At 48.4% G+C, this 60,948-nt stretch overlaps 1 protein-coding gene and 1 long non-coding RNA gene across 2 annotated transcripts; both read right to left on the reverse strand.

The window, feature by feature from the left end:
• Positions 1–19,809: 19,809 nt before the first annotated feature.
• LOC121828550 (uncharacterized) lies at positions 19,810–26,689 on the reverse strand. Its single transcript, XR_006070942.2, has 4 exons — positions 25,352–26,689; positions 23,515–23,629; positions 23,053–23,250; positions 19,810–21,127 (listed from the first exon to the last, which is right to left on the reverse strand). It is a non-coding gene; the product is annotated as an uncharacterized LOC121828550 (long non-coding RNA).
• A 2,712-nt stretch (positions 26,690–29,401) lies between these two features.
• Positions 29,402–51,094, reverse strand: Ptgs1 (prostaglandin-endoperoxide synthase 1). The gene is made up of 11 exons (XM_015988766.3): positions 50,933–51,094; positions 50,741–50,833; positions 44,212–44,328; positions 43,727–43,867; positions 43,391–43,534; positions 41,250–41,431; positions 41,084–41,167; positions 38,449–38,695; positions 36,107–36,393; positions 32,253–32,400; positions 29,402–30,678 (listed from the first exon to the last, which is right to left on the reverse strand). The coding sequence occupies exons 1-11, from the start codon at positions 50,937–50,939 to the stop codon at positions 30,323–30,325; spliced, it is 1,806 nt and encodes a 601-aa protein (XP_015844252.1). The 5' UTR covers positions 50,940–51,094; the 3' UTR covers positions 29,402–30,322.
• Between the last annotated feature and the right edge of the window lie 9,854 nt (positions 51,095–60,948).

Consider the following 60,948-nt stretch of genomic DNA (forward strand, 5'->3'; position numbering starts at 1 on the left):
CATTTGGTTAACCTGGATAATAACACAGATAACCCCTCCCTGACTCACCGGCATCTTATCAAAACAATCAAAATGATTCTTGACAATGCTGGATTCCTGGACACTTTGGAGGGAGCCCTCTGCTCTTCCTCAGCTGGCATCAAGGAAGGCACACCTGCTGGATACGTGTTGTAAGCAGGCTGTTTGGTTAAAGTAGCTCTCTATAGATATGTTTCCTGTCTGCTGCACTCTTCAGGAGCAATGGCCTTTTCCATGTCACGTCTGCACATTTACCCGGGGAAATGTTTCAGCCTCCTGGCATTTCCCCACCTCCACTTTTAGGGAAATGCTAACACCCATCAGGTTTTCCCAACCCTGTTCTAGTTGTTTCTCATCCCCTACTCCATCCACCTGTAGCCCTGGCACTCCTCATTCCAGAAGACAGAGTGAGACAAGCGCTCCTGAGATCTCTCAGACCACAGTCTCCACAGTCCTCGGCCAGGATTTGCTGAGTCCCCTTGTGCTCATGGAGTAGCACATCACCTGTCCCTGCTAATTCCTTGGGGAACCCTTCCCAAATTCTTCTTCAAATTTAGGAAAGCAATGCACAACTGTAGGAGAATGGAAAATGCCGCCTCTTTCCTGATGTTGAGAATACTCTCAGAGCCTTCTTGATCCTGTCTCAGAGCTGTAACTCGGCTTCCCCATTGGCAGACGACCAGGATTCAGGAATAGCAGTGGAAATTTTGGGAGGCAGGGTGTCTGCAGTGTGTGTGTGTGTGTGTGTGTGTGTGTGTGTGTGTGTGTCTGTCTGTCTGTCTGTCTGTCTGTCTGTCTTTCTGTCTCTATGTCTGTGTGTGTCTATGTGTGTGTCTCTGTGTGTGTCTCTGTGTGTGTGTCTGTGTGTGTGTGTGTCTGTCTCTGTGTCTCTCTGCGTGTGTGTGCCTGTGTTTGCACTGGTCTATAAATCAGTAATCGAAATCCATCAGCCTTCAGTGTTGATTTATGACATAGTATCGGGTTTTTTGGTTCAAGAGCCGGTGATGTCAGGGGATCTTACTGTTTGATGTTCCAGTATGGAGTCAGAGCAGTTTTACACGGTTTGTCCATCGGGAAGACTGAAGGTTGTTCTACTTTCAGTTCAAATAATGGCACCCAGCAGCTCTTTCCAGCAACTGGCCTTTGTTAAATGATGTGGAGTCCTTTGCCCTCCAAGACATGAATTCCGTGCCTGCGTCAAGGAGGGAAAATGAAGTCTGGATACTGGGAATATCCTCGAGTATTTACATAACTTTGAAAGCCTGCCGTGCTTTCTGCAGTAGGGATTTACCACCAAGTCTTGGCATGCAAGCAGCAGCAGTATAATGCTGGGGGAGGGGGGTTCTGGCGACTCTCTGGCTAACAAGTAAGTCCCCTAGAACTGGTGTTTTCATATAACAACTCTATGGCTCCTGTGGAGTATCCTTTCCTACTCACAAAGGGAACTTTGACTACGGTTTTACCCTCCTTCTTGCTTTTCAAAATCTGTAAGATATTTAATGATTTTTTCATTTTAAAATGAAATATTTTTTACAAAGGATGGGCAGGAACCTGAAAGTCCATCATTCTCCACTCCTGTCAAGTGACAATTGGTCTTAGACAGATACTAAAAAAGAAATATTAACAAGATCCAATGCAGCACAAAATTAGTGAATCTCTTCTATCCGTTGCTGTGAAGAGACACCATGACCAAGGTATCTCTTATAAAGAAAAGCATTAATTGGAGCTTGCTTACAGTTTCAGAGGTTTAGTCCATTATCATCTTGATGAGGAGCATGATGGCGTGCAGGCAGACATGGTACAGGAGAACTAGCTGAGAGTTCTACACTTGGATCCACAAGCAGAGGACAGACACTGCAACATACTTCTCTCTCTTGGGCTGGTTCCACACCCTGTTAGTAGCAGGTGAAAGTTTCTGCACCTCTCCTTGGCAGGTGAAAGTTTCTGCACCCCATATTAAGTCTCTCCACCAATACAATAATCCAAATCAAGCCAAAATAAAAATAAAAGGCCAAGTTTATTGGGCAAAAGCATTCCCAAGTGATTTTTCCAGGCCCCCAGAGATGAGACGAGGAGAGGAGACTGGAAAAAAACTGTGTGGCCATTCTCCAGGAGGCGGTTTAAACACCCTGCAGGTGTGGTCTTGAGTGGTGCCAGGAGAGGAGCTGCTGCTTGCTGGGCTTTGTGAGGGCAGGGTCTGGAGAGAGAGGGGGCCTGAGGCAGAGTTCTCAGCTAAACAGCAGGTATCCCATAACTCTGGCCTCTCCAACATCTTGGGATCTACGACAATATCCAGACTTCACATTCACAGTTTCGCACAATAGCCCCTCTGGGCCTCCATGTAGGGATACCTCTGACACACACCTGGCCTCAGTGGTTTTCCTTAGGTGTGGAGGGAGATTCCACTAACCCTTTCTTGAATCCTTTACTATAAAGCCAGAATAACATGGTCAAATCTGCCAAGTTCTGCTGCTTACTGGGGCTGGAACTGGCCCCCATGTTAAATTACATTAGCATCAGCTTTCTGTTGTTGATTGTTTCCTTTACTGCTTAAGCTTTTCTTTAATTCCTTTTCACAAGTCGGAAGCTTAGCTGGGTGGGGTCTTGCCCTGAGGTCACCACTCCCTTTATTCCATTTAGCACCAGGCTTTTCTTTAAACTTTCTGTATCCTTGAGCACTGGACTTGGCTCCATTATGTTTCCTGGTGCTCCTTTTCTCCTTACACTGAACATTCTGTATTTCTCTTTGTCTATCCTGTAAGGATTATGTCCTTAATTACATTGTTATGCCCAGATTGTGACCCCCCAAAGAATCCACCGTAGACCTTTGGATGTCCAGAATGCAACAGCAAGGTTTATTCTGCAGATACAAGTCTAGACAGGGACTCATCCCTACACCCAATACAGTGAGGCAGGGAGGAGTGCCTCTTTCTTGGGGAAGTTAGTTTTTATAGGCAAAACCCATAAAATTTCTTAGAGGGGAGGGGGTTAGTACGGGTCCATCCTTGATTGGTCAAGTTTTTCCCGGGCCTGGACTTTATCTTATTTTAGCTTGTCTGTTTGCCTTGTCAGGAGTTTTACAACTTCTCTCCGGGGTCCGGTCTTGTTATCTCTGGAGAGGGGCATCTCGTGGTTAATTGGTTACCATCAGACATCCTGACTCTGTTCTTTTGTTCCTGGGGCTGGCGCCATCATTTCTGGGGACTTGAAACTGGCCTGGCCTAAATCACAGTCCCCAAAACTGCCACTGAATACTTTAGGTACAGAATGCAAAAGTAAGGTGTTTTCTAAGTCTCCAGGGAGGCTCTTCCAAACCTCTCACTCACAGCAGGGAGGTGGGGAGAAGGAGCCTCCCCTTTCTTTATGAGGCTAGTTCTTAAAGGCACAGACCATATAATTTATTTTAACCCACCTCCCTTTTTAGTCTTTTGGTCGAATATCCTGACTCTGTGTTTTCCAAAGTCCCTGTAGCAGATACAGCCACCTGGGGAAAAGGGGTCTAAGTTCTTATCTACACTTAGGAATCCTGGTTTAAGCTTCTCTTTGTCTGTAGGGGATAGAGTGGGGGGTTTTACTGAGGTATCACATTTCCCCCCTTTCTTTGTTCCTAGAGGGGCTCAATCATGAGCCCCTAACTTGCTCTAATTCAAGAGATTCCCATGTTCTCACTTCGGGGTTTGCACATGACTCGTATTCAGTGGTCCTGACTTGTGTATAACCCCATTGTACCATGAGTTATATGCTGCCTAGCCTCTGTTTTATAAATTGTACTAGTCTGTTAAGTATATAGGGCCTGAGTAAGATAATGAGGATCACAGTGGGCCCTATTAGACTTGCCTCTATGTTAGGGAGCTATTTTGACCCAGCATTTCAGCCTTACTGAAGAGGGAAAATGGACGAAGTGTTTTCTTCTGGAACTGCTTCAAGCTGGCACTGGGGCAGTTGTCGGGCGTGGGGCAGAAAGCTGAAATGCTGGTCAAAGACTGGGCAAGGGGCATTTGTCAGAAGCATGTAGCTGCCTGACCCCATAGGGACAGGGAAGAATCATGTTAGCTGGGCTGGTCCACGTCAGCTTTTAGCAAGTCTGGAGCTCACAGTCGTCTGGAGCAATGTAGTCAGCAACTGAAGCTTGGAGGTGACTGCCAGCCAAATGGAGATCTGTTGAGACAAATTTAAACTAGAAACAGAAGTTAAAATTTATGAACTTATTTGGAACCCCTAGGTCCATATCTTTAGTAATGGGAAAAGCACTAGTCCCAAAACTATGAGAGGAAAATATTATCTTTAGGAATACTTATCTGGGGTCCTTCCGACCTCCGTGAAGTGGGTCTAGGTTTTATGACTCTTTTGATCCTTTGAGGCCTACTTACAAAATGACATAAAAGTTTTAGATACGTTAGTATTACTAATCTGTACTGAAATCCATATTGTAAACAAAGCAGGTAATGGGTATCTGTAAAACAGCAGAAGTGGACTCATACCTTTGAGTCCCAACAAGAACTACAGATTTGGGTTAAAAGCTTGTGCATTTTTCTTCTGTCCAGAAAGCCAGGTATAAATTGGACAGAGATTTTTGGCCTCATGAGAAGCATTTTTAGGTTTATATTTACATATATTTAGATGACATCTAAAACAAATTTAAAATGTTGAGCTTGTAACTGAACAATAAGTAGTCATTGCTCTACCAGCTCATCAGGGCTCCTAAATGTTAAGCTCTGAACCATAGAACAAGAGAGTAATCTGAAACATATTTTATCTTAAATCATTTTTTTTTTTGAGATCGTCAAAGCTTAGAAGTTTTTTGTTGTAAAAGTGAACTAACAAGCTAGTTATCTCCTTGCAGAAGGATCTGGTTGATGCTCCCATGCTGACAAAGTTAGAGCTAGCCTATCCATCAGTACTATCAGAAATCTGAGAAGGATAATATCTGAGTGCAGACCAAGAAGCTTTCAATCCTATAAATTACAGGGACCAATCCCTACCCAGGTCTCCATAGCGTTGGAGGCAGCAGTCATAACAGTATCAATCTTCTTTCACCATCCGGCCCATTACGATCCTGTTTCCTGACTTCAGCACCAGCAGTTCTGTCACAAGCTTCCCATCAGTTCCTTTACCAGGCTCTAATGTGACCATCACTTTTCCATCAGGCTGGGGGATGCTTCGGAAGAGACAATGTTGCTCCCAGATGAACTGTCCAGTCAACTTGATATTTACATCTACCTGGCCAACCCTGGTGACATTATCTTTGATGTGGTAGGGAAGACATTCAGATATCAAGGGGTCTTCATTTAGATTTGCCAGGTAGGGAGTCTTTTACAGTACAGTGCCATCCTCTCAGACAGCCATGCCCATCTTAGCCAGCAATGTTTCTCTCTCCATTCTGAGGGCTTTTGTCTTAGGAGGCTTTTTTTTTTTTTTAAGTCTCATTTATCTTGGCAATAATCTTTTTTCGTTTCTTGTAGCCTCTCTATGGCCTCCTCAGGCCCAATGTGGGGCTCAGCACTGGGGGAGAAGGAGGACTCCAGCTCCCCATTGTGTGGAGGAGGAGACTAGGGTGAAGCTGGGGTGGGAGGAGATGATACCACTGACAGAGCATCTCCAGGACTGTTCTCTTTTACCTTTAGACCTCTTAGGGCAGAGGCTGAGAGTCCCTGAGCCATCAGCAGCTCCCAAAAATGCGCCACTTCCTTCTGCAGCTCTCGGGTAAACCAGGCATTGGGGCATCTTGCCCTGTGGTCAGTGTAGCCATGATCCAGGCAGAGACGTTGTGGTGCCTTGTATGTAATCTTCTTTGGAGACCTTGGGTCACTGCTAGGATTGGAAGCCTGTCTGATATAATAAGCTTTTAGATCAACATTTAAATGCCATATTCTGCAGATCTCTGAAGTATGAGGGCTGTCCAAATGTATCTGAATAGACAAACTTTGATTCTAGTTACTTGTTTCAAACTCAACCCTGAAAACATATGCAAAGGACTGAGTAAATAAGTAAACATATCCCTGTAATATTATATCAGTATTTATTTATCCTGATTATAATTTAAAAAAAAACCTCAATTATTTATGACTATTTATGTTCTTTAATAGTCTACAAAAGTAGCCTAAAAACAATGCTTTTAAGTTGAAGCTCTTTTAGCATCAAATACAGGTTCAGTAAAGAAACCAAAATAAAATATCATTATATAACATTCTGAAGCCTGAACATACCTTGGGTAAGAAGAAACATTTTTTAAGCCATTGGTTTTTAACTATAAAAACTGTTCTTAAAAGACTGAGATCTCTCAAATGTCTTTCACCACTGCAACTAGACTGTTTTTGGAACTCTAGTCCTGCCATACATTTGCAAACCTCAGCTGTTTCCTATGATTCCTTTATGTTGCAAAGTTTGGCTGCCAGAGCAAGGTATATCCCTGTATATAAAAGCATTGATGTGCAGCTTTAATATTAATTAAATATCTTATTTATTAAACATATGTTGCCATCTATTTAAATTCTCTAGAAACTTGCTGTTGAACACTTGGTAAAGACATAAATATTAGGTATTAACCCGAGTAGATCTTTATAACCTTAGTAAAAGATGGCTGCCAGCCACATGGCTGCCCATGAGGTCACCAGCCAAGATGGAGGGAGCCACGTGGTTGCTGTTTAAAGCTCGTTTTTTTTTTTTTAAACAATAATTACTTGCACACATACACACAGTTGGATCCAAGTTACATATATACATACAGTTAAAGCTTGCTTTCATTTTCAAGTCACATGCCTGTATACATACATATATAAGCAGTCTGCAGAATCATTAGCCATTTTTAAGATGAAAACAAATAAAAATTAACTTTTAAATTCAGTATTTGCAGGTATAAGAAACCATAACAAACAGTTTACATCATATCCCCTCTGACCTTTTACAACCTTCCATGTACCTTTAGTCCATTCCTTTGATCCCTCAAACATTTATGCTAGACAAATTTTATATTTTTTTTTTCCTTAAAACAGTAACTCTTACCAAAGTCCTTCTTGTGATTTTCCTCAGTACTCTAGATTGTATTGTAAAGTTGCAATATTTTAAGCAAGAACAGAAATACATGCATATACCATAACAAGAAGAACTCTGAATTTGCATCAGCACTATACCATAAACAAGAAACTGTTAGTTAAACTTATAACATAGCCATGGTAGCTTATTAATCATAGGCAGTGACATTTTATTCTTGGAGCCAGACCTTTATAACTTATTTTAATAGCTTGCATTTTATATAAAATCTTTATATCTTAGACCCTATATAAACCTTATTTAAATCTTATAATTTATTTAAACTTTAAAGTTGAACTTTAAAGTTTTATATTTTTATATCTTTTAACTATTTATTTAGACCCAAAATATCATATATTTAAACCCTCATGACATGTTTAAGCCTTTAAATTTTTATATCTTAAACTGCTTTTTTTTTTAATCAAAAATCATGTATTTAAACTTTTATCTTAACCAACAATAATTTGAAACCAATTTTCTTAAATGATGGCAAGTATTTGTAACACATTGAACTCAAATGACCAAAACCCATGTAAATTTTTGTTTTTCTGTGGAAACAAAAGCATAATTTTCCTAGTATCTTGAACTGGTAACATTTTTTTTTTTTTTAAGCAATATCAGGACAGAGAAGGGTTAACAAGTGAAATTCCTGGCTGGCAGAAGAAACCTTGAAGTTACCACAGTAAAGGAAGGGAGGGGGAGCAGTGGTCATAAAGTATGTCCTTGGCTGCCAGTGTTCCTGAAAAAAAAGTTTTTGTTAACTCCTCTGACTAAAGTCAGATTCTCTGTTCAGTGTTCACACAGTTGTCAGTTGCAGGCAGCCATTGTCCTGTCCAGAGCAGGACATGAGAATCTTAGCCCGCCTGTACGGAGAGCACGCACCCCCACCCTCGTGAGAGCAGCCAGCTGCCTGCAGTCCTGATAGCAAGAGAACTAGGGAGGGAGGGAGGTGAGTAGCAGAAACAGATGACCTTTACACAGACAATTCAAGTACCAGCACATCAGCACTGAGATGATGATGGCCTCACTCACAGCAAGCAAGCCCCTCGATTGTGGCTCGCACATCCTTCTGGTGGGCTAGGCAAAGGTCTAGTGGAGAAGAAGGGGACTGTCCCATAGCGTCCGTCACAGTCAAGTCAACAATGAGAACAGTTAACACACTACACACAAGACCAAGGGCACACGAAAAAACTTTGCCCCAATGAGACAACCAACAAAGCTCCAAGAACAATGACAGCCTGATGTGCTCTGTGGAGAGTGACCCTCCAGTCTCAATCACATCAAAAACAATCCAGACTCGAGGATCTCTGTCCTTGATCAAACAGACATCAGGGGGCTTTCACATCCCTGTCAGTCAGACATGTACCTTATTTCTTGGAAGAGAAACAGAGTGTAAAGTAACAATGACCACAATAAAACATACAAAAAAAAAAAAAAACCCACAAAATGGCTCTAACAAATTCCCGGGACAAAATACAAAGTGGCACTTTTTCCCACCGTGGGGAAAGGTACCCAAAGATGCTCCTCTCCTAAGCACTCCCTGGAGGAGACTCCCAAAATCAAATGGTCACCTCTGAGGTGGCCCCAAATGGCTCGGGACTAGGGGGTCCCTTGCCCAAATGAGGGAATGAGACGTCTCTCTTTCCCTCCCAGGATCACTGTCCGGACACGTCTGTCCCAGTGAGAGCCTGCAAAGTACAAATCGAGCCTGCAAAGTACAAATCCTTCGAAGTACAAATCAGTCAACCGGCGCAAAACATAACGAACGAGACAAGACAGAGACAGAGACAAGACAAAGAGCGCTCTTACCGGTAGATGTCAATAAACCTCTGGACCCTTGAGGGTCCCGGTGGGGTCTCTGGGGTTTCCCGGCCAACGCACCAAATGTTATGCCCAGATTGTGACCCCCCAAAGAATCCACCGTAGACCTTTGGATGTCCAGAATGCAACAGCAAGGTTTATTCTGCAGATACAAGTCTAGACAGGGACTCATCCCTACACCCAATACAGTGAGGCAGGGAGGAGTGCCTCTTTCTTGGGGAAGTTAGTTTTTATAGGCAAAACCCATAAAATTTCTTAGAGGGGAGGGGGTTAGTACGGGTCCATCCTTGATTGGTCAAGTTTTTCCCGGGCCTGGACTTTATCTTATTTTAGCTTGTCTGTTTGCCTTGTCAGGAGTTTTACAACTTCTCTCCGGGGTCCGGTCTTGTTATCTCTGGAGAGGGGCATCTCGTGGTTAATTGGTTACCATCAGACATCCTGACTCTGTTCTTTTGTTCCTGGGGCTGGCGCCATCATTTCTGGGGACTTGAAACTGGCCTGGCCTAAATCACAGTCCCCAAAACTGCCACTGAATACTTTAGGTACAGAATGCAAAAGTAAGGTGTTTTCTAAGTCTCCAGGGAGGCTCTTCCAAACCTCTCACTCACAGCAGGGAGGTGGGGAGAAGGAGCCTCCCCTTTCTTTATGAGGCTAGTTCTTAAAGGCACAGACCATATAATTTATTTTAACCCACCTCCCTTTTTAGTCTTTTGGTCGAATATCCTGACTCTGTGTTTTCCAAAGTCCCTGTAGCAGATACAGCCACCTGGGGAAAAGGGGTCTAAGTTCTTATCTACACTTAGGAATCCTGGTTTAAGCTTCTCTTTGTCTGTAGGGGATAGAGTGGGGGGTTTTACTGAGGTATCACAACATCACTAGCCTGCAACGGTGTCCCAGCCTAAAAAGCGGGCGGGCCCTCTGTGCCCTCTCTTTCTGCACTCTCTCCTTCTGTACTCCCACCTCCGTGCGGTCCCTCTCCCCTCTCTCCCCTCTCTCTCCCTCTCTCCCTCTCTCTCTCCCTCTCTCCCTCTCTCCCTCTCTCTCTCCTTCTCTCTCTCCCTCTCTTCCTCTCTCCCTCTCTCCCTCTCTCTCTCTCCCTCTCTTCCTCTCTCCCTCTCTCTCTCTCTCTCTCTCCCTCTCTCCCTCTCTCCCTCTCTCCCTCTCTCTCCCAATAGAGCTCTAGAAAGGTAACTATGGCTCGTGACTCTCCTCCAGCACTCTCCTCCATCAGCATGGCCACCACCGCTTAACCAACACAGCCTGCTCCTTTTCTTTATAGCTCTGCATAAGAGTGATTACTAATAACCTCACCACACCATCAATACTGGACTGTCTTGAAATCTCCTCTGCCAGTGGCATTAATGCAAAATGCTTCAATTTAGCTTCAGGTAGATAGATCTTTTGAACAAGGACAAAAGCAAAACCACATTCTTTGCCCAAATACCACAAGAATGGTCTCTAGGCCACTTACTAATATTCTTCACCTCTATAACCACTTGAGCATGGCCATTACATTATTTTACTTTACATTATAAACATTACATATTGTTCTCAGCACTGTCTTCCATGTTCCTAATAGTTTGGCCCATTAAGCCCCACTTAAAGCATTCAACTGCTTTCCTAATCCAAAGTCCACAGTCTGCCAACAAGCAACGTGTCAGGCCTATCACAGCAATACCCTGATCCTTGGTACCAACTTCTGGAGAAATAGCTAAGAGCTCCATCTTGATCTACAAGCAGAGAGAGACACTTAGCTTGGCATGGGCTTTTGAAACCTCAGAGCCCACCTCCAATGACACACTTCCTCCCACAAGGCCACATCTACTAATCATTTCAAATGGTGCTACTCCCTAGGGACCAAGTATTCAAATCTATGAGCCTGTGGGAGCCATTATTATGCAAATCATCACACTATTGTTTCAACAAAACACCAGTGTTGGAGGTTGTACACAGCTCAGTGATGAAGAGCACTTGTTGTTTTTGCAGAAGATTGGGTTCAACTTCCAGCACCCATATGATGACCACATCTGTGACTCTAGTTCCAGGAGATTGAACTTCCTCTTGTGACCTCCACAGGCATCAGGCACACATGTACACATTCATACTTGGAGACAAAACACTCACATTCACAAAAAATAAGTCTAGTTTTTCAAAAATGAGCAATGTTGTATGTAGCAGAATGAGTGGGAGACATTACTCTGTTGATCCCTGTATAATCCAGTAATTCCCCAGGAGCTACTAATCTCTTCACTCTGGGTGCTGCTGTTGTTATAAGACTGCTACCCAACTAACTCTCTATTCCAGAGGTCTTGGTGTCCCTGGGGAGCCTGGCCCAAGCCCACTGGGGACCACTGATGCTCTCACTCCAGCATGCTGTTTTTGCTGCTTCACCTGCCACCGTGGCTGTGACAGACTCAAGGCCAGCACTTGGTCCTTACCACTCCATCAGCCATACTTCACTGCTGCAAGCGCCATAGACCACACAGTTGTCCTTCCCAGTGTGCTTGTACCCCAGGAAAGGAAACAACTTGATCATGGTGTTTCATCGTAATGAGTCCTTGACTTCAATTTGCAGAATTTGAGAGTTTTTGTCTTTATGTTCATGAAGGAAATTGGTCGATAGTTTGTTTTGTTTGGTTTTTATTGTTTGCTTGTTTTCTTATTGCATCTTTATTTAATAACTTTGGTATCAGGTCCTGCTGATTGCGTAGAAGGAGTTGAGTAGTTTATACAGTTTACCTTTGTTATGAATTATTATTACAAGGGGGACCCCAAGGGTATCTCTCATGTACAGGGAAACATGCTGGACAGATGCATGCCTTGTAGAGCATGGTGGTGGCAGTGGCGGTGGCCAGTGATACACACCCCAGATGCTGCATCCATCCACGTGGAGAGTTTATTATAATAGAGAGATGAAGAGGCAGAAAGAGGGAGACAGAGAGAGAGGGAGTGAAGGGGTGCACACCTTGTGGGAGTGGAAAGAGAAAAGAGAGAGGAGAGAGAGAAAAATGGGTGGAGTTTTTCCTTAAAAAGAGACTTTTATGTCAGGACACATGGTGGTGCCAAGGGGTGGGATCAGAATATTAACATTTCTCTGTTTGATTATTATAAAAAAGAGATGAGTTATGAGGGAACAAGGGTGCTAAACTCTTGAGGCTACTTCAAACTGGAAAGGGGCAAAGTGGGGAAGAGGAACCCAGGAATCATGCATGGTGGGAGGCGGGAATGAAGAAGCATCCAGTTAGCTGTCATCGTGGAGATCTCAGGTATCTGTTCCTTTGAATGTACTGAGATGGCAGGTTACCAGGAGAAAAAAAATAGATCATTATCATGAATGAATGAGGCATGAGAGCAGGTATGTCCTTCATTGGAACATCTTGTAAAGCCAGGTTCCAGTAGCTGGGCAGGTGCCTGCCTGAGCCTGGAGAGGTGGTACCAGCAGTGAACTGAGGATGTGTTCTTCAGGATTGTAGGAGCCGTCATATCTGCCGTTTCTCTGGAGGTGGGGTGCATCCATCCCAGTTGGTATCCTCAGTTGGGGGTTGGCATCCTTGGAACTAGTGCCAGGTGGTGCAGGGACTGGTGTATCTGGGGAGCCCCTTGGCATAGGCAGAGGAGGGAAACTGTAAAATACACTAGAAAATGGGTGAGGTCAAAAATGAGCTCTGGAAATTGCTAGTTTTCATCAGATCAGATTTCTTGATACAGTAGCAGAACTTTTCCCAGGGACCTGTAGGTATCTGTAAGACTGCTGGAATAGATTTACATCATAGCAAAAGGGCTAAAAATCCATAGAAATTTAAGGACTCTTAAGAATTGTTTGTAGTCAATGTATCAATTTATCAAAGCTGCATTTATCAATATTACAATTTTGAACCTCTGGAATTATATCTGAAAACCAGTCTATCCTGTACCATGAAGTCTGTGAATAAGGCATACCTGTCTATAATTTTAATAGGAAACTTATTAATGAACTGTTAGTAGTCTTGGGATTGGGGCTGTCAAATTTATACACCCTAGTCATCAAACATTGTCAGAAGGATAAATTTAAGAAGAAGTGAGACAGCTTTCTAGCTACCTAGGCAGCAATCCCAAGTCTCTCCGTGGTTGTTGGGGGACAGAGGCCCCAAAGGGCAGCACTTGTTCAGCTGATAGGCCCAGAAGATCTGACAGATTTTTTTGTGGAGTAGGGATTTGGGGAGATTGACCTACCTGTCTCAGCAGAGGGCCAATCGATCCCCATTGCTCCAGTAATTCACAGCCTGGACAGGATTTCAGCATTTCGATGCATGGCCAGCCTTGCCATGAGCTTCTAGGTGAAGGTTCTGCAGCCATCCATCTTCTTAAAGACAATGCAGGATGCTACTACTGTTAGGATCCTGCCCTTGCTCCTGTACATGCACAGCTCGGGGTCTTGCATCCTATGTCATCGGGACGTTGGTGACAACATACGCACCTTAAAAAGCAGGATGCAGACCCCACGCTCTCTCTGCTCTGTTCTGCTCTGCTCTGCTCCCTCCTCCACACACACCCCCCAACCATCTTTCTCTCTCTCCAGGCCTGGCTTTCCTCTTTCCCCTCCCCCCTTTTCCCTCCTAATAAAGCTCTGAAAATTAACACTGGGTTCTGTCATGACCATGACCTTTCCACGTGGTAACCAGCACTGCATGCTGCAACTAGCTCCTCCACCAGCACTGATTATCATCCTTTCAACTACCAGGAGCTAACATGTCTCTTTGCCATAAAAAGCTTTTATATTAAATGCCATATTCTCAGATCTGTACAGATGTTTGAGGACTGGGAGAATAAAATCTGTTAGATGTATTTATAACTTTGAGAGCATATATATGATTCAAGTCTAAGTATATAGGTTTCCCAGTTAGTTACCGCTTAATGAAGTTAGCAAGGACAGGGGAACTGACCTTTGAGTACAACCAGATTATAATCTTGAATGTCTTATATAGAAATAATTATTTCTTAAGCTCTCTCCTGAGAAGGTAAAGAAGAGTGACAGGGAAAGATCTCAAAGCTGAATGGGAACAAGAGAAAAGGGGTTTGTGAGTCAGGGTGCAGCCCAACTCTGAGAAAAGGAAAAAGACCCTCTTGGTGGACTCTATGCCAGGGTTTCCGTCCCTAACCTAGCCCTCCCTGTCCTGGGAACAGGGAGCACAAGACAACATATTCTCCATAGCTGCTTCAAGCTGAACTGGGGTGCAGGTGCTCAGGACCCAGGCAATGGGGTATTTATCGTCTGACTTGGCTGTAGAGGGAGAAAATGATTACATTAGGCTTGGCTGGTCCACATCACATAGACAGGAATCTCTGTTGGCAGGGTAAGCGCTGCAGGTTCCATAACTGCTGCTTCAATGTTTCTGCCAGCCTGCTGAAATATAGCCTAGAGACGGGAGTTAAAATTTTATGGATTTATTTGGAGTCTTCAGGCCTGTAGTTTTGGTAATTGGAGACCAGGAGAGAAAAAAAAATGCCATCCTCAGGAATAGACATGTGAGAAAGACTCCTGACCTGGGGAAGGGATGGGACATCTGAAAAGCAGCAGTAGACTCATGCCTATAGGTTTAAAATCCTGAGCTTGTGACCCAAAGAGTATCAGAATTGTATTAATGTTAAAATCTGAAATTTAAAATCTTAAACATTAGTGCTGCTGCCCTGTCTTGGCGTAGGAGTGTTCTGTCCCCACCCACCTGAGTGGCTGAGGGGAAGGAACCCCAGACCAAAGCCAGAGGACTTTTCCTCGGCCCATAAAACAATGGTGAAACAATGCATGGTGGGAGATTCCCTAACCTCCTTCCATGCTGACAGCGTGAGTGCTGGGGGCCCTGCCCACCTGCTCTTAGTAAAGATGGCGGTGAGGTCATATGACCTTAGCCAAGATGGCGCCTGACTATGTGGCTGCCCTTATCAAATATGGTGGCTGACCACTTGGTCATGTGGGGTTTTTGTTTTGTTTTAATTTGTTTTTGTTTTTGTATTTTCGAGACAGGGTTTCTCTGTGTAGCTTTGAGCCTTTTCCTGGAACTCACTTGGTAGCCCAGGCTGGCCTCGAACTCAGAGATCTGCCTGGCTCTGCCGCCCGAGTGCTGGGATTAAACAAATAAGGAAGAGGTAACGGGAGGCATTTAAAAGTTAGTCAGAAACAGATTAACATGGCTATCTCTCGAGCCGTAGCAGGAGCCGCAGCAGAGGAAAGGCGCGCTGTTCTAGGAGGGAGGGGTGGAGCCTCTGCATGGCTCAGTCTGCACAGCAGCAGCAGGGTCGGAAACACAGTCAAGTAACCAGACACTCGTGCGGCTAGTCTGCGTGCCGCCAGAGGGCAATTTCACCTGTCACGGGAAGGACCCCCGCGGCTGGAGCGGCATGGGAGGTGGGCGGTAGGGAGGGCTGAGATGGGGTGGGCGCGTCTTTCACCAGGAGGTATAACAGCAAGATAACCAAAGGACCGGCATCACAGAGGGTATGGGCCACGAATTCAGGGCACAGGCCTCCTCCTTGTGCATCATCGCATGGGAAGGGAGCCAGGGGGCTATGGGACTGACAGCAAACGAAAAGAGACTGACCTCCAGCATCCCAGAGAGTCAGCAAGAACGAAAGGCTCAAGATAGCTAACGGACCGTCATCAAAACGGCCCCGGACCGGGAGGGCATAGGCCAGAGCGGCTTAAAGCAAGAGAGGTGGTCAGCACCATGATCAGGAGAGATGAGTGAATCCTCAGTTGTGGGAAAATGGCCAGAAAGGAAGGGAGGAATCTTACTGATTTGATAGGATGTAGAGTTTCCTATGATCCTCCAACCGGAAAAATGGTGGGTGATACGGGGTCCCAAAAGCTCCTCAAGACTGCGGGTGGTGGGCAGAAGAAAGCAGTAGGATTGTCCGGAAATGCTGGGTGCCGATGTTATGATTTATTACTCGGGGGGTGGGGGTGGGGGAGGGACCCCGAGGGTATCCTGCATACAGGGAAACATGCTGGGCAGATGCAGCCACCGGCTGAGGTGACCCACTCCGTGCAGGCATGGTGGCGGGGCAGCAGGTGAACATTCACAACCTAGAGGCTGCATCTGCGTGGAAATGGTTTGTTATAATGGGGGATAAAGAGAAAGAAAGGAAAAGACAGAAAGGAGAGGGAGAGAGAGGAAGAGAGAGGGCAGTGTTGAGGGGTGCACATCTCATGGGAGTGGGGGGAGAGGAGAGAGAGAAATGGGTGGAGTTTTTCCTTAAAAAGAGACTTTTATGTCAGGACACAGAGTGGCGCCAAGGGGCGGGATCAGAATATTAACAGCCTTCGTCTTATATTTGGTAAAACAGTCTGAGGCAGGCACGGTAGTGTTAGGTCTTCTTTAATGGCTTAGCATAGAGAATTAAGCAACACCCTTGGCAATAACCTGTGACATTTGGGGATGGAGGATTCAACAAGACGAAATCCATCCTGGCACTGGAGGATTTACTGGTGGCATAGGATGTCTATTTGGGGTTTTGTCTTCCCCATTATATGATGACTGTTTAAATTTCTTTTATATATGTATCTATTTTAGGAAGCTTCCGTAGTAACAGGTTTCCATGTGGCTTTTCAAAAGGCCTTTGGTGTTAGTATCCCTCCCTCCCCACACTCCTCCTTTACCCTGCCTTCCCATCCCTCCCCATCCAGTCCTCCTATTCTAGTCCCCTTTATCTCTTTACAGCACTGTACACTATTTCCCCTTCCTTGGAAGATCCCCTCCTCCCCCGGTCCCTTACTAGCTACCTAACCTCTGGTTATTCCAACTGAAACACACAAGGTTAAAGCTTAAAAGCTCACATCTGCATATAAAAGAAGACACGTCCTCTTTGTGTTTTGGTATCTGGTTGCCTCACTCAGGATGATTCCGGCTTGATCCATTTACTGGCAAATTTCCTGATTTCGCTTTTCTTAGCAACTAAATAATGCAAATGTATTACATTTTAATTATCCATTCATCAGTTGATGGCCACCTAAGCTGTTTCCAATTTCTGACTATTGTGAATAGAACAGCAATAAACATGGATGAGTAAGTTTCTCTGTGGTAAAACAGAGTCCTTTGGGTATATGCCCAAAAGTGGTACAGCTGGATCTTGCAGTAGATCAATTTTCAGCTTTCTGAGGGACCTCTACACTGATTGCCATAGTGGCTGGACCAGTTTGCACTCCCACCAGCAGTAAATGAGTGTTCCCCTGTGTCCTCACCAGCATGTTCTGTCATTTGTTTTATTGGTCTTGGCCATTCTGACTAGAGTAAGATGAAATCTCAAAGTAGTTTAATTTGCATTTCCTCCAAACATCATTGCCAAAGCTGTTGGTTTCTCTCCACAACCTGATGGTAAATCCCTGTTGATGAAGACACAACTTACTTACGTCTTTGAACAGGTATAAATCAAGCTGGTGCCCAACTAAACGCCTCACCCCTACTAACTAGTGTTCATGGTACTAGAAGGTACTTTGTAGGCTACTGGAGGGGAAAGTAAACATCAATACCTCTCAGCTACAAACACTGCAACCTGCAGCAGCAACCTGACTGCAAAATATACTGGTGCCGTAATGACATGACTATTATGGGAGTAACCCAGCACTTTTTGATTGGATTTAAGGCCCACTCCATGAGATGGAACCCATACATGACACTCTAAAGTGACCAAGAAAACTGAAAGTAGATGGGCCATGGACCCTGGGGCAAGCCTACTATTATTATTCTGCTAAAGGAACCTAGCAATAAAATGATTCCTAATGACATACTGCAACACCCTTATGTGATAGTTTGAATGAATTGCCCCCATAGGCTCATGTATTTAAATGTTTAGTCATCAGAGAATGGCACTATTTGAGAAGGATTAGACAGGTGGCCTTGTTGAAGTAGATGCGACCTTGTTGGGGAAAGTGCATCACTGGGCATGGGCTTTGGGGTTTCAAAAGCCCATGCCGGGCCTAGTTTACTTTCTCTCTCTGCTTGATGATCAGGATGTAGCTCTCAGATACTTCTCTAGCTCCACTCCTGTCTGCCTCCATGCTCCCCACCACAATGATAATGGACTGAACCTCTGAAACTGTGAGCCAGCCCTCAGTTAAATGCTTTCTTCTCTAAGAGTTGCCTTGGTCATGGTGTTCTTCACATCAATAGAACAATGACTAAGACATCATATTTCAAAAAAGCTTCTTCTTGCAGTGGATGGGAATTAACAAGAGACACAGAGGCCCACAACTGGACTATGCACAGAGAGTGGGAGACTTTGGATTAATCAGCCCTAAATGAGATGTCTTTATCAGATCCCTCCCTTCAAGGCTTAGGAATTTATGTGGAAAGGAGGCAGAATGACTGTAAGAGCCAGAGGTGACAGGCAACCTTACTCCAAGGAACAGGGTCTTCCAAACATAACAGGACTGATACACATGAACTCACAGAGACTATGACAGCATGCACAAGTTCAAACCAGACAAAATTCCAGCACACAGAACAGACACAAAGTCCCACCCCTGATCAAGAAGCTATTTACAGTTGCTGGAAAGGAGAAATCGGTTTTCTGCAAAGGCATGTCACTGGGTGTATCAACAACATTCCAGGGCAGGCTCCGGATCCAGGAGCAGCCGAACACAAAAGGGACTTTGTGATCTTATGTTTGTCCTGGCCATTGTTTCCTGATGGTTTTGTTTTGTTTAAGGTAAAGAGAGAACATGAAATTGGGGTAGCGAGGTGGATAATATACAAATACATAAAGGCAAAAAAAAGTGAGTGGTTGTCTGGAGCCCAGGGGAGGGAGAAGAGGGGTAGGAGAGGAGAGGGCTGGGGAAAGGGAGAGCTGGACCTTACTAAAATGCCTTACAATTGAAAGTCGTACTGAGAAACTCAAAAGCCAGGCATGGTGGCACACAGCTGCAACCTTTGCATGTGAGAGATGCAATCAGAAGAATCATGAGTTTCAGGTCAGTCTCAACTGCGTAGCAAGACTCCATCAAAAACCATGACAATGAGATGGCTCAGGAAGTAAGGTACTCGCCACCAACTCTGACACCTGCGCTCGATCCCAGGACCCACAAGGTGGGAGGAGAGAACTAACTCCCTCGGCTTGTCCTCTGACCTCTGCATGCACACTGTAGTATGTGCACACACAGTTGCATATGTGCACACACACACACACACACACACACACACACACACACAAATAATTAAATATCATTTTGGAACATTTAAAAAGAAATCAAAGAGCAAGCCAGAAACCGGTATAAAACCTTTGCAATCTTATCTATACCTTACACCAGCGATGAGGACATTACTCAATAAGTGACCAAAGCTTCCGAAGGACCCGGCTTAAAAAAGAGACAGAACCTGGTATGGCTCCAGGCCTCAGGGGATCCAGTGCCCTCTTCTGACCTCCCCAGGCACTGAACTCACGTATACATATTTACACAAATGTAAACACATACACATAATTAAAAATAACAAAACCATGGCTAGAGAGGTGGTGTGGGGTGAAGAACACTGCTGGGTTTCAATCCCCAGCACCTATGTGGTAGCTACAGTCTGTCACTCTAGTTCCAAGGGATCCGAGGTCCTCTTCTGGTTTCTGCAGGTACTGTATGCATGTGGTGCACAGATATATGTGTAGGCAAAACACCTATACACATTTTTAAAAATTAAAATCTAGAAGAACAGTATATTGTTTTAATATAATAATATTATATAGTAAATATATATACTTACTTATTATAATATATAATATATATTAAATATATATATAAATATATACTAATAATAGTAAAATAAATCTTTCTTTTAAGAGTACACTAACCAAGTGTTTCCATGATGAAGAACATCCAGAATTCTCATACTGCTGAGGAACGAAGCAAAGCCTAGCCATTTGGGAAAACTATTTAGCAGTCTCTTACAGAGTTACACACACACCTACCACATAACCCAGCAGTCCTCCTCCAAATATTTATTCAACAGAAACTAAGATATATATCCACAAAGACCTTGCATCAAATGTTCATAGTTGATGTGTATATAATAAGCCAAACAAGAAACAATCCAAACGTCCATCAACAAGTACAGGAACAAACAAATCACTGTATGTTTACACAATGGAACACTGCCCAGGTTTTTAAAAGGACAAACTGCTGATAAACAGAGCATGGATCATTTCACGAGACACGATGTTGGGCAAGAGAAGTAAGAAACAAAAGTGCGTCCATAATGCAGTGCCATTCACACAAAGATTAAGGCCGGGCTGCACGGTCCATGTACCTAGTAACCACCTCATGGGTTAAATAGAGGTTACATTGAGCAGTGAAGATCTGTGCCATTTAATTTGTGTAAAATAGATTGCAGCTATTGTAATGCTTTGTTAAATTGTCAATTTGGCATGATCTAGAATCACCTGGGAAGACATTCTCAGTGGGAGATTGGTTCAGAGTAGGCCTGCAGACATGTTTGGGGAAGGTGGTTGTCTTAAATTAATGATGTTAACTGTGGGCAGCACAGTTCCCAGTGTAGGACCCTGGACTGTGGAAGGGCAGAGAAAGCTAGGCCAGCAGTCAGCACGTGTGCATTCATTTCTCTCTGCTCTTCTTGGCTGTGGATGTGCTGTGAGTTCCCAGGGACGTGTGCATTCATTTCTCTCTGCTCTTCTTGGCTGTGGATGTGCTGTGAGTTCCCAGAGACCAGGAACCGAGCCGAAGTAGACCCTTTCTCCTCTAAGTAGCTCACAGTGTCAGAACACAGCAGCAGAGACAGAAGCAGGGTCATTCCGTACTGTGCTTCAGACCGGTGGCAGCTCGCCTGCTTTCTGCGCTTCTACCAGCAAAGTCGTGCTCACAAGTGGCTGGGACCTTGCCAGCTTTTGCACCACTCCAAGTCCATTCCTTGATGAGATTCGCTGCCCCCTCTCTTATTTGCCAGTGATCTGGTATCTGGATGGGCCGTCATTTTGAATGGCAGCTGCAAGCTCTGCCATAAGTATGTAAAAACTTTTCCTTGGAACAGTTAATTGAGGAACATAGGTCAGTATTTTTCCAAATATGCAGGGCTCTCACCTTTGAGCTCTGGTCTGGCTGTGTGACAAGAATGGTCAGATTCCAAAGAATAAGCAAAGTGCTACCCATCAAGGATGCTCATCCAGAGAGACCCACGGAACCAGGCTGCGTCAGAAGCTTGTGGCTCAATGTCTCTGCTCCACCGAGTTCCTCAAAGGCTTGCAGAATTGTTTCAGAGTTGGAAGAAAGGATGTATTTTCTAAAATACTAAAATAAAATGAAACAAAATTATAAATACTTAAGAAATAGAATGTATAGCCAAACGAATGGAAACACATGAACTATGAACCAAAGGCTGAGGGACCCCCAACTGGATCAGGCCCTCTGAATAGGTGAGACAGTTGATTGGCTTGATCTCTTTGGGAGGCATCTAGGCAGTGGGACCAGGTCCTGGGCTCGCTGCATGAGATAGCTGTTTGAAACCCGGGACTTGTACAGGGACGCTTGGCTCAATCTGGGAGGAGGGGACTGGACCTGCCTGGACTGAGTCTATCAGGTCGATCTCAGTCCTCGGGGGTGGCCTTGATCTGGAGGTGGTGGGAATGGGGGGTGGGCTGGGGGAAAGGGGGGGGCAGGAAGGGGGAGAACAAGGGAATCTGTGGCTGTTATGTAGAACTGAATAGTATTGTAAAATAAAATAAATAAAAGAAAAAAAGAAATTAAAAAAAGAAATAGAATGTAAATCTTCTACAAACAGCCTTACATGCATAAATTTTATATATATGTATATATGTAGAATATACACATATAAATTATCATATGTAAATAATGCTAAATTGATACACTGGTACATTTTAATATGCTTGGTGAAGGATGAAGGATGGAGCATCCAAAAGAGATTTGCCTTAGTATCAGGAAGTCAGGGAAAAAAGCCTGCCTTGATTACATCACAACCACATTTCTGTTAAATAAATATTTCCGTGTTCTCTTTTTCTCTGTCTGTCTGTTTGTCTGTCTTTCTTCCTCAATTTAATTTTGTTTATTTGCAGTGGCTCTTTCATTTCTCTGACCATATTGGAAGCCTTCATGGTCGTGGCAACCAGAAGCCCAAATTCTTGAACAGAGAATTTTCAATGCACACGAGACGCCTGGCCCCAGCTAGGCCCTCTCTCTCCTGAGGTCTCTCAGTCAGTAGCATACAAGGATTCCCTCTGTTTCTTACCTGGCTGCCTTGAGCATCATCCTACAATTTGCAAATGCAACTGACAGCATTTTAGGTCCCATTATCTGGGATTGTGGCAGCAAACTGCGTCCCTCAACTCAGTATCCCAGATTCTGGAAAATTCCTAGGGCATAAGTCATTTGAATCTGTGTTCCATCTTTTTTGTTCCTACTTGACCTTTGGGGTGGAATGGAAGGAATATTCTTTCATAATGGAGTAATGTGGGCTTTGAAGTCAGCCAGACCTACGTCATTTATGTTTATCCTGGAAAAGGTCTCAGGGCTTGGCCATCACTTAACACAGGGTGGAAATGGCACTGGGTTTGGAGTTCCAGTCCAGGGTCTGCCAGTTACAGGCGTTGTGACTTCACAGATGTCTTTTCTCTCTGGGCCCCATTTATTTCACCTGTGAGTGGAAGAACCCCGTCTCCTGGAGCCACCTGGCCAAACCGTACAGTGTGTGTACAGCGAGGTTAGCACAATGCCTGGCATGCAGGGAGTGCTCAGAGCACAGTCGAGCAAAACGATTAATAGTCACCAGGGGCTGGAGGGAGAGGGAGTCGGGGGAGGGGGGGGGGGCCCGGGGGGACTGCTTACTAGATACTGGCTTCCTTGTGGAATGATAAAAATGTTCTGGGGCTAGATATTAGTGATTATTGCACAATATTGTTAATGTCCTGAATGGCACACCATTACACACTGCAAAGTGATTTAAATGGGGGAGGGGGAGGATATGGTTCAGGGATAGAGTATTTGTCTAACATGCATGAGGCCCTGAGTTTGATCCTCACACCTCAAAAACAAGATTAAACAGTTTATATTACGTGTATTTTACCACAATAAAAGATGAACAACTACCATATCTGCATTTACACCCCATGGGGTGAGGAAATGGAGGAGGAGGAAGCTAGGACCAGCCGGAAATTCCTCCCATGAGAGCAAGAACTGAGAAGCAAGACAAAAGTGGACACCTGAGTGCAGCGCAGTGGGAAGGCAGAGCCTGGGTCAGTGGGTGTCACGGGGTGCCACAGGGAATGGAGGGCAGAGCAGAGGAAGCAAATGGCATCACTTTCCAGACTCCAGGGAACCCAGCTGTGCTCAGTGAACTTCGTCATGGTCATCGTGGTGCACAGAGTGCAAGTCACAGATGTGGAAGGAGATAGCAGGGCCTGGAAGAAATGAGTCATGGGAGAGGAAAGAAATGTCACCCACCCACCGAGGGAAGCACAACCGCAGGCCAGCATGATATGCGCTCCATGAGGCCTGCCACAGACTCGCCTGAAGGGAGCTAACACTTCCAAAGCCTGTCACACCCAGCTCCATCTATTCTCCCACTACCCACTGTGATTCGCCTCCTGGATGACCTGAGTGAGGCTCAGGCGAGGCAACCCACGTTTGGGAACGTAACTACCACCCATCAGACCACCACCAACCTTGCCACTCCAGAGACATCTGACTTTGAACAAGTTGTCTGTTTTTTCTTCTTCTTTTTTGGTGTGTGGGTTCATGCTCCTGTGTATGAGTAGGGTCATCTGTCTGGTGATGCACCTGTAGAGGTCAAAGGACAACCTCAGGGGTGGTCCTCACCCTCCACCTTGTTTGAAACGGGGTTCTTGTTGTTCAGCACATCAAGCTCATCCACCTGAGAGTGTCTACAGGTTCTTCTTCTGTCTACACCTCCACCTCATCCCACCACAGACTTGTGGAATTATGGGTATGTCTAGCTTTATATGGGTTCTGGGGACCCATACTCAGGTTCTAACCCTTGTATGGCAAGCACCTTAATCATGGAACCCCAGCCCCAAGTTGTTTGAATTTTCCAAACCTTAATTTAGTCCCCATGAAACAGAAAAGCCTTGCTCATGGTGCTGCCAGGAAGGGTCCCCATGTCAGGCAGTGACGCTTCACCACAGGGCAGACTCCCGATAAACAAACTCTTTCCCCTCCAGGGATCCATTTTCTCTTTCCACCAGCCCCCAGAGCAAGAGAGACATGGAAGTGGATATTGAATAAAGGAAGGACCCATCTTACATGGTAAGTGAGTATAAACAGTAACATTTAAAATTCATGGCTTTATTCATAACAATCCTGGGATGGAAACAGCATAAATGGCCATCAACAGGTAACTACATACATACACATTAAATATTTACACAGCCAAAGAGATACCCTTGATTAAAAAAAAAGAAGCCAGACACACACTAAAAGAACACACCACGTGACAATATTCAAGTGAAGTTTATAAGTAGTCAAAACTGACCTGACCATAGGAGTCACAATAGCAGTTAGCTTTGATGTTCCTGACCACAGAGGAGCACAAAAGAGACCTCTGGAATTCTGAAAATGTGCTACATCTTGATGTCCTTGGTGATGTGTGTATGCAGGCTCAGTGTATGATAAGTTATAGAGGGGTGCGAAGCAGGGACCAGACATGGAGATCTGCAAGGTCGTACGACCAGGTCGCCCTAAGCCTTCAGCTGTGCAAATGACTCACACATATGTTTAACCAAAAGCATAGAGATGGAGCGCCAAAGAAATACGTAACCGAGCCTGGGGGTGGAATCAACTTTAAATAAAACTAGAAGAGTGTGTAGTGAGAGAGTAGAGAGGAACTGCCTCCTCCATCCCCGAGACTAAAAGCAATTTGATTTTTCTTCTTTATTAATGTTGCTTCTGACTGGTGAGATGGCTCAGTAAGTACAGGCTCACTGAGAATGCAGTGACCTGTGTCCCATCCCCAAGTCCCATGATGGAAGGAGAAAATCAGCTCCTGAAAGTTGTCCTCTGACCTCCACATGACCTTAGCATGCACACACCTGCACACACTAACAGGGTTTAAATATATAGATGTGTGTGTGTGTGTGTGTGTGTGTGTGTGTGTGTGTGTGTGTGTGTATGTGTGTGTGTGCTTGTGTGAGAGCACTCACATACCACAGTGTGTGTGTGTATGATTGTGTGAGAGCACTCACATACCACAGTGTGTGTGTGGAGGTTATTGGACAACTGCATGGGTCTATCCTCACCTTTCCCCTTGTTTTTGAGGCAAGGTCTCTCGTTAGCCACTGCTACACAGATACTCCAAGTGAGCCTGCCCTTGAGCTTCTGGGGTGGGGCCGGGGTCTCTTGTCTCCACTCCCAGGAGTGCCAGGATTCTGTCATGTACGCTCTGCCTTTTCACATGGATTCTGAACAACTGAACTCGGGTCACCAGGATTTTACCCACTAAGCCCCTCCCTGTCCCCAGTCGTGGTTTTTCTTACGGCCACTCACAGAAGCTGTTTTAGTTGAATCTCATTTTATCGGAAGACTGTGGTTGAGTAGGAAAGTGAGCACGTCTAATATGTTGACACTTTCCATGAGCTTGATTAGACGATGGGCTACAAGCCCTTCCCAGCCTTCTGCTTACAGCCTTCTGTCCAGTCACTGTGGTACCTTCTGGTGGCCTCTTCGGTGTTCTAAGGCTGCAAAGAGAGGCAAAAAGCTGGGCAGATTTCCAGCCCTTCGGATACTTTTTTCATCACAGGAGATTTCTCACATGATGAGTCCCTTCTCTCCACAACCCAAGCCGGCCAGAAGATTCACCTCCTTGCCCTCTCTTGGAGCTGGAATACAGACAGATAAGCTAGTCTCCAGCAATCAAATATGAAATAAACATGACCATAACAGAGGAAGTGAGGTGCAGGCACCACATGGAATCCATTTTCTAACAAGACTAATGATAACAACTGCCAGCTCTCGGGACCCTAGCAGTAATGGTTTGGCAACATGGATGGACTTGAGATGCCTGCATCCTCCAGGCCAGTTGCCACTGTTCTTAGGCAAGAAGCTCCCAAGCCTGGTTCCGGTACTGGCGATGTTGGTGTGAGCTATGCAAGCCTATATTACATCCTTTCCTTTTCTGAAAGGCTAGCATGGCTTCTGTTGTTTGTACTGACAGTAAAACAGCCTTCCTCCAGGGAAGCAAACACAACCAGGTACAATGGTACATCATACACACACAGGGAAAGTCTTTGTGTGGGGAGGTTGGTTCACACAGTTGTGGGCATTGGCTGGCTTGAGATCTAGACGCAGGAGCGAGACTCACAGAGATGGTGCTTGCAGGCCATGAAGCAAGCACTTTTTTTGTTTGTTTTGTTTTGTTTTTCAGAATTCAGTTCTTGTTCTCAAGGCCTTACAACTGACTAGGACAGGCCCACCTGCATCACCAAGAGTAATCCTTGTTAAAACAGCTGGTTCTAGATACAAGCTGCATCTACGAACTATCTTCACAACCTAGACTCGAGGTCCCTGCAGCCCAGCCACCCACAAACCCCAGGAGGAGTGCCAGTGTGTGATCTTTCACTTTGATTGAGACTTCTTGTTTAAACCAACAAGTTTAGCTTGAGAAAACTTCTATCCAGGCCAGAGAAATGGCTCAGGCTCCAAGCCTAACTACTTGACAATGCCTGGTGGGTTGACGTAACGAGAAGAGTCAACTGACTCCCACAAGTGTGGATGCACACTTGTGCATACAATAAATAAGTGTGAACTGTTTCAAACGTATGCAGAGTTGAATACTAAGCAAGTCAAGGCAGCTGCCCCAAGAGATCAATGCCCTGCAGCCCACCCCATCAGGGCCCAATCTAGCTGCCACTACCTCTTTGTTAGACTGTAACTACAAAGTCCTTCTGATCCACTCTTCTGCCCAATCCACCAGAGACTATTTCCAAAGCAGTGATCAGACTGTGCCTCCCCAACCAAAGGTCTCCCCATTGCAGACCTGTGTTAGCTCTTCTACACTTCACAGCCATCACAGTTGTTAAAAGCAAAAGATAAACTCCTGAAACAAGCCACAGTGTGGAGGAAAAGCTGAAGTCATTTTTGAGACAAGGTCTCTCTACAAGGTTGTGACTGTCCTGGAACTCACTCTGTAGACCAGACTGGCCTCGAACTCAGAGATCTGCCTGCCTCTGCCTCCCCAGTGCTAGAATTAAAGGCGTGTGCCACTACACTCAGCTTAAAAGCTGAAGTCTTGAGAAGATTGGGAAACACAACTGCCCCTGGATCATCAAAGCAGGAGCCAACAGTCTTCTGAGAATTCAGCCTTAGCTTCAGGGATGAATCAGTCACCATCTCAGTCTGCACGGAACACACTCCTAGGGCCAACCATAAAGGTCAGGCTGTCTGCCTGCCTAGCATAGATTCATATCGCTGCCTTTGGCTGGAATACGCTCCTGATATAATTGTTAAAACTAATATTAAGGCAGGAGCATAACACACTTGGGAGGCAGAAGCAAGCAGAGCTCTATGAGTTCAAGGCCAGTCTAATCTACATAGCTAGTTCCAGACCATCCAGGGCTACATTATAAAGCCCTGGGAGGGAGGGAGGGAGGGAGGGAGGGACAGAGGGAGGGACAGAGGGAGGGACAGAGGGAGGGACAGAGGGAGGGACAGAGGGAGGGACGGAGGAGAAAGAGACAGAGAGAGACAAAGACAGAGATAGAGAAAGCTAGGAGTTGTTAATAAGAAAGAGACAGAAATGGCATGCCAGTGTGGATGGAGGCAATGAATGACTGCTGAGAGAGGCAGAATTAGTCTTCCCCAGGAATGAGCCCTCTAAATGGCTATCGATATCAAATGGTCAGCCCTAAAAGAATATGTGTGTATACATACATGTACATGTACGTATGTGTATGTGTGTGTATATATATATATATATATATATATATATATATATATATATATATATATCACTAAATTGACTCAGCAGGTTTTATCTGTATATTTATCCGTGTGTGTGTGTGTGTGTGTGTGTGTGTGTGTGTGTGTGTGTGTGTATAACAATAATAGTTAAAGAGAAAGAGGCCATGAATTTGAGGGGTGGGCATATGTGACATGGGAGGGGCTGGAAGGAAGAGAGGGAAGAGGAAATGAGGTATTATATTTTAATTAAGTTTTTTTATTTTTATTGTCTTATTGTAACAGTGTTTTGCCTGTATGTATGTCTATTTCCCACATGCATGCAGAGCCTGCAAAGGCCAGAAGAGGACGTCAGAACCTCTGGAACTGGAGTTATAGATGGCTACCAGTCTTCATGTAGGTACTGGGAATTGAACCTGGGTCCTCTGCAGAAGCAGTGAGTGTTGTTAACCACTGAACCATCTCTCTAGTAATTAAGTTTTTAAAAGACTGACAGTAATAAGAAAGGTCCAGAAATGGGCAAACAATCAGGTATTGAAAGGAGAAAACAGATATTGGGTAAGCAAGAACAACACACGTGCTCTGGCCATGTCTGGCCCCCAGAGGATCCTTATGTGTTAGAAAGAGTTGGGAGGTGGGATGCCAGGGGTCACATTCTTTGTGTCCAGCAGGGCCAGGGTAAATGGTAACAGTGGCCCCAAACTGGACAGCTAGGAACAGGCTTTCTGAACTACAAGACCCAGCCCTGAAAAAAAACCTCCAGCCAAACCCTGATCCATCTCATTTCACAGCCACAGTTCTGGAAGTGCTCTAGGTCCAAAGAATGGAACACAAGGCTTTTCTTGATCTCTCACCTCAGCTGTCTGTCTTTGCCTCCCTCCTTGACTGTCTGTCCTTGCCTCCCTCCTTGGCCACAGAACCTACGTGGCAAGGTAAAGAGAACGAGGCCAGGAGTAGAGAGAAAGGGCACCTACTGCCGGGTCTCCACTGTGCTCTGTTAAATGTGAGCTCTGAAGAGCAGAAGCCACATCGGTACTGACCACTCGCAGGCGTGTCCCCATCAAAGAACCCAGTGCACAGGCAGCATGAGAGAAGGAGCACTGGGCATGACAAGCAGCCAGCACATAAAGGGAAGCTACCCCCGGGCCTCTCATGTCAACCTCAGGCCAGAGGCAACATCAGAGCTGGCAAAGAGCCAAACAGGAGGGAGCGGCACTGGCTTCCAAGCCTGGTTCTGGGTCCTGTGGGACTGGCATGTCACCTGGACATTCTGTCCCAATGTCAATAAATGAGAATTAAGTGTGAAAAGTTGGCACAGAGTAGTGTGCTCTTCTTCTCGGGTATCCCTGGTTTCGCCTGCCTCCTCTGTAAGAGAAGGCCATTTTAATCGGCTAGCAGGAACTGGATGCTACATCTCCAGGGCTTAGGAGTTAGGTATTCTAGATGAACAGACTGACAAAGGCAGACCATACCCCAAAGAAGAGATGAAGCATCAAAGGGAAGACATGCATGCCAGGATTGACTCCAGGGATGCCCTTGGGAAGTCCCGTTGACCTCGGGCACACCTGTCCCGTGGTTAGGAGGAAAGCCTCATGAGTGCTCACTTGCAGATGGGACTTAAAGAGATACGTAACAGGCAACTTTGGAAAGATAATTTTATTAGCTTCATGAGAAACAGCTGCCAGGAGCAAAGACCTAGATGGGGACAGAGCTGAGGTGGATTCCCACCTGTTCCCTCCACATCTTTGGAAAGGGTCTAAGTGTGACTCCCAAGAACAACATCTGACTTCCTTGCCCTTCGGTATAGAAACAGACATGGGCAAGGCAGTCCTTGTTGGACATTGAGTTCTTTTGTTCTGTGTCCATTTCACTGAACAGGAAAATTAACCAATTCCACATTCTAGACATTCATGTATGGACTGATCTGGCCCATGTTATGGATCATTGACCAGGAACATGACCTTCTGAGTCACCAATCAGATAGTCAACATTCTGGAGGGGTCCCCAGATTCTAGAAAGAAAATTAAGAACCCCTGTAACTTTCGAGGAATTTCTTAGGAGCTCTACATTCTAAAATTGTTTGTTTGTTTGTTTGTTTGTTTGTTTGTTTGTTTGTTTGTTTGAAGACAGGGCCTCACTGTGTGACCAACTATGTAGAACAGACTGTCCTCAAACTCACAGTGATTCAGCTGCCTCTGCCTCCCAAGTACTGGGATTAAGGTGTGTGTTACCACACTATGCCCTATAATATAAAGTTTTAAGTCTATATTCTAAATCAACCAGAACTCAGACCTTCCTTCTGGGTTGCCAACAAGGAGCCAACTTCTGACAAGCCAGATAAAATCCACTCCTAATATTTTTAAGGGTTAACAAAGAATTCAGCATCCTAGAATGGCAAAATCACAATACTCTAGGCAAGGGTAAGATCCAAAGTTCTAAATGTCAGTGTCAATTCTCACAATGCCAAGGCAGGAAACAGACATTCTATCTACCTCAGCCTCAGAGCATCCTAGAAAGACAAACGCAAAGCTCTCCCCTCCAAAAAGCTGCCTCCCTGCCCCCTCAGAGCTCAGAGGACGGTCTCTCTACAATAGGCCCACCATCTCCGGGTGAGTCTGGCACGTGGAAGGAAACATAGGGGCAGGTCTTGGTGTTGAGGCAGATCAGTTTCTTCAGTGAGGCTGTGTTGACAAGGTTGAAACCCACATCACCCCCAAATGTGCTGGGCTTCCAATACTCTGGAGAACAAATGGGATTTCCTAGGAGACCCTTGAGGGAAAAGGGAGCCCCAATCTCTATCATACTCTCCCCAAAGATGGAGTTGGGCTGACACTTTTCCAGAAGTAGCCCCGGGTAGAACTCTAAAGCATCGATGTCACCATATAACTCTTCCAACTCAGCGGCCATCTCCTTCTCTCCTGCAAAGTGAGAAGCTACAGTCAGAGTTACAGCTTTGTTAAGGTCAACCTGGGGATGGAAACTTATAGATTCAGTTTTTCTCTAGGGATGATGGAGACTCTAGGAGAACAATTTGGGCAACAGGGGAAATGTCCTAAAATCTGGCCCTGCTGGTATCAGGGAATAGTTAGGAAAGAAAGAACAGATGGGCACTTTAACTTGGACTCTGTGGTGACAAGAGTCTAGTGGTCTAGGTCTGTCCTCAAACAGCTCACCTCCAGCAACTCACCCTAGTCTCTGAACTTAATTCTTGGGCCATCACAACATGGAGAGAACAGCCTGTCTTCATCCCCCTCAAGAAAGATTTGAAGGCCTTGCCTCTGCCAAAGCCCTGTAATAACCTAGAGTCAAGTGTGTGTGTGTTCAGGTTCAGATGGATATGCCAGGCCAGTCTACTCTCTGCTTCTTGGAACCCTTTGTCCTGAGAGACTAGAGAGTCATCAAGATTACTGTCCCAGGATCATGGGGAACTCATCTACCTATCTCAGGATCTGTCCACTATGACAACTGCATGTTCACAGATGGTGACCAAAGAGAGACAGACATAGGACTTGCCCATCCATTTCTTCAAACCTATCCCTCTATGGGGTACAGGGGTCTGTCACACCAGTGGTAACAAGAGAGATCCAATTTGACTGCCCAACATGTGGGGAACTGGGGGGAAATAGAGGATGGAGGGAGTGCGAATGAGATCTTTTAAGATCTATTTTATTTTTAACTATATGTGTATTGCCTATGGCAGCCAGAGGAATCAGATCACCTGGAGCTGGAGTTACAGGAAGTTTGTGAGCTGCCTAAGATGGGTGCTGAGACTCGAACTTGGGTCCTCTGCAAGAGCAACACGCACTCTTAACTGCTGAGCCTTTTCTCCAGCCCCATGGATGCAGATTCTTGAGCACCATGAAAACTGGTTGAATCATGATCTCCAAGAAAGCATTTGGGACTTGGGGATGGGGTGTGGTGTGTGTGTGTGTGTGTGTGTGTGTGTGTGTGTGTGTGTGTGTGTGTGTGTGTGTTATTTTGCTATGTTAAGGGGGTTAAGTCAAGGGCTTCATCTATGCTGGGCAAGTTCTCAACCACTGAACCACATCCCCAACTAGACACTTTTTATCAACCTTCTAAGTAAGTATCTAGGAGCCACTAGACAGAATAAAACCCAAGTCTTCAGCAGATCCTAGTTCGGTGTGAACCCCCTTCACCCAAGGCATCTCCCAAGACTCACTCCAGTCACATCTGTGACTGAACTCCCAGACGGGTAGCTGCTTTCCACAGCTCTGTGCCTTTGTTCTCCCGCTTCCACACCTGAAGTCCCCCTCCCTCTGTCTTCAACCTGGGAAGTTCCTATCTGTCCCTCATGTCCACTGGGAAGGCCACCGTCTCTCCCAAAGCAGGCTACCGTCACATCCACTGCTTTCCCTTACAGTGCCCGGTCACAGTGCTGGCCAGTGTTGTCCCAGTGTCTGGCTTTGTGACCTCCCTCACTTTCTGTGCAGACCTTGAGGGGAGAGACTGTGTCCAGGAAGCAGCTGCCTACCTGTGAGCTCCTGGAAAGAGGTGTAGGGCTTCATGCCAAACCTCTTTCGGTATTCATTGAAGGGCTGTATGCGCAGCTCTCGGGACTCCTTGATGACATCCACGGCCACATGCAGAACGTGGTGGTTAAAGTTCCTACCCCCACCAATCTGCCAAGAGATTAGCGCAGCTGTCAGCCTAAGAACCAGACCGTCCTGTGTAAGGTCCTAAAAGAAGAACTCCGCGGCTCTCGTTCTTTCCACACCAGGACAGAGAATGTTGTGACACTGTGGCTTGGCTCTAGTTCGGCCCTGTCATTCTATTCTGAAGTCTACAGTTCCCCTGCCTCCACAACACGGAAGTGTGCATCGCTCCACTCTCTAGTGACTGGAACTCCTTGGAGTCACACCAACAGGTGGTGTCATTTTTATTGAAAGAGAGAAAAAGTCCAGATGAAAAAGAAGGACTCCAGATGCCCAGGACTTGGACGGACGGCCTAGCTCACTTGGCAAGCTCCAGGCCAAGTAAGAGATCCTGTCTGAAAGTTCAGGTGGACAGCTCCTGAGGAGTCACACCCACAGTTGACCTCTGCCACACAGACACACAGACACACACACAGACACACACACACACACACACACACAAGACCCCACAAAAAGTCATAATAGTTAAGGAGAGTCAGTTTAAAGGAAGCTCTGCTTCTGAGATCTGTTTTGATAGAACAACTATGACTGAGCAGAAAGAAAAACAGTTGGATTGAAATCATACGGCTCAGAGCAAAACAAACTTGGGACAGCAAACAGAGAGTGGCTCCAACCCCAGCTCTACCCATGACAAGCTGTGTGGCTGGAACTGTGTACCCCAAAGATGCACTGACGTCTAACCTGCAGCACCCACAAATGTGACCTTAGCTGAAGATGTAATAGTCTCATCTTGTCGGTGGCTTAGCTTTACACACTTCCCATCACCCACAGGCAACTACAATCTGATAATACTTAACGGAAAATTCCAGAAAGAAACACTTCCTAAGTTTTAAATTGCATGCTATTCTGAGCAGCATGATGAAATCTGATGAGGACTCTCTCAGTCCTGCCCAGGATATGAATCATCCCTGTGTCCAGCATGTCCATACTACACAAGCCCCCTGGCTTGTCAATCACCTGGCATCTGTCAGTTACATGGTATCTGTGTGCCATGCCCAGGTAACCCCTACGCAGTAAACCAAGCATCCTATACCTGGGTCATTCATCTCACCCCATTCCTCACACTGACACAATATCAACTCACATTACCCCAAGAGGGATGAGGACTGGACACCACTGAGGAAGACAATCTTATACGCTTTTATTACAGAAACATGATATACATATTCAATTTTCTATTATCATTATGTCTCTTACTGTTCCTAGTTTATAAGTTAAACTTCACCATACTTTGTATGTATAGGGAAAAAGCATGTATATGGTTCAATACTCCATTTCAGGGGAAGTCTTTGGATGTATTTCCTATGGATATGAGAACTATATAGTATTCCCTGGCACAGACGGAAATAAAGTCATACTTGATTAGGTAAAATCCTAATCCAAGAGGTGATGCCTTGTTTGTTTGTGTTCAAGTTTTTGCAACAGGGTCTCATGCAACCCAGGCTAGCCTAGAACTCGCCACAGAGCTAGAGTGACCTTGAACTCCTGGTGCTCCTACCTCCACCTCCAGAGTGCTGGGATTACAGGAGTGCGCCTCTGTGCCCAGCCCCGTGGTCGCTCTTAAATGAGACTGGAGACACGAAGAAGACACCGTGTGGCAAGGTGATGGAGCAGACAGTTGAGTGACACTTCTACAAGCCAAGAAATAACCAGGGATTGTGGGAGCCTAGTGAGAAAGGCACAGGACAGATTCCTCTCGAGAGCCCACAGAGAGAGTGGCCCTGCTGCCACCTAACAGTGAGGGACGTGTCTCTGTTATCTCAAGCCACCCACTTTTTGTTGGAAAACCCTGGCACACAAACACAGTTTCCTCATGTGCAAGCATGGGGAGTGTGGGAGCATCCTCCCGATATGTTGTGGTAAAATAAAGGGAATGAAGAATGAAAGACGCACAGAGGTTGTCACAGTGCCGGTCACATGGCAACATCAGACAGTAGCCATCATGCTGATGATTAGAGAAAGGCCAGATCTGCCATGCCTCTGCCCCTCTTCTATACCCTGAGAGTCAACGCCTGCTGTCCTCTGCCAGTTCAAACCCAGACCTCTCACACACTTCACAGCCATCCAGCCCCACACAAGGCTACTACCCCTTCTCACACCCGTGTCCCCACAGAGAGCAGGGGCGCCAGCCTGCCAGCATACACAGGCGGCAGCAAATGCTAACTGCAGTCAAATTACCAGGAGGAAATGTAAATCCACAAAGTGTCACAGCTTCCTAACAGGGCTGAGGGACAATGATGACTGATGACCGAGAAGCAAAGGGCTCAAGACAAGAATGACAGTCCAGAGAGCTGGGGTGGGGGAAAGGGAGCTTCCAACTGTAGGGAAGGAAGGATTTCAGAGGAGCTGGCTTCCAAGGGGACGCATTCATCTGCCAGCGCCACACATAGGTGTCTCAATTAACAGAAGCTTATTCTCAGTGTGGAGGTGAGTGTGTCTGATGCTTGGTCTCTTCTGAAGCTGGCCTCTGTGGCTTATAGATAGCCACTTCCTCCCTGTGTCTGCATGTGACTTTCCTTCTGGGTGAGTCTGTTTTAATCTCCTTGTTTTATAGGAACACCAATCACATTGGGTTAGGGCCCACCCCAATTTCCTGGTTAGTCTCAATTGTCTCTTTAAAGACATTATCTCCACATGTTATTCTGAGGTCTTGAGGGTTAGGATTATAGCATATTAATTTGGGGAAAGACATAGTTCAGAGGACAGGAAATATAGAATTCAAAAAGCATTTCTTCATACAGGCACTGTCATGTATATTACCATATCCTAATAGGGTTCTTCTGTCCCTCAGACTTCCGGCCCTCTAACCCTCAGGCCTTTGTGCATGCCGTCCTCCCCATCTGGAACACAATCACACCCTTTGCCATCACCACTCCTCCAGGGAAAATGCCTGCCCAATTTTAGCATCTCTGCTTTGCCGGCACACTAACACCCAGGTCTGGGTCACAGAGTTGACAGAGAAACGTGGCTTTCTGCACTGTGGTCCTCAACATGTTCTTATCATTCTGAGGACAGCAGCAGTACCTGTCATGGTCCCTCATACACAGCAAGTACCCGAGTGATGCTGTCACTGGACTGTTTCCCTTTTATGGTGTCGGTGCCAAAGGGACAGGGTCCAAGAACCATGTCAATCTTGTTCATCTGGAGTAATGCCTGTGCTGTGGTCTGAACCTGGAATGCACTCCATAGGTTTGTATTTTAAACACTTACTCCCCAAATGGTGGCACTATTGGGGGCGCTGCAGAACCTTTAGAAGGTATAGCCAAACTGAAGAAAATGGGTCACCAGCAACCAGCCTTTGAAGGTTACAGCTCAGACCCTGGTTCCTGTCTCATGATTTCCTGGTCTGCTATGATGTGAACATCCTTTGCCTTGAGCTCCTGCTACCACAGACATGGTCACTCTGTCACGGCTTTCCTCGCTGGGACACTGTGAGCCAAAATAATTCTTCCTCCCTTGCGTTGTTTCTGTCAGGTATTTGAGACATAGTAACATGAAAGTAACTAATAAACCCTGGTACTGTCACCTGCATGAGAGAATTCATAAAGAGATCTTTATAACCACCTGTAGAAGTAACACCATGCTCATTCCACAGATGAGGAAGCTGGGTTTTAGACCAAGTCTATCGGATCCCAGAGCCCGCCCCTGATGACTCTGTTTCTCTGAAGCTTACCTGGCCAGCCCTCTGGCGAGAGAAGGCATCCACCAGTGCCTCAATGCCATAGTCCACCAGCATGGAGGTGTTGAACAAGAACTGCTCATAGCTGTACTCTTGCGTGCCCACTTTGAAGGAGTCGGGCATGAGTGGGTGCCAGTGATAGAGATGGTTGAACTCCACGGCGATGCGATTTTGGTACTGGAACTGAGCTCGGAACAGCAGTTCTGGGTCAAACTTGAGCTGCAGGAAGTAGCCACTCAAATGCTGCACATACTCCTCAATGACAATTTTGATGGTTTCCCCTGTAGGGAAGATGGGAAATGGGGTCAGCAGAGCTCAGCGCGTGGGAAACGGGACAGCTCATGAGAAGTGCTTGCTTTTGTCTCCTCGCTGCTGGCGGTGTTCATTCATTCCCCTTGGTCACTTCTGCTTTCTGTCCTTGTAAGAGGATGTGAAAACAGACTGTCTCAGATTTGACTGAGATACGCAGACAAGGACATTGCTGCCCTAGAGGGAGGTCCTGGACCCAGTAAGGCAGTAATCAAAACCCGGTTTCCAGGGGCTAGAGAGAGATGGAAAGAGGTGAAGAGCACTGACTGCTCTTCCAGGGCACCCAGGTTCAACTCCCAGCACCAACATGGTGACTCACAACTATCTGTGACCCCAGTTCCAGGAGTCTGATGCCCTTTTCTGGCCTCCTCGGGTACCAGGCATGTACATGGTGCACAGATATACATGAAGACAAAAACACCAAAATACATAGAATAAATTAAAAAAAAAAAACTATTTTCACAACCTCGATGTAACCTTTCTCCTACAGACCATGACAAACAAGGTCTGGGGAAGTCATGAATGGTGACACAAGCCACAGGTTTATAAACCCAGACCTTGTGGGGCCAAGGTAGGAGCGTGGCAATGTGGATGCCAGGATGGCCTGCTCAGAAAAAGGTTGTCTCTAAAAAATTTTTTTAAGCTGAGAAACTCTGAAAAGTATAAAAATACAGTGCTATGTTAGTGAGGAATGTCATTTCACTGAAACCCTTAGTGCGGGGGGAGGGCTTCAGAGACTCCATCTGACAGCTGCTGCAGCCCCACAGCTGGGGGGGTGGCCCTGGGTTTGTCTAAATGTGCTTTGTTTCTCCTGTGTTGTTCTGTATGTTAGAATCTCGTGGGCAGAGATAGTCCTTGATCCCTGGGGAAGCAGCTATACACAACAGGAGCAGCCAGGAAAGAAGTCGGCTGAAGATTCCAGACCAGTAGGAAAGCTGGCCAGTGGATAAGTGAAGGAAACTGGTATCTGGACCAATCGGTCAATAGATGAACTGGCTTTTTAGTAAACTGACCTGGAGCCACAGGATTTGGGGTTAGCATACATGAGTTCACATCCTAGCTTCTTAACATGTAGGCATCTGAGCCCGAGGCTCACTTTCCTCACTGGTAAACTGTAGGCTCTATGAATTCCCATGTGATTTCCATGTGACCATGTATCAGGTCACGTGAAGCATAGGACAGTCAGTCTCAGCCATGTCAACACAGGTCAGCTAGAGTCTCAACCTTGATCACAGTTCCTCCACCAGCCAAGGTGCTGGGCAACCTCTAGCCAGAGACCTGGCCTCTCTGGTAAAGGTCTGTGAGATACAGACTTCCAAAGAAAACTCAGCCTGTCCATCCTCAGGCTGTTCTTATCCCCAGAGCCTGACTCTTCCAGAAGCCAGTAAATTAAACACTGTAATTGGGACCAGCCATACCCAGTAATGGCCAGAGGTGGTGACTCACAGAGTATGGTCAGGACAGAGGTGTCAGGGTCCAAGCTCCTAGGCAGGAAGCCATCTGACATTTTAGGTAATAGACTCACCCCCACTTAGGAGACACAAAAATATCTCGTCCCTGAGTCACCTAGAATCTACCAAACTCCACAAAGGCTGATAGACTGAGAGGGGAAATTGGGGTTTCCTGAGGGTGAGGTAAGCTGGGCTTTGATCCTGGTGTGTTGGAGATCACCAAACTGGGTGGCTGCACAAGGGGAAGCTGGGATTCAAGATTGCCAGTCTCACGTGCTCAGAGCCTTCCCACTAAGCGGCTTTGCAAATCCTTCCAGCAACACATCCCGGACCTGAAGCCACAGCCTGGAGGCCCCCGCCTCAGGTCTCAGCCACCAGCGACTGTCCCTCTCACCAGCGTGACCACATTGACTAAACCTCTTTTTCCTGCTTTTTACTATTAATTTGTTTTACTTTTAATTGGGTTACTGAGTATGGGTGACCAAACCCAGCTTGGGGCTCAGGCTGTGACTCCCCCAGGTTCAGTAACACCAGAGGCCTAACCTGCCTGCCTCCCAGCTCCTCGGACATGCTCACCTATAAGGATGAGGCGAGTGGTCTGGAAGAGTTGCTCGTCATCCCAGGTGGGGTGCTCCTCTTTCAGCAAGTCGCACACGCGGTTGTGCTCACGCAACCAGATCGTGGAGATGACCATCAGCCCTGGGAGCAACCCAAACACCTCCTGGCCCACAGCCATCTGATTCTCGAGCGGGACGCCCGGTGGGTAGCGCATCAACACCGACGTCTGTCCCACGGATGGTGGGTACACCTCTCCGTCCAGCACCTGTGGGATAGGGCCGCCTGGCAACCTGGGGCCGGGCAGAGCAGCCGCAGCTGACTCCAGCCCTCCTCAAGGTCCCTCTCCGTCCACATCCCGTCCCTGTGTGCCAGCTTTACTTTCTCAACCCAGGTCTACCTGCCTGGTACTCTCTAAGTGCCTGCCCTAGACCAACTCTTGCTCTTAGACATCCTTTTAGGTACACAGCACTCAGTGTGCCCCTTTAAAAAACAGACAACAAAATCCTCAAATCTAGCACCACAGGCTAGGGGCGTTAGCTTGAAATACTTCCAGCCGCCCTCTGCTCTCAGCAGAGATCAGAAGCCTACACACAACACGCACCCTGCTCCCCTCCCTTCACCCAGTCATTCCTCACGCACCCCTGCTCTTCCTGCCTCTAAGTCTTCTCACAGCTAAACCCTCCGGAGAGCTAACAACCTTGGCCCCTTCTTGGCCTGCTCAATCCCGTGGCAACTCTGACTTCCTAGAGAAACAGCCCAGGCCTCAAGGCCCTCCCTCCGATGGTACCAACTGGTTGGTGGCAGTTACACAAGAGTAACTAGGTGGGTGGTGGTTTCTTCATCCATTCATGAAACACACACATTGTCAAGCTATACGCCAAGTACTGTTCTCAGCTCTGAAGACGCCCCAGTGAATTTTCCTTCCGCTCGTTCAGATTCCAGTAATCCAATGTAGTGGCCACTAGCCACCTGTGGCCTCTGGGCACTCCAAATTTGGCTAGAGTGAAGACCTCTATTTCATTTAATTTAGATTTTACTTGATTTTTGTTTTAAATTTTCATTTTTTAAGATTTATTTTTGTATGTATGTGTATATGCCTCATGTGTGGGGATGCCCACAGAGGCCAGAAGAGTGCATCAGATCCCTTAGAGCCGGAGTTACAGATCGTTGTGAGCCTCTTTGTGCGTTCTAGGAAGCTAGCCCAGGTCCTCTGGAAGAGCAGCAAGTGCTCTTAACTGCTGAGTCATCTCTCCAGCCCTGTAACTTTACATTTTAAAGCTGATGTTTCAGATATTGTGTATATGAATCTGCTTATTCAATTATAATTTTTATGAAATCTAGAGAGAAATCGGCTACCTCCAATGAAAACCTTTTTAAATTTTATTACATTTATTTATTTATGTGTGCACAAGGCAAGAGCACACAGATGCCAAAGCGAACCTATGGAGGTCAGAAGATAAACACCAGTCATCAGGCTTGGCGTCAAGTGCCCTCACCAGCTGAGCCATCTTACCAGCCTAAGTAAAGAACATCATTAAAATCCATCGTCTCTGTTTTCCACTTTTGTTAATGTGGCCACTAGGAAAGTGAATTACATATGAGGCTTACACTACTGTTGGGCAGGTCTAGTTTACACAAGAAATCTTGCTACAGCCCATACACTGACATTCATGTATATGACCCCTGATGGACTGTGGTTCCCCATACCCTGACATTCATGCAATGACCCCTGATGGACTGTGGTTCCCCCATACACTGACATTCATGTATATGACCCCTGACGGACTGTGGTTCCCCCATACCCTGGCATTCATATACATGACCCCTGATGGACTGTGGTTCCCCCATACACTGACATTCATGTATATGACCCCTGACGGACTGTGGTTCCCCCATACCCTGGCATTCATATACATGACCCCTGATGGACTGTGGTTCCCCCATACACTGACATTCATGTATATGACCCCTGACGGACTGTGGTTCCCCCATACCCTGGCATTCATATACATGACCCCTGATGGACTGTGGTTCCCCCATACACTGACATTCATGTATATGACCCCTGACGGACTGTGGTTCCCCCATACCCTGGCATTCATATACATGACCTCCACTGAACTGTTGTTCCTTGATGACTGGGCCTATAGCTAAGATGAACACTGCTTAGTCACCTGCACAAGTCCCACCATGGTGCCCATTCCACAAAGTAGGACAGCAAAATGAATGAAAGCATCTCCAGCAGGCTAGGGGAAGCCATGGGAGGCCATGAGGGACATGGGAAGCCATGGGGGACATGGGGGGCATGGGAAGCCATGGAGGACATGGGAGGCCATGAGAGCATGGGGGACATGGGAGGCCATGGGGGACATGGGGGGCATGGGAGGCCATGGGGGACATGGGAGGCCATGGGGGGGCATGGGAGGCCATGGGGGGCATGGAAGGCCATGGGGGGGCATGGGAGGCCATGGGGGGCATGGGAAGCCATGGAGGACATGGGAGGACATGGGAAGCCATTCCTGTTCTTTATCTGCTTTTTGCCCTGTTAGCTTCTCCCAGCCCTTGATCTCTGGCCCATTCCCCTACCCAGCCATCTTAGCAAGAGACAATGAGGGAGACCCTTCCCACAGTCCCATCTCCAAGCCAACACTACCTGGTACTTGAGTTTCCCATCCTTGAAGAGACGCAGGCGATACTGTCGTTCCAAGTTATCTCCATAAATGTGGCCAAGGTCTATCTGAGGACAGAGAAAGGTCCACTCAGATCATCTGGATTCTGGTAAGAGCCTGCATGTGCTGATGAGCCCCCCGCACACTCACTCCGTGGCCCAAGGCCTTGGTGAAGCCAGGACCCATCTTCCCAGAGGTCTTGAAGAACTGGTGGGTGAAATGTTGTGCAAAGAAGGCAAACATGAGGTTGGTCCCCTGCGGGGCGGGGATGAACTTCCTCCTCAGCAGCAGTCGCTGGGCCAGGAGCTCAACATCAGGCAACTGCTTCTTCCCTGGTTAGGGAAATAGGAAAGAACAGTAGATGCCTAGGTCTTGCTTGTATCTTCCTGCCCTGGGGACCACTGGGCTCCCAGAAGTCCCCAGGCAAACTGTCCCAAGCAGGAAGGCCAGAGCATCCTCCTCAGGACCTGTCCTCCCTCCCTACAGGTAGGCTGTAAAGAAAGATCTTGAAGTATTTGCCAAGGAAATGGCCTGGTATTTGGAATTTGTTTTAAAATCCCCTATCAAAAGCCAGGCATGGTGGTGGACACCTGAAACCCCAGCACTGGGGAGGCTGGGGCAAAAACATCTCCAGTTAAAGGCCTGCCTGGGTTACACAGGGAGACTGTACCTCAGAATCACACAGGGCTCAGCAGACAAAAATGCCTGCCACAGAAGACTGACCCCCTGAGCTCAAGCCCCCAAGCCCCTAATCATTAGTCACACACAGGGGCAAAGTTCCTCATGCTGTTGGCTCTGTGCCCAGAAAGAGAAGCATTTGCAGAAGGGATCTCAGCATTTCTGTGAAAGCCAGAGGGAGGTGCCTCCTGCCAGGAGCCAGGGGTCCTGGGTCTACCTGGCTTTGCTCTATGGTTTTGGCCAAGCAATTCTCTCTGAGCCTCAGTTTCCCTGGCTGAGCAGTGTGTGAAGGAGGGGCTGGACCTGGATGAACTGAGTGAGTGTCTGACAACTGCTCAAGCATCACTGAGACCACAGAGAGATGGCAAGGGGATGACAGGATGGGGAAGGGTGGGGGTTGGGCACAGGGAGGGACTTCACGGTTGGGGGTTCATGAGGTGAAGTGGGGAGAAAGGAGGGTGGATGCAGAGTTCATACACCATCTCAGGAGACTTCCTCCCAGCCAGGATCTTAGAGTATAGACCCCATCTTCACTTAGGTCATCTGAGCCTTTTAGGGCAGCTCAGATCTTGGGGTTCCTCTCCCTGCCACTTGTCCTTTATCCTTGGTTCTGAAAAACCTCTTTCCTGGAATTGGTTGCTGAGCCTGAGGAGGATGGGTAGAGAGGAAATGAAGGGATGGACAGTTGGCCTGATATGACCATTTCCTGGTGACTTTTTCTGACCTCAGTTTCCCCACCTGCAAAGTGGGCATGATGAAATGTGCTGTTCCCCCTCCCTTATGCAGAAATGGAAGACTATTTATCCAGTAACTGATGGAAGCAGATCCACAGCCAAGCACCAGGCTGAGCTCTAGGAGTCCAGTCAAAGAGTGGGAAGAGGGATTCTATGAGCTAGGGGCATCAAGATCATGATGGGGAAACCTACAGAGACAACCAAACCAGTGGGAACTCATGAACTTTAGACCAACAGCTGTGGGGCCTCCATGGGACTGGACTAGGCCCTCTGCATGGGTGAGACAGTTGTGTAGCTCAGTCTGTTTAAGGGACCTCTGGCAGTGGGATCAGGATCCATCCCTGGTGCATGAGCTGGCTTTTTGGAGCCCATTACCTATGGTGGGATGCCTTGCACAGCCTTGATGCAGGGGGAGGGGCTAGGACCTGCTTCAGCTGAATGTACGAGGCTTTGCTGACTCCCCATGGGAGGCCTTACATTTTCAGAAGAGGGGATGGGGGGTTGGCTTGGGTGGGGAAGGCTGGGGGGAGAACAGGAAGAGGCATGAGAGAGGGATCTGTGGTCGGTATGTAAAATGAATAAAAAGTTTCTTAATAAAGAAAAATTAAAAAGAAAATAAGTGGAAGGCTAGTGGCAGACCCTGTTTTCCTAGTATCTAGGTGCTCACAACATGAGGGCTCGTCTGGGAGAACCTGCCTCTGGTTTTACTTGTCACCTTAAGAAGAACCTTAGCTGCCTTTTCTGTCCTCTTCCTTATCCTAGACATGTCAACTGTCTTGCTCTGCTCCACCTGTCTATGACATCGGTCAGTAATGACTCTTCTGCCTGCTTTTGCCTGAAGAGGAGAACCCAGGCCAGCCCCTCACCACAGCCCCTCACCTTTGGTCCCCATGGGTGTGGGGCAGTCTTTGGGCACGGAGGGCAGAACTCGAGTGTAGTAGCTCACATTGGAGAAAGACTCCCAGCTGATGTAGTCATGTGCTAAGTTGTAGGTTGGAGGGCTGGGGATAAGGTTGGACCGTACTGCAGATCAAAAATAATGGTGACAAGGCTGTTCCCATCCCACCCCACATCCCTGCCTCCTCCTATGCTGGGCCTTGTTTTATCTGGCATCAGAGAGTTTCTCCACCCACTGTTTTTATCAGAGGCCAAGAATCCCAACAACTGGGGTGATTCCTCATTCCTCAGATTAGAGGGGCCCAGTCCCACACTCACCTGTGAGTATCAGCCGCATGAGTGTTTCTCTGATGAAGGTGGCATTCACAAACTCCCAGAACCAGCGCCCATGTGTCAGCAGGAAATGGGTGAATGAGGGGCTGGGTCGCAGGAAATTCCGCAGCCAGGTCCAAAGCTCAGCTGCAGGAACAGTAGGAACCACTGAGTCCATCTCTTCTGACAAGACCAGAGCCACCCATGGTGAGAGAATGGGGACCAAACAGGAATCTATGGGCAGCACCCTTAGGAATAAAGACACATGAAAGAGCCAGGACCCAAAATGAGGACAGAGGACAAGGAGCATGGACATGAGCCACCACAGAGTGGAATGGACCAAGAAAAGAGCTTACTTGGAAGCCATGTTTGAGCAGGGTCAAAGCCAAACAAGGAGGCAAAAGAAGCCACAGCCAGAAAGGAAAGCAGGTGTCAGGGTATAGAGGAAGATCCAGAGGAGCAGGAGAGAAGCGGCCTGAGGCCCAGCTCACGAATGGTGCAGTTGGGGCCCGAGTGGCCCGTGTGAGTACAGTCACACTGGTAGCGGTCGAGGCCGAATCGGACACAGACACCCTGGTTCTGGCACGGATAATAACAACAGGGATTGACTGTGGATGAGAAACAAGTATTAGGGACACTCTCAAGTAGCCTCCTGACCCCACACACTCCGCCCCCCCATCCCTCCCCCGAGTGTGGAGAAAGGGCACAGAAACAGTGCCCTTTGACCTCTGGACTCCTCTCTGGCCAACCCCACTCGGCACCATAGACATAAACCCCACCCCCTGCCCTGGACCTCCAGCCGAGCCCATGCTCCAGGCCATGAGAAAGTCCCCCTCCCTCCCTGCTGTCACCAAGGGGGTGAGGGAAAGAGTCCAGACCCAAGCTGTTGATACCCAGGCTGGGAAGCAGCTGATAAGATAACTTGCTGTGAGCTTCTGAGGGCTCACTTCCTGCCTCTTCAGAGCCAAGTGACTAGGGTATGTGTGGAGGCTTCAGAAAGGAGACCAGGGTATGGGCAGGTTCTCCCAGACACCCCCACCCCCCCACCCCCCCACCCCCTGCCACCGCCGCCGCCGCCATGTTGTGAGCACCTAGATACTAAGAAAATAGGATCTGCCACTAGCCTTGCATTTCTGCATAAGGGAGGGAACACATTTCATCATGCCCACTTTGCAGGTGGGGAAACTGAGGTCAGAAAAAGTCACCAGGAAATGGTCATATCAGGCCAACTGTCCATCCCTTCATTTCCTCTCTACCCATCCTCCTCAGGCTCAGCAACCAATTCCAGGAAAGAGGTTTTTCAGAACCAAGGATAAAGGACAAGTGGCAGGGAGAGGAACCCCAAGATCTGAGCTGCCCTAAAAGGCTCAGATGACCTAAGTGAAGATGGGGTCTATACTCTAAGATCCTGGCTGGGAGGAAGTCTCCTGAGATGGTGTATGAACTCTGCATCCACCCTCCTTTCTCCCCACTTCACCTCATGAACCCCCAACCGTGAAGTCCCTCCCTGTGCCCAACCCCCACCCTTCCCCATCCTGTCATCCCCTTGCCATCTCTCTGTGGTCTCAGTGATGCTTGAGCAGTTGTCAGACACTCACTCAGTTCATCCAGGTCCAGCCCCTCCTTCACACACTGCTCAGCCAGGGAAACTGAGGCTCAGAGAGAATTGCTTGGCCAAAACCATAGAGCAAAGTCAGGTAGACCCAGGACCCCTGGCTCCTGGCAGGAGGCACCTCCCTCTGGCTTTCACAGAAATGCTGAGATCCCTTCTGCAAATGCTTCTCTTTCTGGGCACAGAGCCAACAGCATGAGGAACTTTGACCCTGTGTGTGACTTATGATTAAGGGTCGAGAGGGTGGCAAAAAGTCAGAGCAACCTAGCATGGGCTGGCCAGTCATCAAAGAGGCCAACATCAGGAGGACTGACCCAGAGCAGGGCCTACACCTCCAGCCTGAATCCTCACCGCAGTTTCCACAGTGCAGCACCCTCCCGCCTCCAGGGGCCTCCAGATGTCCAGAACCACCACCACCACACATATACCAGCAAAAATAATACCAACCATGCAAATAGTTTTGCTTAAGCCCTGGTAACTTTGAACAACCCCACAATGATATTTTTGTGATCTCTGGCAGGAGTTTGGAAGAGAGAAGCCAAGGGGAAGATGGCTGGACAAAAAGGCCTTATCAAGCTGCCACAGGCAGACCTGGCAAGCAAGAGCCAGGAACAGGAGAGCTGACAGGACCCCAGGCCTCCACATCCCTGGATGTTCCCCAGCTGGGCACAGCCCCAGAAAGACCAAGGGGGGGCCTGGAGCCGCTTCCAGCCTACGGGGACTAGGGCTTTCCTGGTATCAATTGCTCAAGTGCAACTCACCTGCTGTGAGCCTGGCGGGACTCTGGCCTAGAGCTCTCCCATACCCATAAGAAACAATCTTACCACTCAGAAGGAACAGGAAGAAGGTCCAGGCCTCCTCTGAGCTCCAGTTTCCTACTTGTACCTCAACAGAAGTCTCAAGAGGTTCAGAAGCTCAAAGGGGCTGCAGCAGCCCTCCCTCAGGCCCCAAAGACCTACCCCCACACTTACCTAGACTATACTTCTCACATCTCTGAGCCCTCCCCAAGGAATCACGCTCTGCTCCCTGCTCAAGGCTCACCAAGTCCCCACTCTGAAGTCTGCCTCTCTTTCCTGCCCTGAGGGATCCCAGACATCCACCTCCCTACTGGACTGGGCTCACAGTCTGGGCTTGGCCCATGTGCATTCAGGGAACCACTGGTGACCAAGCTTAACAAATGTGTGTGGAACTAATAAAACGGCGTGATGAGACCAGCCATTCCCTGCCAGGCAGAGAGATGCTTTCCTCTCCCCAGCAGTCCCTGAGGCGAGCTTCCGAGGCCTCCTGATGCTGCCAGGGTTTTTTCGGCAACTGACCAGAGTTTCCTGCAGCACCAACGTCCTGTCTCAAGCCAGAAGAGGGCCTTCCCTCCCAACCAGACTGTGGCAGCTTTCCCTCACCCCTCCCCACCCTCTTTCCATAAACACCAGCTGCCCCAAGACAGGAAAAGTCCTCTTGGGCAGGGACAACAGCCGCAGGAGCTGGGGGACACGAAAGTGTACAGAGAGGGTGCCGCTGGGCCGCTGACCGTGACAGCCATGCTGGGAAAACTGGGCTGTCACTGACCAAGTCCATGAGCCCACCTCCCCAGGGTGCATTTGTCTTCCAGCACCCCAGAGGAAAATGGGTAAGCATCCTGTTGCACAATAAGGAACTCCAGGTCAGAGCAGGCAAGAGGCTCAAACCCCACAGCCTCCGGCAGCAGAAGCAAATGTGAGCCTCCTTCCTTTGCCCTGCCTGACTCCTCCTGGGATGTCTAGGACTGGATTTAGGGGAGAGATAGAGCAGAATCACACTGATCCAAAGGCCACGGATGTTGCTGTTTCTTCAAGGTGAACTTTGCACATCCCAGGTGAATGTGGGAGCCTGGGGCCACTGTCTCCTGCTATAAGCAGACCTCCCCAGTTATTCAACAGGACAGTCGTCCTTTTCATCTGACTTCAAACCTGCAGGGTTCCATGCCAACCCAGTCCTCTGCCTAGCACAGGGGACCACTCTGCTGAGGCCACCCACCTTTCTTCATGGAAGTAAGGGGCCATCGGGGAGGAATAGGCACCCAGGCTAATTTACTTCCAGTCACCCGCACCCAAGCACAAGTCGGCCACCAAGGAAGAACACAGGGAAGATGAACTCAGACGTGGTGCTGCCCCTGGCTGTATGCATGAACAAGTCCCTTCCACACTTGGGGCCTTGCTTGCCTGTCTGTCCTATAAGCAGGTAGAGCAGGTCTCTCAAAGGATGCTTTCCTCTGACCCCGCCCCACCCTGTCTGTACTCTAGAGGAAGCCAAGCTGCTCCCCTAGGTTATTTCCATCATTCTCCAGCCCTCGGCACAGGACTCTGCAACTGTTCTCACTGAGTGCCTGACGCCCATGAAGCAGGACGATAGACAGCCACTGTGTCTGCAAGACACAGACCCAAAGGCCAAAGCAGTCAGCTCATGTGCCCACAGATCTCCCAGCTCTAAAACCCACCCATGGATTTGAGTAAGATGTCCTCCAGCCCAAAAGCTGGAGATCTGGACTCAGAGGCAAGCAGGGCAGGGGACAGGTGTGGCTGGGGAGCATCCAGTCCTCCTGGGTGTGGATGTGGAGGTGGCATCAGGCAGAAGAGAAGAGGCTGAGCCCAAATCCCCTAAACATAATATTTACAGAGGCTCGGGGGCGGAGAGTATGTGGCAGTCAAGAGGAAAGCGAGCCTGATTAATCAGGCCTGGGCCTCCCAACACCATGCCTGTAGGCAGATCCAGGCCAGACACCTCTGTGGCAGGCCCAATCAGCAGCCTACGGCAGGAAAGGAAGGCCCCTCTGGGTCCACAGACCTAGCTGGGGCTGGAGACAGGAGCAGTCAAGGAAGACAGAGGGAGGCTTTGGTGTGTACTCAAGTCTCACCCCACATGCAGGAGTTAGCTGGCCTCAGGCTCCTTAGCCTGGCACACAACTCTACTGGCCAGGTCATGCATGCCCTCTCCTTAGCTAGGCATGGGGCATTTAAATGGTCTGGGTATTATGGTGCATGCCTTAAATTCCAGCACTCAGGAGGCAGAGGCAGGTAGATCTCTGTGAATTCAAGGCCAGCCTGGTCTACAGAGTGAGTTCCAGGACAGCCAGGGCTACATAGAGAGACCCTATAGCACACACACACACACACACACACACACACACACACACACACTTCTGCACACACACATGCACATGCTCTGGAAGGGAAGCATTTGAACACTGTGGGTCCCAGCACAGTCTTGAGCTCCAAACGGGGCACTATCTCTTCCCCCACCAAGCAGTAGAGGCCTCCTGCCCTCAAAGACGTCTGTAGCTTTGGGCTCCAGGCAGGTGCCCAACCAGTTTGAGCCACTGTTTACTGCGGACTTGAGGGCAGGCAGGCACCCACCTGTCCAGTTCTGTACTTAACCCTTTCAGGGGTCTGTGACCAGCTTCTCAGCCTCTAGGCTCAACCCAGAATCATCTTGTCCTCATTTTCATGCTCCCAGGGACCCTTGAATACAAGCTCTGCTGTCCAACACCTACTGCTTCCTGCAAGAAAGACTCACACAGAACTCCAGCAGAAAACCAGTCTCCTCCTCCCACCACCTCCTCCTTTCCTTCAAGGTCTAGTTGAAATAAATGCCACCTCCTCCAAGAAGCCCTCCTTGACATCCTTTGCTTCTCTCACCCTTAGCCATTGCCCTCGCCCCCTATAGAGCAATCCTAGCATCTGTCTCCACCACTAGACTGTGAGCTCCACTGGGTTCTGTGTCACCAGGGCCCCAGCCAAAGACTGGCACAGAAGAAACCTGTGGGATGCAAAACAGAAAAATTCCACTACGGCACTATGAGCATAAGTGGAAGGGATACTATGGCTCCCATCACTGCTTGGATCCTCTGTGCAGCTCGGGTCACCAGTTCATGCCCACTCCCTGGCTAAAGAGAGCCAAACCCTGGACCTGGATGCTGAGCACTGTGGATTTCCCAGCAGAGCAGTGCCCTCCAAGCTAAGCTCTACCCCTCTTCCCCAGGAGTCACAAGCAAGGAAGACAGGTGAGCGATGCCAGGTACTCAGGGGCCCAGGTGGGGTCAGGGGCAGAATGGGAGCTGGACTCATTCTGACAGCGACAGTACAGGCCCATGGCCAGCATGGCCAGCCTTGCCTCTACCTCCAGCTCACTGTGGGATCTCCAACAAGTGACCCCACTTCCTCGGCGTCTCAGAGTTCTGTTCTATGAAATGGGTCTAGCACATCTGCCCCACAAAGCACTGAAGAAAAATCTACCCAGAACTGAGCTTGGTAGGCTGAAGTGCTGGGTCAGAAATATTCCCTCCCAAATCCAGGCTTGGGGAGGGGGCGGGGGGGGGGGGGGTAGTCTCCATTCTTGCACAGGTTTCCCTAAATCATCTCACACAAACCCTCTCCTCCAGAAGTCCCAGTCCACTCTGACACTGCTCTTCCCTCCTCTGAGCTCCAAGTCTTGGCAGCATCCGGCAGAAAGCCAAGACTCCCATCCCTCCTCTCCCACTGCCAACATTTCTTGGCCGCAGTTTATAGGTGGGCAGCCGAACTAGAGAAAGGGGAGGAAAAGACAGGAGAGGGGCTGGGGTGGAAGAGAGGATTCTTTTTCTTTCCTGGAACCTGGTACTGGCCTGAAGGAGGGAAAAAGGACAGAACTGCAGGGGCCCATTGCAGGTATTGGGAAGTTCTGGATTAGGCTAGCCCTGAGTTCAAATCCTGAGCCCACCATGCACTATGTGACTTGGGGGTGTTATCATACCTACTGAGCCTCAGTTTCCCCATCAGTGTGTGTGCACCTCTCTTCCACCTCCCTGTTCCCAAGATAGCTGGTGCTGCACCCTAGCCCCTGTCTTTACCCATGTGGGGGAGGTTGAGCTTGAGCGTCAGGATTAGTCCCCCAAAAGTTAGAGGCTAAAGAATGGGAACTCACTCTCCAGCCTGCCTTCCCCTTGGCTCCTGCAGCTTCCTCCCTCAAAGAGCCCTCACAAAACACACACACACACACACACACACACACACACACACACACACACACACACGCACACACACACACACCAGAACTTGGGGCGGGGCGGGGGGGGGGGTATGGAGATTGCTTGGAAAGTTGCAGCCCAGCACAGGTGAAATTAAAGAACCCTCTCTGCTCCCCCTGCCGGCTCCGGAGCTCAGTTGGCTGTGCGCCAGAGAGACCCTAGGTAGGCCCTAGCCACGGCCACACCCCTGCAGTTCTCCAGGGAGCCTCATCCCACAAACTCAACACCCCACTCCCAGGCACCAGGAGCAGAAAGGGGAAGTGGGGCCCTCTGGAAGGGAGAAGAGGGAGATGGACCAAGCCAGCAGCCCAGGACTCGGGATCACCATGGGCATTGGGGCGGGGGGGGGGGGAGGAAGGGGGGTTCCTACCCGGTGAGGGCACCCCAGGGTCTGCGAGCAGGACAGGGGGTGGCGGCAGCAGCAGGAGCAGCAGCAGCGGGAACTGGAGCGAGAGACTCCTTCCTGAAGAGGAGAGAGAAGTTGAGCCTGGCGTTCAAGGCTCCGCCTGCAGGCCACCGAATTCTCCGGTGCGGTGCGTGGGGGCACTGGGGTCGGACTCACGGCTCATGGCTCTGGAAGTTGATGGATGTGAAAGCCAACTGCTGGGTCCTCCGGTGCAACTCCAGCACTGCCCCAGCACTGGCGGGTCACCTCCCACCCATCCTACGGCTCCACCCCTACTCCTCCCTCAAGCTGTCACCTCGAGAACGCCCGCTGACTTCCTCTACTCAGGCCTTGGCCAAGGCCTTTTATTAACTACTGCATTAAGACTGTCACTCCAGATGCTTTAGGTGCACAACCTTCTTAAAGTGTTAGAAATGCATCTATTGATCTATAGGAAACTGAGGCTGGCTGAGGATAGACATGACAGAGGACAGGGCTCAGACACAAAACAAATGCTGGAAGAAGTCAGTTTGGACCTGCTTGCAGATGATGAGAAAGGGGCTGAGAAGCCCAGCACCCCAGCCTTGCCTGCACACAGGGGTCCTTCACGGAGTCAAGAGGACTCTGCCTGCCAGAGATGAAGAGCTTTAGTTTAGGTTCTGATTACACAGGCTGCCAGCTGGGCCACCTTAGATGAGGTACATGCTCATCCTTGCTGGTCCTCGGTATACTCATCTATAAAGTGGGCACATAAACCACCCTAGGCAATACATAGATCCCATATGCAGATGTGGTCAGAAGACATTCCTTCAGAGTTGTCCTAACTCAGATTCCAGGGCTGGTCGAGGGCCATCCCCAAGCTGCATGGCCATCAGGCAGCTTTACAGGATCTCAGCACTTGACTCTTTTTGATGACTGGGGAAACTGAGTCTAGAAGAAGGGGAGAATGGCGCACTCTCCCTCGGTTTTCCCAGCACACCTAACTACCCTCTGCCCACACCCAATGGTGGAAGGACCCATCCGTCCTTGTGCTGGCTGTCAGACGTCTCCAGGTACAGGAAAAGAACCCTGCCCGGTGGGAGAGGTGAGACCTGCTTCCAAGCCAGAGCTGTTCCCATGCTCTACTGGGACAAAAGCCAGCCGCTCCAGGGAGGCAGAGCAAGCCAGGGCAGACCAGGGGAGGGACTGGAGCCCCAGGACACTGAGACGGGCTTCAGCCTTCCCTGCATCCCAGAGGCAAACCACCCAGTCGAGCAAGGAGCCGTGAGTCAAGTGATTGTCAGCAGCAACAGTGAGGTCTGGGAGGGAAGTTGAGGTTCCGGCGCCCAGAGGAAAGGGGACCTTCTGATGATCAAGTTCTGGAAGAAGAGCTGGCATGAGCCTCCTCCTCTAGTTCCAGACCTGCCCTCACCTGGGGCCTGGACCCGGGCAGTAACCACACCTGTAGCTCGCTCCTAAACCTCGTCTCCTGTAGTGAAAACAACAAACACTAGCTCAGCCTTGGCCTCGAAGGAGGAGACTTAGCTTGGGAATCAAGAAATTAAGTTAAAGTCTCCCTCCTTTGCTCTGACCACAGACGAGTCTCTGGGGCCTGTTTCCCATCTGAACACCAGGATAATCAGATGAGGGGGTTGGTGAAGACAGATACCACCAGTGGGGAGCAAATGAGTCCTTGCTGTAACCAATGCTCCACAACCAATCATGCAATTCCAAGGTGGATGCAGTGAAGGAGAGATGCAATGGCAGTATGGAATTGATGAAGGGTGGATGCATGGGGAAGCCAGAGGCCAAGAGAGCAGCTGGGGCCCCAATTCAGGCCTCCAAGGACCAAGCCTAACCAAGGGGATCCGGACAAGGGAGACGGTGGCTGAAGTGACACCAGCGTGTGGGTAGAGAGGTGTGGCAGCCATTTAGATTCTGCCCGGGAGACAGGCACTCTGGGACAGGCAGTCAGCTGGGACAAGTAATTTGGATTTGGTCCACTTCAAAGGAGCATGCAGATGAACACCCAGGCTGGGGGACATCCAGACCAGCCCTCATCCTTGTTCTGCTAGAAGGGTCAAAACACAGGGCCACCTGGCCCTCTGCTCCAAAGCCAATGTCCTGAATGTGGACTGTGTGGAGGGTGGCTGATCTCCTCTGCTCCAGGTCATGTGACAAGCTTTTCATTCTCTCCTGCAGGAAGCTCTTCTCTGCTCGTGGTGATTCTAGACTGAAGCTGTCCCTCTCTCCTCCTTGATCTATCACTGTCTTGGTCACCCTGGCCTCCCTAGACCCAAGCACAGGGTCTGACTGACAGAAAAACGGCACAAGAGGTGGGTGCTTGGATTCGGAAAGGAATGAGCACTGGTGTGACTAATCCAGAACAGGAGCTGCAGAGACGGCTGGGCAGTTAAGAGCACTTGTTGCTCTTGCAGAAGACCTGGGTTCTTTTCCCAGCACCTACATGGTAGCTTACCATCCATAACTCCAGTCCCAGGGGAGCTGACATCCTCTTCTGTCCTGTGTGTGTGTGTGTGTGTGTGTGTGTGTGTGTGTGTGTGTGTGCATGTGTGTGTAAGAAAACACTTATATAACATAAAATAAGCTAAAATAAAAAATTTAAATAATAATTATATAGAAAAAAATTATGTGCCTGAGGGGACCACAGCCATGTTCATCAAGGTGCCTGCCCATCTATCTGCTGGGGCAACCCCCAAAAGGGTCATTGCCTGCCTCAGTTTCCCATTGACCCCACTGGTCAACACTCCTGACAGTCCCATAGGTTCAGCGCCACCACAGAGCCTGAGCTCTTTCAAGCCAAGAAGTAAGAACAGCTTCCCTACCCAGTGACAAGGTTTTGTCTCTCTGAGGGCCCCATCCCCTGCCCCCATACCAGCCACACACACCCCTGCATACCTAGGACCCACATCTGAGTGTTACTGGGAAGGTCTCACCCAACTGGGCTCCACCCAGCATTTGGAAATCCCAAGTTGACTCTCACCTGAATCATTCATGAGCCCAGCCCCAGCTCGAAGGCAGGTTCACAGAACAGAAAGTTCTGCAGTCAGCCTCAGATCTCATCAAACCTCGGTCCCAAACCCTGGTCTTCACTCTCACCACCTGAAGCCTTCAACTGCCTTTTGTGGGCCTCAGTTTCCCTGTCTGAAAAAAAAATGGGTTTACTAATTCCATTTCTGCAACAGCTACTCTGAGGACAGCGAGAGCCAGTCCATGTGGGCATCCAGCCTTCTCCAGGAGCTCAGCATTGTTTCTCCACTGTCCCTTCTTTCCCTTCCCTACCTGAGCAGGGTCGGCTCCATGGAAAGTCCCCCCTCCCCCGCCCCCGTACCTGCTCAGTGCCAGGTTCCCATTAAGTACTATATAATCTATAAGATAAAATATCCCAGTAGCCCTGTGAAGCCAATATTGTCGTCTCCATTTACAGAGAAAGAAAGTTGAGGCCCAGGACTATACTGGTTTGCTCAAAATTGCACTAAGAGGAAGCAGAACCCCTTTAGGGCAGTGGGTGACTGGATGGGGCCTCTAGTTACGTTACACAACCCAGTCCACCTGAGCAGCCAAGGCCCGAAAGCCACAAAATCCACTTGTTTGTCTTTCCTGCTTAAGCCTTTACAACAGCCCTGAGAGGAAGGAGATGATGCAGAAGGAGAAGCAGAGGCCCAAGGACCGATTCCTCTAGATCTTGCATGAGGTGAGGAGGGAGAGAAGGAGTGGCAGCCCCTTCCGGAGCACTTTGTAAGCCAGGCAGGATGCTGAGGGCTTGGCGCTCACAACAGCCCCGTGAGGGGCTTTTCTTCTTCCTGTTTCTATAAACAGGAAAGCGAGCTCACCCCCAGAGCTGCGCGTTACAGGCGGTGGGGCTGAGCCTGGAGGCGATGTTTGACTTCAGTTTACAGGGTTAATACCTGCTGCATCCTTCCAGCCTCTCCTGGACTCCAGCCCTGAGTCTTTAAACACCCAAATCCTGCCAAGGACAGGCCCAAAAGATAGGCAGGCAGACAGTTGGTGTGTGGAGAGTTCCCTGTTCATCCAGGGAGTTTCCACTGCAGGGTCCCCTGTCACACAGACCTCACCCCCAGATTAGCACAGGATGGCCCAGTGGTCCTTCTACCAGAGTCTTCCCCACCCTGCTTCTACCCTCCAAGTAATCTACAGATAATCAGACATCAGATCCTGGGGTCATGGGGGTTCAGTCACCTGTGACAGAGAAACCATGATGCACCTCAGTTCATAGCCCAGCTTCCAGGTCTAACTGTGTGACTCTGGTGACTCTGAGTAACTCATATGATGTCTCTGAGCCTAGTTTCCTCATTGGACAATAAAGGCAATAATAACCATTGTGAGGGGCCCAGGATCACTTAGCCTAATCCATAGCCTCCAGGAGGCATTTGGGAAATGACCAGTACTGGTGTCATGATTATAATTAATAATTATACAATGAATTCAAATCTGTCACCATGGTCCTAGATTGCGGATATCTTAAGAGAACTGTAGAGAGAACGATGGCAGGCATGTGCTAGCTTCCTGTGTCAGGATTACGTTTAGTTGCATATGACAGAAAAAGCACCACACATAGGAGATTTCATCAAAAGAGGGGATGGGGGTCTTCCTCAAGTGGCAGGAAGTACTGAGATGGAGATGACAGTGTTGCGCAGTCATGCCACAAGGAGTGGGCTCTTCAGTCAGTCCTTCTGTCCTATGTCTGTGTGTCACCCCCTGGCCCCTTGCTCCAAGTATGGGAAGGCTGAGGAGAGAGCAGACACCCCAACAGACCCACAGGTACTTCTCTTATGCCAGACTGTGTACATGGCCTCCCTTAACTGCAAAGGAGCTTGGGAAACAGAGTTTTATAATAGGTAAGCAAAGGGCAAGAAGCGTGGGATGGAACGGCCAGTTTTGGTGTCTACCAAGAGCCAGGAGTGTTTCCGGTGTGGTCTGTCTCCTCTGGAGAATGAGGGCACAATTAGATGCTGCAGTTCTGAGATGAGCAACCTTTTCCAGCCAAAGGAAAAGGTCCAGAAATAGCAAGACTGCAGTGAGACACAGCCAGGGACTCCCCGAGAAAGTCCAGTTCAGCTGCCTACAGGAGACTTCGATCTCCTCCGTGCCCCTGTGGCCTCTTCTAAAATGGACCAATCGTGTAAGAAACAGCCGCGCACCAATGCAAGGGCACCTCATCCTTGGCGAACTTGTACGCCATGGCTCCAAGGCTTAGAGCCTTAGAGGGCAGGAATTCATACTTTAAACAACTCCTTCGTTCTCAGGCCAGAGCGGCACAAGTGTAGAGCTGGAGAGAAGCGGGCTGACGCACCCCGTGCAGGGAATGCGTCCTCACTTCAATGCTTTGTTAAGCGCTCAGCGCCACTTCGCCATAAACAGCCTGGAATCATTCTCGCTTACGTCAACTTCTCATTTGATCTCGGCAGCAACCCTTGGACGTAGGGGTTTCACCTATGACTAGGGAGCTCCTGAAGAAACCAGGATCATTTCCAGTACAAGAGACAGACATCCAAGGTCACTTTGGCAAAGAAGCTGCAAATCAGAGAACAGATATGGCTACATCCAAATTTATATTCATCCCCTCTCTCCCCAGACTTGAGTATCTCCAGGTTCACACTGTCCTCATGCCCTGGTCCTGTATGATAGGATAATGTCTTTCTCCTCACAGCCCCAAGAGAGGCTCCTGAGACTCTTGATTGCTCTGCCTTGGCTCCAGCAGCAGTTTTGAACCAATTGCTTTCACCAGGAAGATGGAATATCCTGATTATTCTGGCTGGCCCCACTTTGACTGTGCACCCACATGACGGAACAGGAGCAGCATGCTTCCACAAGAAACCTGGGTGCAGCTATCAAGAGTAAGAGCAGATCTGCCAGGCGATGGCTTGAACCATGAAGAACCTGGCTTGCAAGCATGAAGAGCTGGGTTCAGATTGCCCAGAACCCACATAAGGAGCCTGGTGCTACAGAGCACACCTGTAACTCCAGCACTTGGCAGACAGAGACAGGAGGATCCCTGGCACCTGGGACCAGCCAGACTAGCTGAATCTGTGAGCTCTAGACTCGGTGAGAAACAGATCTCAAAAACTAAGGTAGAGCTGGGTGGCAGTGGTACATGCCTTTAATACCAGCACTCGGGAGGCAGAGGCAGGAGGATCTCTGTGAGTTCAAGACCAATCTGGTCCACAGAGCAAGTTCCATCAGGACAGCCAGGGCTACAGAGAGAAACCCTGTCTCAAAAAAAAAAGGTAGAAAACAGTTGAGGATGATACCTGGTGTCAAACTCAGGTGCCACATACATATGCACACACGTACACACACACAAACACGTACACACACAATTTTGTAATTAAGTTAAATTAAAAGAGGAAGGAAGAGAGACAGGCAGGAACAGCCGAGGTCCCTCTATCCCTCTAGGTAACAAGGAAGGAGCAGGACCGCACTGAGGCAAGTGGGTTTGTCTGCAGCTGGAGAGCAAGAGATGAAGGAAGGTCAACAGCCTTGGGCCCCGTGGGGAGAACCCAACTACTGCAGCATCCAGGGCCGTTTCTTCTCTGCCCTCAGGAGACAGAGAAGGGTTGGTGAGGGGTGCTGGGGGCCAGGCTTTCTTCACCTGCTGCTTCAGCTGGAGAGTAGCCAAGGCCCACAGAGACAACCAGACACAGTGTTATGGATTTCCTCTTTGGGCTTCATAGTCTCAGTAATGAAAAATGGACTCAGAAGGAGGCTTGAGTTGTATTAGGTTGTAAGAGAGAAATGATGGGGCAGGTAAGCTATAAATCTTGGCAGCTGCCAGGAGAAGGGAGATGGAGGAGAGAGAGAGAGAGAGCACCACGCCTTTAACATCAGTATTCAGCCTCACCGCAGAGGAAGAGAGGGAGCTTCAGGGACCCAGTGAGAAAGCCCTGTTGTGGAGATATTGTGTCCCCAATATATTGTGCACCCTAAGAAACTTATCTGGAGTCAGAGAACAGAACAGCCACTCGACAGACATAGAGGCCAGAAAATGGTGGCACCTTTAATCCTATCACTTGGGAGGCAGAGATCCATCTGGATCTCTGTGAGTTCAAGGCCACACTGGAAACATCCAGGCTTGGTGACTCACGCCTTTAATCCCAGGAAGTGAGCCTTTAATCCCAGGAAGTGATGGCAGGAAGCAGAAAGGTATAAAAGGCGTGAGGACCAGGAACTAGAGACTTTTAAGTTTTTAGGCTTTTAGCAGCAGTTCAACTGAGATCCATTCAGATAAGGACTCAGAGGCTTCCAGTTTGAGGAAACAGGATCTGGTGAGGAGTTGTGGAGGTGAGGTTGGCTGTAGCTTGATCTGTCTCTCTGATCTTTCAGAATTCACCCCAATAACTGGCACTGAGTTTTTTTTTATTTAATAAGACCTTTTAAGATTCGTGTTACACCCTGTGTCTGGGAAAGTGTGTTTAGCTTTTGGCCAGTGCCTAAGAAATAAGGAAAAAGTTACACATTGAGTTAGTGTTAGTATTCTGACCCATCCCCTGGAGACCTGCCCAGCATCCTGACGTAAAGTCCCCTTTAAAAGAGAAAATCTCCTCCTTCCTCATATCTCTCTCTCTCTCTCTCTCTCTCTCTCTCTCTCTCTCTCTCTCTCTCTCTCTCTCTCTCCCACTCTCTCCCTATCTCTCTCTTTCCCTCACCAAATAAAACTCTTCACTGAGTGCTGTCTGTATGGCGTCTCTGTCTCACCCACCGTGAGGCACCTTGGCTCCACCCGCCAGGGCCTCCCTGTATCATAACAGTTAGGGCACTGATAAGTGGGCAAGCCATGGCAGGGCTCCACTATGGTGCCTGGTAAAAAACGCCCCATGAAGCTGCCTGGAGGGGGAGGCTTCTGGGAAGAGAAAGTATATCATCCCATTAAGATAATTAATTGTACACTCTCCTTAGCATGTCCCCTCCCGATGAATCAGATCCCCAGAGGTGGGACTCTCAGCCAAGTGATTGACAGGCCCAGCCGGTTAAGAGAAACAGACATTCTAATGGGATGCTTTGGGTCTCTTCCCAGGCCGGGCCAGAAGTAGAGCTTAGATTCTATTTTGACCCAGAGGAAGTAACTTTGCCTTAATGGTCTCAACAAAGCCCTGGTACCTCCCTCCACCTTTGCATATGGTGATTTAAATCCTAGGGAATGATAATGCTTTCACCAGGGAAACAGAGGTGGGGCCCAAAGCTTCAACAGCATCCTTCTGAGACTATTATAGGGTCCCTCCACCTGAAGAGGTGAGCCTGAGCCATTTCGGGACCAGACCAGGGACCGAAGCCCTCTATACTAGCAGCATTTCTTGCCTCAAGCCAGGGCAAAAATCAAAGACTTTTCTTTCAGGCTTCTAGCTGGGACATGAACCCCGTCTCTAATTTCCTGTCCTGCTAATACTCCCCGTCCACATCAACACAGTCTCTGTCCTCTGTCAGGGTTATCAGTGCTGTGATGAAACACCATGACCAGAGGAAGTTGGAAGGAAAGGTTTTTGACTGTTCATCAGGAACACAAACGGGGCAGGAACCTGGAGGCAGGAGCTGATGCAGAGGCCATGGAGGGGTCCTGTTTACTGGCTTGCTCCCCATGGCTTGCTCAACTTGCTTTCTTATAGAATCCAGGACCACAGACCCAGGGGTGCCCCACCCACAATAGGCTGGGCTCTCCCACATCCATCACTAATTAAGAAAATGCCCTACAGGCTTGCCTCCAGCCCAATCTTATGGAGGCTCTTCTCAGTGGGGGTTCCTCCTCTCAGATGACTCCAGCTTGTGTTAAGTTGCCATAAAACCAGCCAGCACAGTCTCTAAGCATGATTTTTAGAGGTGAGAGCTGAGCCTCACAGAGACAGAGTCACTTGTGCAAGTCACACAGTCAGAGAATGGCAAGTCTGGGCCTCAGCCCGAGTCTGGAATGACTTCCACGCCCTCTGTCCTGAGTAGTTTATTGACCGGTGCTGCCGTGAGGGACTGGCCTGCACAGGGCAGGGAGCTGACAGTGAGCTAATATTGATCTCAGTGTGGCAACAGCACAGATTCACACCCCCGCAGGCCCAACTTCAACCCCAGCTCCCTCTCCCACCACCCTGTGCAAGTCTGGCTCCTTTCCATGGGTCCAATGCCTGCCACACCGAAAGCTCTTAGTAGGCATGTGTTAAATGAATGAATGAACTACTCCAGGGGAAATGTACTCAGATACAAAACCCAGCAGGACCATTCACTAGCTGGAAGTCATTGAGCAAGTTACTTGGCCTCTCTAGGCCTTGGTTCCACATCTGTAAAATGGAGGCAATGCCAGTATCATTCTCATAGGCTGTTATGATGCTGCCTGGTGCCTAGAGCACTATGTCAGTATTTGTTAGCAAGACTGAATGTGTGTGTGTGTGTGTGTGTGTGTGTGTGTGTGTGTGTGTGTGTGTGTGTGTGGTGTCTTTTTACACACACTCTTGTGTTTGTGATCTTGCAGAAGCCTTTCCATGGCCCTAAAGGGGCTCTATACACCATGAAAAGATGAAGATCTGCAGAAAGAGGTGAGCTGGCCCAGCAGGAGTCTGCAGGTTACTTCACTTCCAGAACTACAGACTTCAGCCACTCAGCATTTCCCACCCCTGCGAGAGATGGACATCCTCTAAGTCAGAAATAGCCAGAAGTGAACGAGTGCATGAAGGAGCTGCAAAGACCTCAGCCTATGGTAATATCCTGGCCCATAGTTGTGAGGAGCCAGGATCCCCTCCATCCAACCCCAGTCTCTCTCTCCAGCTACCGTGTGTGTGTGTGTGTGTGTGTGTGTGTGTGTGTGTGTGTGTGTGCAGGGGTGAGTCACTGAGGTACCAGAGAAGGAAGCACAGCCACCCAGCCAAGACCACAGGACCACAAGAAAGAACTAGGTGGTAAGTGAACACTGAACACTGGTCAGCCACATGCCCACACTGCTCACTCTGAGACACACTGGATATGTGGGTACCTCAGGACCCCAAAACTTGGAGCCCTCCACATGCCACTTTCTGGATAGTACAGAGGAATGACCCCACAGCTCTGCTCCATCCCACCCAGCCTAGAAATACTCATCCGAGCCAGCTGCTGGACAAGCCTTTGAGACCAACACCAGCCCTCTCAGTGATCTGACAGATGATGGGTTGTGCATCCAGAGCAGAAGGGGTGGGGGGGTCCAGCCTAGATCCTAGGAG

The sequence above is a fragment of the Peromyscus maniculatus genome, chromosome 4 (assembly GCF_049852395.1).
Source record: "Peromyscus maniculatus bairdii isolate BWxNUB_F1_BW_parent chromosome 4, HU_Pman_BW_mat_3.1, whole genome shotgun sequence".
NCBI lineage: Eukaryota > Metazoa > Chordata > Mammalia > Rodentia > Cricetidae > Peromyscus > Peromyscus maniculatus.

Bases quoted from the DNA above. Each gene is read 5' to 3' on its own strand.
- Ptgs1 (XM_015988766.3), bottom strand. The intron at 36,394-38,448 runs GTGAGCATGTCC...TCTTCCCTACAG, and splicing joins CACTCGCCTCATCCTTATAG to GGGAAACCATCAAAATTGTC. The intron at 30,679-32,252 runs GTAGGCAGCTGC...CTCACTTTGCAG, and splicing joins CTCTTTCCAGGAGCTCACAG to GAGAGAAGGAGATGGCCGCT.